This window comes from Vitis riparia, chromosome 9 (assembly GCF_004353265.1).
Source record: "Vitis riparia cultivar Riparia Gloire de Montpellier isolate 1030 chromosome 9, EGFV_Vit.rip_1.0, whole genome shotgun sequence".
Lineage (NCBI taxonomy): Eukaryota > Viridiplantae > Streptophyta > Magnoliopsida > Vitales > Vitaceae > Vitis > Vitis riparia.
In genome coordinates this window covers 19779674-19851762 of record NC_048439.1, presented here as the reverse complement: position 1 = coordinate 19851762, position 72089 = coordinate 19779674, and the positions used below count along the sequence as shown (strand labels likewise).

The window sequence follows — 72089 nt, the reverse complement described above, 5'->3', positions numbered from 1 at the left end:
TAAACTATGCAAAAATAAGAGACAATTATATGCAAATACATAATAAACAAAATAAACACAATTGCATATAATTTAAAAGAGTTAAGGAAGAGAGAGTGCAAACACGAGAGTTTATAGTGGTTCGACACTTCCTTGCCTACGTCCACTCTCCTCAACCTCCTAACCGAGCGAGGGTTCCACTATCTTGAAGCTTCAACCAAGCTTTCAATCTCTTTACAATTGGATTATGGTTCCAATTCACCCTCTTGGACTTTTGGCTCCAAGCACCCTTTACACTTCTCAAGAGTTATCCCACTCTTGAACAACCTCTCAAGTGATACCTCACACTTGAGAAACTTCCTTTCAAAGATGATCTCTCAAAAATCCTAGCACAAGAACTTTAAGCTCAAATGATACAAGAGAAACTAGGATTGGATGGTACACTAAAGATATGCAAGTTTTGGAATAATGGTGCACTCAAAAATAATCTTCCAAGGCTCAAATATAATCAAGAATGATTTGGGAAGGTTTAGCTTATGAAACAATGAAGTTTGGAGCCTTTTTATAGAAGAAAAAGTCATACTAGCCGTTGGGGGTTCGACCGGTCGAGTTAGGGGTCGACCGGTTGACTAGCCATTAGGAAAAGTGACCGTTGGGCCTCAACCGGACCTCAATCGGACCTCGACCGGACCTCAACCGATTGAGGTTCAACCTTGACCGGGAAGAGGAAGCCACTAGGAGAGAGAGAAAGTTTTTGGCCTCCCTCAACCGATCTTCGACCAGACAAGTACAACCGGTCGACCGGTTGAACCGGTTGAGCCATTTTTTTGGCTCAACACTCAACCTTTGTCAACTTAAAACCTTTTAACACAAGTTTGAAAATCATTTAACACAAGGTTTTAGTTGAAAACATGAAACCATCCAATTCTTAAGATATTTAAAACAATATTACTCTTGAATGATTTTGGTACATAAAGAATGAAATGCATGAAAGTCCTAGTGCACCAACAACCTTACAAAGAGATCCTAAGAAGCTTTGGTCTTGAAAAACTCTTCTCTTTGAGGTGGTCTTCTTCTTCATGATTTCTCCTTGACTTGATTTGTCTTTGGATTGCCACTTTGGAAGTTGTCTTGCCTAATCACACTTGAAATATGATCATTAGTTCTAAACCTTGTTTTGTTATCATCAAAATCAAGATTAACCAAACCTTGGTTTCACACATTTGTTTTCTATTGGGTCTTCAAATGTATGTTTGGTACATTGTTAATTTTTATATGAATGACAACATGTTTTAAGTTTTAAGGTTAATTTTTTTGTGCTTTTCATTTGTTTTCCATTACCTTTCTTCTTTGAGAGTGATGTAATTTCTATGTACAAGGGTTGGTGCCTACTATTGAGGACTTGTTGCCCAACTCAAAATATAGACATTGTTTGAGACACTTATACAACAATTTCAAGCAAAAGTTTGAGAGACTGGCATTGAAAGATAGAGTTTGAAAAACAATCACTACTTTAAATGTCCCTAGTTTTAGTAGGCAAATGGAGTGGATGAAAGAAAAAGATAAAGATGCTTATAACTAGTTAGCCTCCAAGCCGATAGTTCACTAATCAAGATCCCATTTCGGCGCATCATTTAAGTGTGATATCTTATTGAACAATTGTGTGTCATTTAATGTAGCTTTTGTTGAAGTAAGACAAAAGCCAATATTAAGTATATTGGAGGTCATAAGGATATATTTGATAAGAATGATGAATGCAATGAGGATTTACATTACTAAGTGGGATAGATTGCTATGTCCCAATATCCACAAGATTTTGGAGAAGAATAAGGTTGAAGCAACTGCTTCCATACCTATTGGAGCTAGTGCATTGCAGTTTGAAATCAATTTACATGCATGGTGCTAGATATATTGTTGATCTTGTCAATCAAACTTGCATAAACTTATATCTTTCCTATGTATAATTAATAACGTACAATTTTTAAAAAATCCAACCATAATTATGTGAATGGAAAGAGGATCAATTGAATAAATATGGAAGTGATATACTTATCATTTCTATTTTTACATTCATTTCCTTTATGGATCAAAGAGAAAAGATGAATGTGATTACTATTTTAAAAATTGAACCGATAAACATTTATGTTAATTTTTTTTCAAATATTGAACCCACTTCCAACTGTATTTTTAATGCCACACACCACTTTATTTATTTATTTTAGGGTTGTCCCCACAACATAGTAACCAGATGGGTCCCGATCCTTTTTATTGGGTTGATGGTTTTAGTAATATATATTTAGATTATTTACTATTTAGAATTTTACACATACCTTTGTACTAAAATTAGATAACAAAATCATAAAATTGATGAAATACAAATAAAAATGATAAAATATTCAATAATAAATATGAATAAAATAAATAATTAAATTATATTTCATTCTTTGATATATAAATTATCTCTTTTGATATATAATTTATCTCCTTAATACTTTAATATTATAATTTATTATTTAATAAAAAAGTTATTAATTTATTGACATTTTATCATCAGGATTTAATATAGTAATATTAAAAATAAAAATGAAATATTTTAAGTATTTAAATTTGTTATATATAATTTTAATTTTAACAATTTATAAATTTTATATTTATAAATTCCCTTGATATATGATTCGAGAATGGTAACCAGTTTGACGACTTGTGCAATTCTAAAAATATTGCATTTATTTACACCACCCATTGTAAATTTGTACCTAGGGTTTTTAAAATTATTAAAATAGACTCTTATATATATATATATATATATATATATATATATATACCAACTTTTTTCTAATAAAAAATTGAATAGGTAACGTGAAAAGATGATGAGATCTTCTCATGAGAAGTATAAGCTCAAAACCCTAACGTGTCAATTTCATTTATTTTATTTTATTTTATTGTTCTTCCCTTCAAACTTTATAACTTGCTCATCCACCACGCCAAGTTTGAAAAAACAAATTAAATAAGAAAAAAGAAAAAGGAGAAAAGGGAAGAAAAGAGCGGTTTAACATCAATGGCTTGTTTTGAATTATTTTTGCAAATAATTTTTTATTTTTTAGAATAAAAAATACATTTGACAACTAAAAGTTATTTTATACTTTCAATCTTTAAAAATAGAAAATAAGGTGTTTTCAAATAATATCTTTTAATTACTTTATATTGTTTTTACTTTTTTAAAAAAATATTTTAAAAAATAATTATACAAACATATAAAATGATTAAAAATAAAATAATAGATATAAATATTATTTTTAAAATATATTTTAAAATATTAAAAATGGGTTAAAAACATTTTAAGTTTTCAAACAGATTTTTATATTATAAAAATCAAAAATAATTTTAAAAAACAGTTACCAAACAGGGTCAACTCTCCATTCAAATTTTTTCTTTTTTTTTTTTCCAAAAATAAAAATATATCAGGTTAACCTCTAAGATTGAGGTGTATTCTTTTAGTAAGTACCTTTTTATTAAAGTTGGAAATAAGTCCTTTCATACATATTTTTAAATTTCAAAATAAATAATTGAGGACATCCATCTTAGAGGATATATAAATAAAATTCTTGTCTATATATTTAACAGACTATATGTGAAAAAATCATATTACCTCTTTCTTTAACCTTTCAACTTAGATCACCCCTTTCCATTATTGAGAAAACTACCATTAACTTAAAAATCTCGAGTAAATTATTTTATTAAGAATGAAGTGTTCCTCTAAGTGATTTAAAATAGATTTGGCATTTTTAATCAATGAAAAATTTAAATTTAAGTTTGATGAAATGAAGGGCATAGTGACGATGTTTTCGATCAATGAAAAATGTAAATTTAAAATTTATTGTTCAAAGATAAGAAATAAAAGTAAAAGTGTGTTTAACATCAAGTAATTAGAAAATTTAATAAAACTAAAAATGACTATAAGTAGACATTAGGTCATAGATCAAAAATTCATTCGATAACAAAAATCAAAATAAATTGTCTCTTCATAGTAAAAATATTTTTGATTTTTCATTAAAAAGAAAATGCTGCAGAATTTAAATCTACAAATAGATAGAAAAAGTAGTTGTAATCATTTAAAGTTGATATGGGATGAAATTATAAAACTGAAAAAGAAAAAGAAAAAGAAATCTTTAGTTTTTAAATTTGAGATACTCAAGCTAAAATAAAAATTAATATACCCTAAAGCCTTTCCCATTTCCTATATCTGGTAAATAAAAAATATATATATAAAAAAAAAAAAAAAAGTGCATTCCTACATTCAAAACGCTTATAACTTTTCATAATTATTCTCAAAGGATTAAAGCTTGCCATGACTCAGTATTATTACTTCCTGATTTTTCAAAATCCTTTACCATCAAATGCAATGTTTCCGGTGTTGGGGTAGGTGCAGTGCTATTAAAATCCTTTACCATCAAATTTGCAGGAAGGAAATTTGTGGTTCATACAGATCATCAAACCTTGAAGCATTAAGTACGTTGACTATACGATCAATGGGGTTTGATTTTAGCATTAAGTACAAGACGGGAGGAGATAACAGAGTTGTCGATGTCATGTCAAGGTGTTATGAAGCCGAACAAGTTGTCATGTCTATTTCGGCATCTTGGGTAGATGCCATCAAAGAAAAGGCCATGGCCGGCCACCTCTTCTATGGATGAGATCAAATTCAAAAAGTGAAGCCAGCCATAAAAGACTGTGGATGGATTTACTTTGTATAAGGAAGGTGTTTTTCTTCCATCTGCTTTTAACCTCTCTCATGGAAGCACACATGAAAGGTAAGTGAAGACATTTCAAAGAATCAAGACAATTTTTTATTGGAGGGAGTGAGGAGACAAGTCAAAGAGTTAAGACATCTGAATGGACTTCATTGCAAAAGTATCCATTAAGATACAGTTTTTCTTTTGTATATTTTTAATTAATTCTCAAAATATTATACAAAAAATACTCGATAATACTGCAAACTTACGAAACAACTAACCTTGTTTTAGAACAAAATTTCAAAAATTCGTAGTAGCAAAAAAAAACAAGATGTTTTTTTCAAAATTTAGAATAATATTTATGTCTTAAACAACAAAAAAAAAATTATTTTCACAAATAGTTTTTTCACATGTCTTAAGACTTTTGAAAAATATACTTTTTTTTTTTCAAATATCTACATTTGTTTAGGAATATAAAGAGAAAAATATTTTATTTATCATTTTTTTCATATTTAAATATTTTTTTCTTACTTCTTTCCATAATATCCAAATGTAATAAAACCATTTTTAAAATATTTTTCTTTTCTTATCTTCTAAGAATCGAAATATAATTTAAATATTTATTTATTATTATATTTACAAAACATCCCATCGGGTTTAATATATAACCATTTGAGATTCTTAAAATGTTCATGATAAATGAAATCTAGAAAATTTTTAGAGTAAATGTTCATGATATAAATAGGTAAAAGTTTTGTGATAAATGAATCATACCATTTTTATTTTCATTTTCTTTAATACGTTAGCTATATTTTCTTAATATCAACATATTTTCAATATTCTAAAATATTAAATAGATCATTGTAAACTGTGAAGATAGGAAAATATTTGAGATATTGGAGAAAATTGAAATTTTAAATTTCATTAATAACCCTTTTTTTATATTTTTAAATCGGTAAATTTCACTACACTTCCATTTTTATATTTTTAAAATGTAACAATGAATATTTAGATGGTGGACTTGTTATAAGATTTTATTTAAGTTACATTTTGGATAATGCCATATCTTATTCATATTTTCTAGTACTAAAGTAGTAACATTTTAATCTGGTTTTGTTGGAATAAGTTATACAGTTTGTTTTTAGAATTTATAAATGCTTTAATATTTGTTGGATTATTTAAAGAGTTTATAACTTTGAAAAAATAATTAATATAAAAAGTCAATAAAATGGCATTTCCCATTAAAAGTATATTTCAGCTATGTTTGGTTCCCGGAAAATTTGAGGGAAAATGCGAGGGAAAGAAAATACAAAGGAAAAGTAGAAGGAAAGAAAAAATAAAGGAAAATAAAAAAATAGATTAAAAGTTGATAAATTATTTTTTTTGTTACTTCAAACTCATTTTATTTATTTTAACTCATCAATATAAATATTAAATAATTTAAAAATACATAAATTTTTAATTAGTTTTAATTATATTTGATTTTCTTTGATATTTTTTATAGGACAACCAAACATGAGAAAATCATTTTCCTTAGCATTTTTTTTCTTTCCTTTGTACTTTCCGGGAACCAAACATGGCCTTCATGTTTCAATGAAAATTTTAAGGCCTGAACATGTCTCACCCTTCCACCGGGTTTTATAGTTTGTTCCCTTATATTCAAAACTTAACATTCTATTCCCAACTTGAAAAATACTAACACTTCACCTCAATTATAAAACTTTCATAAATTTATAAATGAAATTATTTTGTACATTGACATTGGTTGAAACTTTGGTTTAAATTTAGGTAGAACCAAATTTGAATAATTAGGGTAATATATGTTTTTCTTTGTATTTGAATTTTATTTCTCTACTTAATAAGTTGTTTATTGATTTTTTAATAAGTTTTTAAGAAAAAATATCATTCTTTAATAATTTTTAAGGGTAAAATATTGTTTTTTAACAAATTTGAGACCCAAAGTTTTTTAATATAAAGGGCAATATGTAAAATACACTAAAAGATTGAGAGGTAAAATATATTTGACCTCATTTTTAAAATATGAATGTTAATTCTGAATTTAATTTCCATTTTAATTGGTAATTAAAACAAAATAAAAATTATCCAAGACATCTTCTTGGATTCTTAGTATAGAAGATGAAGATGGGATTTTAATATGCAACCAAATAAAAAGGTTAATTATTTTTATTTTTAATATTAAACAAATTACACTTAGGGGGTATTTGGTACATGGGAATAGGAAATGAAAATGAATATTTTATTTTCATTCTTTTTTTTTTTGTGAATGAAAATTAATTTGGTAATTTCATTTCTAATGCTTTGATGAACCTAGGAATTCAAAATTGGAATGATTATTTGTTTCTATTGTAATGTTTGGTAATAATAGGAATTAGAATGAAAAATAAATAAATTGACAATAATACCCTTACACAGAATTTAAAATAATTTTTTTATTTAAAAAATAATAAATTTTGAGAATTTTTTTATAAGACTAAAAAAAATAGTCTTATTATGGGATGAAGAGACATTGAGACTTGATGAATAAAATCAAAGGGTAAAATAATAATTTTAAACTATTTTATATTTTCTTGTGAAATGAATGAATCATAATACCACCTATTTGCGATAAATTGAAATCCCACTTATAACTGGGATTTGATTTTTGTCAAAATTATTTTTTATATAATTCTCATCTTCATTCTTCATTCTCACTTACCAAACAGTATCTTATATATATATATATATAAACCACAAACGTACTTTTCATGGTGTTTTTGGTAATACGTTATATAAAAAAAAAAAATGATGGTAAAAAAAATGTACCTCCATGCTAGTTCAAAAACTATTTTAAGTGATTTTAGAAATTTCTAGAAATTTGTCAAATGCCTAATTTAAATAAACTTCAAACATTAAGAAAAGAAAAAAAAAAGAAAAAGAAGAAAAAAAAACTACTTCTAAGTCTCAAGATGAGAAAATACTAAATCAAATCCATATAAATATCAAATAATATTCATGTAAATTGATAGTAAGATATTAGACTTAATGTTTCATCCCAAGTCTGATAAAGTTTTTAGTAATTTCATGACCCAACTATAATTTTTTGAATTTTTAAGATTTGACTTCATTAGCAAACGTTCTTATCCATTCAAAATCAAAACCCCCTTGCATTATTTGCATGTCTGATCTGCTTTCTCAATTCCACTAAATAAAACTTGACTATAAAAAAAGAACTTTGAAATTTTTACCTCTATACCTTTTTTTCTGTAAAATATTTGGTTAAAAATGATGAAATAATTCAAATTGTGAATTTAACCCTCCTCATATTTTTTTTTGGAAAGTAACTTATTTTTTTTTTACATAAATATTCTTTATCATTTCAAGTAGTTATAGGTAGGTTTTAAAAGAAATAGTTATTTTTACAAAAAAAAATAATAAGGGTATTTTTGGTCAAATGAGGCCAAAAAAGGGATAGGGGGTCAAATTTCAAATTTGGGATTTTCAAAAACCCTTTTAATCAAATAACTTTTTTTTTATTATCAATAGTGTTTGAAAGTCTATAAAAAAATTAATGGAGATAATTTTTGTCAAGAAAATTTATATTAATGTTTTTAAGATATGGAGGTGTTAGCATGAAAAAGTTTTGCCAAAAATATATTTTTCTATTTCACAGGAGAAAAAATTGTTTTAAGAAATAATTTTTAAAAAGAGCCATAAAGACTTTTGAAAAGTACACTTTCTATATTTTTTTAAGGAATATAAACATCTTATACTCCATTTTTATATTTCAAAATAAAAATGATGACAAAATAAATAAATAAATAAAATTACATTCAAATTATTAGAATATCATATTACAATATTTGATTATTTTTTATTTTTTCCAAACCATTTTTGAGTTTTATGTTATCCCATATATTTAATGGGGATTCTCAAAGAACTTTTTTAGAGTAAATGTTCATGACAAATGACTTTTGGGTTAAAGTCTTGTGATAAATGAATCATACTATTTTTATTTTTATTTTCTTTAATATCAACCTGTAGACCCCCATTTGGGAGATCTTAATTTTTTTAATATAACATTGAGGAGCCGGGCAGCAGCAGAGATAAAGTGGAGGGGGGTCCCTCTTTTTCTCCACACCCGGAAAATCAGCTGCGAAGACTGGGCGGCCATGCTGGTGGTTGGCAGACGACATGATGCTGATGCGAGGAACAGTGGGGCAAGTAGAGGCTTGCCAAAGAATATAGAAACAGGAGATAAAAAGGGGGTTTTGGGCTTTAAGTTGGGGATTTTTTTTCCATTGAAGAGAGGGGGACGGAAGCGAGAGAGGTTTTCTTTTCTGGGAGAGGAGGCTAAACAGAGGCAGGGGTTTCAGGAGATCCAACTATTTTTGCTCCAGGGATCATTCAGGTAAGCTCACCATGTATCTTTTGCTTTATTTCTTATCACTACTGTTTTCTCTTTCTTCTCTAGCTGTTCGTTTCCGCTTTTATGCTTGTTTAGGAATAGCAGGAGTTATATCTGAGTAGCATTACTTTCTGGTTTCTTCATATGCATGCTGATCGTTTCATTCATTATCCCTCTTAGTATTGGTTTTAACTTGGAGAAGTTTTGTTGCTTCATTTTGCTCTATGTGGAGATGTTCATTGTTGTTGTCTCGTTTGAACTGTTCTGCCACCCTTACCATCTTGTGTGCCCTTTAAACTCATCGCTAAACCCTCCACTTGTGTTCCTTGTGTGTCATTACTAAGCTCTCTTACCTCCTCGGACCTATTTTGCCGAAGCACTGACCCTTCAGGATTATCTTCAACTTAAGAGTGGTGAAGGGGTCTGATGTCCATCCCATCAGAGCAATGAAGTTCTCCGTCTCACCTGGTGTTCATATTGTCATTCAGTGCAAAGTTGCATCTGGCCTTCCTCAACTAGTTGAAGGTTCGAAGTGTTTGGCTAAACCAGACCCTATGGTGTTTTGTGCTATTGAAAAACCCTGGGAAGCATCATTGATGGCGCTGGTGAACTCCACCTGGAGATCTGTTTGAAAGGTCTGTGGGATAATTTCATGGGTGGTGCTGAAATTGATAGGTCTGACCCTGTTGCGTCTTCCCGTGAGACTATTTTTGAGAAGCCCTGCAGAGCCATGATGAGCAAGTCCTCTAACAAGCATGACCGTCTCTATGTGAGAGCCCCACCTTCGGAAGGTGTTACAGGAATTATTGATGCTAGTTGTCTTGATCCAAGGTGGGCACTCAAAGCTCTATCCGAGACCTTGTCTAAGGAGTTTGTTTGTGGCAAAGATCTTGCAAAGAAAATCTGGTGTTCTGGAACTGGGACCACAGACGCTAACAAGGTGGTTGATATGTGTAAGGGAGCTCGGCACTTTGATGAAATTAAGAATTCTGTTGCTGCTGAGTCACATTGGTAGACAAAGGCGGGTGTATTGGCTAAGGAAGAACACGAGAGACATTTGCTTTGAAGTCTGTGATGTGGACTTTCACGCAGATGCAGTTCTTAGAGGAGGTGATTAAATCGTGCCCATAGCCAAGAGCATGCCCAGAATCAGTCAAATAAAGGAGTTCCGCCTTGTGGAATTGATGTTTATCGTTTAAGCAAGGATGACGGAGGGACGGCTTAGAGAACTTCCAGCAGGGGTGTTTGGTTCACTTACGCCAGAATGAACGTGGTGCATCATGAACATCACAGTGAGATGAATGCCTTGATTCATGCGCAGATTCCTCCAGCAGCACGCCTTGGCCGGATCTCCATGAAACTCTATGCATGCATGGCAGCCCAAAACTCATCTGAAGCCTTCCTTAAAATTCAAAATTCACCCATCCATGCATGTGAGAACCATGCAAAACCGGCCACCCTTCCACCCCATTTTCTTCATACCCAACTTTCTCTCTAACCACCACACCCATTTCTCACACTACCCGTAATCCTATCCAAAACCACTAACTTCTATCACTTTTCCCTTAACTCATCTCATCTTTCACTCACCACCCTTTCTCTCTCTACACCACACCACTCACCCACTCTCTTTCAGGTGCCCCTCAAGTCCATCATTCCCACCCATGCATGGCCATGCACGGCCATGCGTGATCACCTTCACACCCGTACCACGTACCCTTCTCCACAACCCATGCCCACCTTTCATGATAGGATGATACCCATGCAGGCCGCCACCTTTCCTCTCTCTACATTTCCCATACCCACTTCACTCTAACTCTCCACTCTTCATACCATTTCCTCACCACTCTTTCACTCTCACCACCCATCAAGAACATTATCTCCTCATTCCCGTTATCTCTTTCACGAGCATGGAGCCCCATGCATACAGCCACCCCAAGCGCCCTCCATGCTTGCTTAACTCATTTCCCCTTGCCGTTCATCCCTCACACCACGCAAGGACCTCCCCAAACCCACCTCCAAGCCCTCCATTCAAGTCCATTTTCTGTCATGCCTAAGCTCCACGTGGAATCGCTCCATGCATGAAACGACGCACCAAGCTCATCGTTCTTCGAATACCCGTGCCCCTTGAAGCATGGTCACCACGCTTATCACCTTCTCCTCACTCTGAGCACCATGCTCCCCACGTTAAAATCTCTCTTTATTTTCTCCATGCATTCAGCCGCGGCCCAGTCAAGTTAAGCACCTTCCTATAGCAGGAAACGATGATGTTATTGCTTCAGTGGATTTTGCAAAGTGTCTTTGTGATGTTATCTCCCGAATGGAGAAGGTGCATGGGAACGTCCTTTTTGAGTATCAATGTTACGATCCTCGGTCTAACGTTGGGGATGGCATCTCTGAAGATGTCGATGATGGTAAGACTAGTGATAAGATGGAGAAGTCTAAAGGCTGTGAATTAGAGGGGGAATCCGGAGGAACCAATGAAAAGATACTGCCGCCAAGTGGCTCAAGTGGATTGGCTCAGACTCAAGAATTGAATATAGAAGAACATGGAAATAGTTCAGATACTTCAAAAATGATAGGGATCGTCGTGATGTGATTACCTGTGGCGCTGCAGCTGGCGTGGCTGCTGCTTTCCGTGCTCCAGTGGGCGGGGTCCTCTTTGCACTTGAAGAAGATGTGGTTATCAGATGTTCTTCATTCGCAGACCATCTTTTGGAGCCCAAAAGAAGTCAAACCATATGTTGTCCCAAGCCCCAAACTTTGCAATCTACCCGTTGCTGCTATGCATGCGTCTTCTTTCTGTTGTAGCTGTTGATATAAATGCTCCAGCATCACATGTAGCATAACACAAGTGGCAGCTAAACACACCTGATGGCCAGAAGACGTCGTTCATCACCATCGGGTGGCGCCTTTCCATCGGATTAGCCAGCTCGGAATCTTTCTGATGCACCAAAGCAGCAGGCGCCACCACTCTTCAGGCGGATATGTCGTTTCCGACAACCAAACATGGAGCGAAGAACTGCACCAAGATGGACACTGTTTCCGTGTTGGAGGAGGCTATTCACTATGTCAAGTGCTTCAAGACCCGGGCATGGCTTCACTAAACCGTGATGTAACCTTACATGACCACTACAGCGCTGAAGCTTATGTTGGTCCGCGTCATGAATTTTCTACAGGTTTAGTGAATAAAAGCCGCAGCAACAGGCTTGGGTGTAAGCACAAGCTCAGGCCCAAGCTCAGGCCCAGGCTCAGGTCCAGGCATAGTCACAGACACGTATCCACACCGAGACCCCACACACCCAGCTGCCCGCGCTTACGAGCGCGTTCATGGCTGAAGTTTTCTCGTGTCGTATTGTGTCGTGACAGCAGATCAAGACTATGGAAAAGAGAAGCTTAATGAAAGATTTTGCAATTGCAAAATCTTCGGGTGATGTCGCTGTCATTCAGGTCGGAGCACAAACCTGGAACAAAACTTAAAGAAAAGAAATTGAGGTGGAGATAGAAAAGATGAGGGAAAGGGGCCCATGACATGCTGATGAACAAAGTGACAGCAACTTATAATTCAGGCAATCTTGTGAGCCAAATTACCGATCTTGCCATTAACCATAAATCAACACCGTTGACTCAAGAGCTCATTTGCCACCTGTTCCATACCCCTACTGCATGGTTTGCATGGCCATCTCTGGGCCATATGACATTTTCGGATTTCTTGTTACTCGATTTTGAAAACGTTTTCTCAAATCCCATTTTGTAAATATCTTTCCCAAAATCTTGATTTTTTTAAACAATTCCAAATTTTCATTCTTAGGATTTTTAGGATCACCCAAGAATCCCATTTTTAATAAAACTTTGTTATCGTCTTTCCTTTTGGCAAACAATTTTAACATCTCTTTTGTTTTTTTTTTTTTTTAAAAAAAAAAACATTTGAAATAAGCAAGGATTTAATTCCGTAATTCCAAATAATGAAATTTATGGAATTAATTCATGCTAAAATAAACGGACTTTGGTGGGGGCCCGACATATATGATTTTGTGATCGGTTTGATTGATTGTCTAATTTAATTGTCATGCGCGATTGATTTGTTCTGCTTTGTGATTCGCATATATTCATCCTAGGTTGATTTACTAACCCTCTCTATTGATAGCGCATGGTGGCTCATTGCCCAGGTATGCACCTATTTTCACTATTCTCACTCTGGTCACTCCATATACATATATTGATTTTCACACGTACATGATCGATTTGAGTATCCATTGTTTCCCTCATCAATTGCCATGACTGTTTCATTTTATTAGTAGAGACCCGACTTTAGGGACTTAAAGGGGTGCTACGGTCTGTACCGTACCTTCCCGATAAGTAACCTGACCCCCGAACCCGATCCGGTTTTTTCGCAGATCGCCTTTTTCAAAATAAGGAGTCACACTTAGGGTTTTTCTTTCTTATTTTGTTTACCCTTTTAAAATAAAACAAAAATAAGTGGCGACTCCAGGTCATTTTTCTTAATCAAAAAAATAAAAAAAATCGAGCTTGCCATCGAGTGGGAAACGCATGAGCCAAAATGCGGGGGTCCACACAACCTTCTCTCAGTATTCTCAATATTAATAAGAGGGAAATAACAATATTAATAAGAGGGAAATAGCTAGAAATATCATCCATATTAATAAGAGGGAAATATTTGAGATATTGGGGAAAATTCAAAATTTAATTAAATTAGGTTCTCAGATGAAATACCGTGGAATTTGATGCAATCAAATCACACACATTCATCGCAAGATTGCTGCAACCCATCATTTCGCTGGAGTTGCTTGATATATTTAAATTTAATGCAACAACCCAAATCAATTTTTTTTAAAAAAAAAAAAAACTAAAAGCATGAGTTTCAACCATCCTTTTGTACTTGGTTATCATAGTTCATACTTATTGTTTTAAGTTTAATTGGGAAGTTATTTTATTTAAATAGTTTTAAACTTTAAAAAAATATTTAATATAAAGATCATGAAAATAACGTTCCTCATAAAAACTATATTCCATATTTAATGAAACTTTTAAAATACTAATTTTAATTATAAAATTAATTTTACATTAATTTTTAATTAAAACTAAACAAAAAAAAATTATTATTATGAAAACTTGGTCTCATCTAGTTCATAGAATAGAGGATGAAAATAGGATATTAATTCTTCGAAAATACTCCATTTAAATGTATTACCCTCAAAACTATATTTTTGTTTTTATTTTAAGATTTTGGGCAATATTTGAAAATGACTTTAATAACAATTTTTTTTCTATAATGTTTTTGTTATTAGTACTTTTGTCTTAAACTACGTAAATCACATAAATACTTTTGTAATTATGTTATGTTTGGTTTAAGAAAAGGGTTAAGGAAGTACTTAGGAAAAAATATTAGAAAAATTATTTTCTCATATTTGATTTATCATGAAAAAAAAAAGTCAAAATAAAATTAGTTTAAAACGAATATATTTTTAAATTATGAAATATTTAAAGATGACTATGTACATAATGTTGAAAAAAAAATGATTAAATTATGAAAACAGCATCATCCACCTGCACCCTCCCTATATGTTTTGTGTATACCCAAAACTCTCAAAATTGACTAATGTTTCATTCTTAGGTTCATGAGAGAAATTTGGATCACCTCAAGGCATTAAGAAGTTGACTAAGGAGCACGATGGTGTTGTGTCATGGAAAAGAGTTTAGGTGTAGGTTCTAAGGTGTAAGTCTCATGGAGTAGTTATTGCAACATAAATGTGTGTGTCTATCCTTTGGATTTACTGAATTATACATTTGTGTTTGTTAGCCCAAGGGTTCTCCTAATTAGATTTTGATGATAACAAACCATAGTTAAGTGACTAATTGGTTTGAATTGTAAATAATCTCATGTATAAATTTGAAAATTCATCAAAGGACCAAATGGATACAAGATTGAGACATTTGGAAGACTTTTAATTATAGGAAACAAATGTAAGATGAATGCATGGGTGCACTTAGGTTTTACATATCTTTTTATGCATCTTTGAAAAACTCGGTTTACTCTTTAAAGTTACAATTTCATTAAAACCCGAGTTTTATCAAATATACCTTAGGCAAAACGTTTCAAAATTGGCATATTAATTTACCTAAAGACCTTGCCTAAGTGTTCAAAAGGAAAAGGACTGAAAAAGATAGGTTTTCGAGGCCAAAAGGCTTAACCGATCAAGGCACAGGCTAACCGGCTAGGGAACCGGTCGACCGGTTGCCCTTGTCCTGTCGAGGTTCGATCGAGGAGTGTCAAAAACACTCTCTCTCATCCAATAGTCTTCCCTTCCCAATTGAGGTACCCTCCTTCCCGGTTGACCCCCAACCGAGGTTCGATCGAGGCAACGGTAACTTATCAAAGCATTAAATGTTTCAATGGCTAGTGAACCGGTCAACCTCCAGCTCGACCGGTCGAGTCTGCTTTTTGTTTTTCTTGGCTTCCAAGGTTAGAAACCTATAAATTGAGAGCTTCACTTCATTTATGAGATAGAGAACACTTGCAATCAATTGTTTACCCACTTGTTCTTGCATTAAAAGCTCTTATTTCTTTCTTGGTGCATTAAATCTTCACTTGCATATCTTTTAGTGCACATTTCTGAGTCATTCTAACTTTGATTTGTATTTAAGCCATTATTGAGCTAGGTTGAGAGAAGATCATTCTTATAAATTGAGTGTTAGAGCCTTCAAGTGTGTTGAATCTTGAAGAAATTGTGTAAGAGCTCATTGGAGCCTGAATCCAAGTGTAAAGAAGATTAGAAGCTTGGTTTAAACTTCAAGTTAGTGGAACCCTCACTCGATTAGGAGCTTGAGAAGAGTGGACGTAGGCAAGGAAGTGTCAAACCACTATAAAATCAGAGTTTGAATTTTCTAACTCTATCCCAGTATATTTGCTTATATTGTGCTTAAATTAGTTGTGTTGAAAAAGTTTTAGAAAAACACAATTCACCCCCCTCTTGGGTATTTTTTTTATTAGCCTTTATTTTCTCAGTATTCTTTGTAGATGGTTCTCCACATATATTGTGTCTCTATGTGTGATTGGAATTCTTGTCTTAATTAATAAATCTCAATCTAATTAAAAAAAAACTCATAAAAAATAAAATAAAATAAATTGGTAAACTTTAGGCTAAATTGAAGATGACTACCTAATCACACCCCTCTAGTAGTTTAATAACTGATATCTTAAACTTTCAATAGGTATCAAAGTAGGATAAGTTTAAGATTCAAACTTTTTCAATATTGATAAGATCTTAGTTCATGGATCTATAAAGAATTAGATCATCTATAAACAATCCATCCAATATTGATAACAACAACTACCTAGACTTAAATGCCCATATGGAGTTTCACAAAAAAAAAAAAAAAAAGTAAGGAGAATAGGTTTAAAATTCGAAGGAATCTGGATGGTAACCACCATTCAAATTGAATGGAATTATTAGATCCACTGGAGACCTCAACCCTAAACAAGAAAGAGATAAGTTTGGCCATAAGCATAGTGAGGTGAATGTTTGAGGTCTCTATAACATATTTAATGGGGTGAGTCCTAACTAGTTTTACAATATAACCACTTGAGAATGTGCAAAAGGAGATTGAAACATTTTTTTCAATCACTCATGATGGTACTTCAGTTGTAAAGTTGTCCCAAATATAGTTGCTCATTACCAAATCTGAGAGTAAAAGAATACAAGATGATGTCTGATTTCTATTATGAATTAAGTGATATTGTTAGTTCAAATTTGAACTTTGGCCGAAAAAAAATGAATCTAAAGTTGTTAGAAAAAATTTAAAATCTCTTATTGAGAGATTTAGACTCAAGGTTATAGGTTTTGAAAAAAGTAAGAATAATAACACTTTAAGGGTTGATGAACTCGCAAGATCCCTTTAGACAATACAAAATGCCACTTCCTAGGTTGAAGAAATCTTGAAGAACTACCATGAAGGCATTTTCAAATGAAGGAAGGGAGTTTAAGTTATCTAATAATGATATTTTAACTCTTGATGATCTGATCTTGTTAACTAAAAAATTTAAAAACATTATGAGGGAAAAGAAAAAGAATTTTCCAAAACCAGACTTGAGGGAAAAAGAATTTATAGTTCACTTAAAGAAAAAGAAAAAGAAAGAGTTTCATCCAAAACAAAGAAAGTTGAATGTTTTAACTATGATGGACTAAGGCATATGACTAGGATATTAAAAAAAATGTTATACAAGTCACTTGGAGTGACACTAACTCAAGTGATAGTGAACCTTCAAGCTCTAAATAATAGGTACGAGAAAAATTAAAATTACCTTGCATGCATTTTTTGCTTATTTCAATTTTGATTTTGTTCCATTTAATGACATTGAAGTGAATGAAAAGGATGAATCTAAATTTGATAGTTAAGCCGGGGCATATCAAACCTTGTTATAAGAGAATTTGAAATTTGAAGAAAAAAGTTTAAAAGTGAACAATAGATTCTTAAAGATATATGCTATCAATGATTCACTTAAAATTGAGAATGTTAATACGCTTAATGAAATCTTTACCTTATAAAGTGAAAAAAAAAATTGAAAAGGTAAAATTTTTAAAGAATGAGCATAATTGTATTCTTGAGAAAAATAAATCTCTAACCATAGAAATTAAAAGATTGAGAAGAGACTTGGTCAAAATCATAAGGGTAAGTCCACTAGAGATAAAAGAGGCATAAGTTATATTAACAAGGTCGAAACTTTGTTTAATGGAAAAAAAACCTTTGTTAAAGCCATAGAGGAACCTTCAACTTTGGAAGCTTCCTCTAGCACAACTTCCCATTGCACCATATGTAACAAGTCAAGATACATTGATTCATCATTCTCTGGTTCACTTTCTTTTGCTAGATTTTACAAAAGTATTTAACAATGATATTTTTCACGTGACAAAATTAAGCTAAATGATTCTTTGACACTCTCAATCCTTGAACCAAAAATAAAAAGAACTAACAGCCAATATAACAGTTAGGTTATCTTCATAGGGAATTCTACTAGGTAATAACAAAGGTAAAGAAAAGAGGTTATGATTACCATTTAAGAAGCTCAAAAGAATTTATTTTAAAGATAATGAGTGGAAACAAGAAATTTAAAGACAAAAAATTAAAGGAAAACAAATTCCAAGAATAGAGATCCACAAAGATCATCGCTTCCAAATACAATTCATGCAAGGCACTGAACCAGTGCTTGTGACTTTAAATTTAGGCCAATGGTTTTATACTAAAAGGTTACTGCTTAAAATGGATGAGAACCACTTCAACAAGGTTTAACTCACTTTGAATGCTCTCTTTTGAGTCCTCACCGCTAGATACTTTAGATAAGTTCAAGAATGAAAAATATCGGTAATTACAGATATATTGGTACTTTAATTTTACGGATATATCAGATATATTGGGTATATCGGAAATATATTGGGTATATCGGGGATATATCGGGTATATCGGGGATATATCGGATATATCGGGGATATATCAACTAATATTTTAATACAAAATATCGATAGACAAAAAATTGATCAAAACTTATGAAATGGAAGAAAAAAACTCTTAAAAATGAAATTAGGAGTATAATAGACATTTTAAAGTTGTTTTGTTGAAGAAATTGATATATGTATGATATGATTTGAGACATTAAATTTAATTATATAGTGGTGAATTTTGTAAGTATACACTTATTATAAAGTTAAATTATTACAAATATACTAATTATGTGATTCAAATGTATTACTATGTTAAGTTAATTTACTTACCTCTATTGAAAATATATTAATTAATTGTAAAAATGTACTAATTTAAATTCAATGCTATACTAATTTAAAAATATATTAAGTTAATTCATTCTCGATGTGCTATTATTACACTTGAATATCAAAATAAAATAAAATTATTAATTTAAAACTAAATTATTGCAAATGTATTAATTATGTGATTTAAATATATTTATGATTTTTTTTAAAATATCGGTACATTTTGATACAAAATATTTTTATTTAAAAATATTGATAATTTTATTTATGATTTTATATTTTTTATATTTAATTAGTATGCAAAATAAATTATAAGATAATTAAAATTAACTTATTTATAATAATTTAATTTTTTACGAATTTTTCACCAATATATCTGATATATCTCTGAAATTTCAGCAATTTTTTCCCATTTAGGGCCAATATTTTGCTTGTATCGTCGATGTATCCATGATTACCAATATATTGCTGATATATCATCGATATTTCCTCCAAATGATATATCTTACTTATATATTGTATCCACCTTCTCCGATACATAATATATCGTCGATATATCACCGAAATCAGTACAATGATCCATAGGTATGCTCCCAAGGTTGCTTAACTTATGACCCTCATAATCGTTGCAACATACACTTGCTCCCCATGATTATTCCTTTAAGGCATCGTTACCACTAATAAAGGTTAAATCTACTTAAGTTATAAACAAATCAAATAGATTGAGAGTTGAATTGAGCTATGGAAAGATCTTGGCTTGCTGAAAATTAAAAAGCTAGAGCAAGAAATATAAACTTGGAAACTAAAAATTAAAATTGATTTTTTTTTTTAAAAAAAAAGAAATTTAACTTTAAAAAAAAATTAATGCTTCATTTAACTAGAAATTAAGGAAAGATTACTAGGAAGGGAAAAGATTACAATTGAAAACCAAACTAAGTTATTACTACAAACCTTGGATTACTTTGTTCCTTAAACCTGGATCTTGTGAGGTGCATGCTATCTATCCCTAGGTTCTCTCAATCTAATGTAGTGGAAGATATGACATCAAAAACTACACTAAAACCTATATCTAGACATATAGAAATCATACTTGTGATTTGAATGTTCTCATATTGAATCCAATTTAAAGAAGATGTTGACGAAAATGTTGCATGTGGGCATCATAGAACTCGTCTACTCAAAGATCTTCTACTTGATCTCTTCCTTCATGGATCCCGGCATAAGAAAAGGTTAGGCCTCTTTTCCTCTCTTAAGGGTGTCTAGGGTTTGCTCCTTCTCTTTCTAGAAGACGATGGTAAATAGTGTAAACGTTTGAACCTTAAACCCTTAAGGGGGTTTGTATAGGCATCCCGATAAGCTTAAGTGACTTAAGCCCAAATTATTATCAAAGTACAAATTTTTAATGAATATGTATAAAATAAATAAATAATTGATTATCATTTAACATAAAAAAAATTTATTGACATATTCATATTTTCATGAAATAAAAAAAAAAAATGTTATATCAAGATGATGAGCCTTAAATTTATATTTTCTTCATCATAAAAATAAAATTCATCTTCATCATAATAAGTTACAAAAAAATTTAACTTCTCATTCTCCTTTTTACTTGTGTACACACAAGAGTCTATTATATTTTGATATAGGTTAAATAAAATATATTCAATTAATTTTTATCTTTCATTATTTTTTTTATGTACAAATTATAAAATTGTATAAAATTTTATCTTTAAAATAATAATTAACAAATTTTAAAAAAAAAGTTGTAAACATTTTATATTTTTGAGATGTATGTAATTCAAACTCATTTAAACTTTTTCCAATTGTGCATTTTTAATCGGCATATATATATATATAGCCCTCAACATTTAACGTGTTTTACACTTTACCCCTTTACATTCAAAACTCAACACTTTATCCCCTAAACTTATTAAAGACCAATAGTTTATCCTCAATTACAAATTTTTCATAAACTTACCTAATTACAAACTCTCCTTAAAATTATGAAAGGGATTTTTTTTTTTCACATTCTAATTTGAGCATGGATTTCAACTTTGATAAAACCAACTTTGAATTAGAAATTTTCAAGTGGAATTTCTCAAAATGCCTTTAAATATAGTGGCTACCAATTTTAATTTTTAATTTTAGATAGATGTTCACATCACTATTTATAATTTTAGATAGATGTTCACATCACTATTTATAATTCTTACATGTTGTTATGAAGTGTGACAACTTATAACTTACACGATGAATGTTTTCATTACCTTTCAATTTGTTTTTTCATTTGACAACTTATTTATTAACTTTTTAATAAATTTGGGGTAAAGTATTACTCTTCAACAAATTTAATACTTTACCCCAAATTTGAGGGGCAAAGTATTGACTTTTGAATATGACAGGTAAAGTGTATTTAACCTATATATATATAGTTACCTTTTATTCTCAACAAATCTAATTCAACAAGACTCATTTTTTCCAAATGCTACATTAAATACGTTTTCACTATTTTTGTATTCAATATCAATTTCTGAAAACTCTCATTTTGAAATCTCTAAAATTCTACAAATACTACTCCAATTTTTAGGGTCAAAAGTAATTTTGGGAAATGGTCTTCGAATTGGCTACCAAAATGGCACTAAAGTTTATGATTTTTTTTTTCTTCTTTATTTTTATCATTTCTTACTTTAATGTTAGATTTACACCATAAGTACTAAGAAAAATTATAAAATAATTCTGATATTTGATTACCCATAGAAGAGCTTGAGGGAAAGAAAATTATGGATATATTTGGTAATAATTTTAAAAAGAAACATTTGTGTGAAAGAGACAAAACAATTATCATTATTAGAAAAAAAAATTCTCCACTTGTTGAAAATTATAAATTGATAAAGAGTATTTTTATTAAAAGAATGTTATTTTTCATGTTTTTAAAAGAATGAGGTTATTCTTTTCAGATATATAATTATTTTATTCATCTTAATCAAATAACCATTTTAAAAATTATTTTCAATCTTTTTTTAAAAAGAAAAGATTCAAATTTTGATATTTTTAATTGGTTCTTAGAATATTATACAAAAAATATTCAAAAATACTTCAAACTTATTTTAAAATTAACCTTGTTTTAAAACAAAATATTGAAAATTTTTGTAGTAAAAAAGTTTCTCAAAATGTTTTTTCAAAATTTAGAATAATATTTTATGTCATAAACAACAAAAAAAAATATTTTCAAAAATAGTTTTCTCACAAGACTTAAGGCTTTTGAAAAATGTACTTATTCAATTTTTACAATTGTTTAGGAATATAAAAAGAAAAATATTTTACTCATCATTTTTTTATTTTTTAAAAATATTTTTTCTTATTTCTTTCCATGATATCCAAATATAATAAAACCGTTTATTAAATATTTTTTTATTTTCTTATTTTCTAATCCAAATATAACCTAAATATTTATTTATTATTATATTTACAAAACAACCCTTCCTCTATTTTTATGTTTTAAAATAAAAATTATAACAAAATAAACAAATAAATAAATAAGATCCAAATTATTAGAATATCTCATTACAAAATTGATTCATTTTTGTTATCTCCAAACCATTATTAAGTTTTTCATAAAATTATAAAAGAAGTTTTTTTATGTACTTGGATTTAAACCTTACTTCAAAACTTTACTTTGGTTCTAATTCACATGGAATCAATTTTAAATAAATAACTTTAAAGTGGAATTTCTCAAATACTTTTAAAATTAGTTGTTACTAATTTTGATTTTTGTATTCAGAGAAATATTTACATAATTTTGCATGTAACTACAAAAGTGTGATAATTTGAGTAATACGTGTTTTTCTTTGTATTTCAACTTTTATATATTTTTCTTTGTATTTCAACCTTGATGTATTTTTTTTTGTATTACAATCTCAGTTTTTCACTTAATAAGTCATTTATTGATTTTTTAATAAGTTTTGAAAGTAAAGTATTGCTCTTTAATGGTTTATTGGGTTTTGATTATGAATGGATAAAACATAAAATATGTCAAAGATGGAGAGGTATAGCATGTTTAACCCAATTTTTAAAATACTAGTATTAATTATGAATTTTTCAACTTTAATTTTTAATTAAAATTAAACAAAATTTGTCGCAAATAAGACCTTAGTCTATTCCTAGAATAGAGGCTGAAGATAGGATTTTAATTGAAAAAATAAAATAGTTAATTGTTTTCATTTTTAACATTCAACGGATTACAATCATACTATTTGTTTTTATTCCTTTTTGAAGATTTTTGGCAGAGAAGATTTTGCTTTTAATGTATGTATATAGACAAATGCTTTTGATTTTTCTCGTATTTTATTTATCATAGAAAAGGAAAATCAAATATAAGTAAAATTAATATATTTTAAAATTATTTAATTTTGTCTTAAAGGAAAAAAAAAAATAAAGTGAAATGAGTTTGAGTATATGTATTTCTCTATTTTTGTTTAATTGTTTTCTCCTTCAAAATTTTCAATAGCTAAATATAGGATTGGTGTTTTTAAAATTATTAAAAAAATAATTTTAAAATTATTTTTTAAAATTATTAAATTATTTAATAATTTAATAATAATAAATTGTTGAAAAAATAATTTTATGAATTTTTAATATTTGACTTCCCAAATATTAGGAAACGTTTAAATAAAATTTTAATGTTTTTAAGATATGTGGGTATTTCTTCCCAATATTAATGTTTTATCCATTTTAATTAAATAATTCTTTTTTATTTTTAAGAATAAAATTTTCTTTGCAATCTCAAATATGAAAATTAACTTTCTTTGTTTATTCTCCATTAATATACCATGCACTTATGCCCAATCAAAGAGATGTGAAATTGTTTTTCATATTTTCAATTGATATTCTCTAAATGTTATATAAAAAATAATTGAAATTACTTCTAACTTATTCCAAAACATAACTTTCTTTCAAAATAAATTATCAAAAAAGGAGTTTTAGTATAAAAAAAAATTGTAAAAAAATATATTTTTCTATTTTTTTTTAAAAAAGAAAAGATTGTTTGGAGAAATAATTTCGAAAAAAAAAATAAAGATTTTGAAAAGTAAACTTTCTATAATTTTTAAAGTCTTTTACCATTTTTTTCTATGTTTTCTTTTAAATATTTTTAATTATTTCTTCTATTATTTTTAAGAAACCAATTATAACCAAAATATGTATTTATTATTATATCTATAGGCATCTTGTACTCTATTTTTATATTTTAAAATGATAATTATGACAAATAAATAAATAAAATTACATTCAAATTATTAGAATATCCCATTACAAATTTTGATTATTTTTATTTTTTTCCAACCATGACTAAGTTTTTTGTAATCCAATATGCTTAAATTATAACCATTATTGAGATTCTCAACAAGTTTTATTAAAGTAAACGTTCATGATAGGTAAAAGTTTTGTGACAAATGAATCATGCCATTTTTATTTTCATTTTCTTTAATACTGTTCTCGATATCCTCAATAGGAGGGAAATAGCTACTAATATCATCAATATTAATAAAATGGGAAATATTTGAGATATTGGGGAAAACTGAAAATTTAATTAAATTAGGTTATCAAATGAAATTCCGTACAATTTTATGCAACACACATTAATGGCAAGATATCAAGGATGAGACAAAGTACCTTTTTCATTTATTATTATTATAGATTATAGTACACAGATTTTCATTGGCCTAACTTTGGGATGGTTACATTTGGACTCTATTTATCCTACTATATCAAGATAAATAAATAATATCCACATAATCCTAGATTAATAGTAGTATGTGAAAACCTCATGCAAGATGTTATAGCAACAATTGGTGAAAATATTGAAAATGGTGAATATATCACTACTTTGAGTTTACTGGCATATGGAAGATATATTTACGAATATTTAAAAAAAAATATTCGTATCAAAACTTATGGAAATATATAAAAAAAAAAAAAAATTTAAAAATGTAATTAAAAGTATAATAAACATTTTAAATTTGTTTTATTTAAAAATTTGATATATGTATAATATAATTTATTATATTTAATAATAATATTGTATGCATCAATAAAAAAAATATTAATTTTATAAGTATATATTTATTATCAAATTATATTAAATATTATTCCACAACACAATAATATTGTGATATTTAATTATAATATCTCTAATTTAAAAATATATTTAATATTAAAATTATTATCCATTTAATTTAATGGTATTAAATGATATAAAAAATTATAATATATGTATAAAATTTTTTTAATATTTATATTTTTATATTTAGTTAATATAAAAAAAAGTTAAGAAAATTATGAGCATAATTTTATATTTTTAGTGGTTAATTAAATTAAATTTAAAAATAAAATAATTATAATTAATTTATTTATTAAAATATTTTGTTTTTATGTTAGTATATATTTTTTCTAGTGCATATCATTGAGCAGTGGTGGCTGGGTGAGTGGGGTTGGCTTGTTTGGTTTCACAGTTTCGCCGATTTATCACATTATCTATGGGTTCAAATACAATTGATAAGGTTGCGGTATAGTCAAAATATGGTTTTTGGGATGAAATTTGTGGCGTCAACGGGTTTGTTGTTCTAATTTCTTCCCATGCACAGCAAAGATTGCTATTTTTTAATTTGGTCTTATTTTATTACTAATTATCTTTTAAAAGCAAGATTGCTATTTTTTAATGTGGATTTTATTATTAATTATATTTTATTTAATTTAAAAGATAATTATGATTAATAATATTATATGCTAAATAATGTTCAAGGAAAAAAGAGACCTATTTCTTGATTATTTATTTTATCTATTTTCCTCCAGTTTGGATTTTGGTTATCATAGTTCATAATTATTGTTTTAAGTTTAATTGAGAGGTTATTTGATTAATTTTATTTAAATAATATTTACCTTTAAAAAAATATTTAATATAAAGACTACAAAAATGATATTTCTCCTAAAAATTATATTTTGAAAATTTTAAAATATTAACTAAAAATCAATTTCATTTTAATTTCTAAATAAAACTAAATAAAAAAAATTGTTATAACAAACCTTAGTTTCATCTAATTCTTAGAATAGAGGGATGAAAATAGGATTTAAATTCTTCCAATGAAAAAAGTCCATTGGAAAGGATTACCCTCAAAGCTATAATTTTAATTTTATTTTAAGATTTTGGGCAGTATTTGAAAATGATTTTAATAACAATATTTTTTTCTATAATGTTTTGTTGGTAGTACTTTTATCTTAAACCATATAAATCAAATAAATACTTTTGCAATTATATTATGTTTGGCTTAAGAAAAGTACCAAGGAAGTACTTAGGAAAAGAAAAAATATTCGAAAATCATTTTCTAATATTAGGTTTATCATAGAAAACAAAAAATCAAATTTAAAATTTTCTCAAATATGAATTCATTCATTACTTGAAATATTACATAGAATAATTTTTGATATTTTTAAATAGGTGTTTAAAATTTGTATTTTATAAACTTAAAGTCTTATTTTGTGATTATTTTCATATGCATTTTTTTTTATTTTCTTTGGAGAAAGTGAGTTTCTATACATTCATATAAAAATAATTATAAAATAGGAACCCTCTAAAAATAATTCAAATTTTATATACTTACCAATTAAAGATAGTACCTAAAATGGTCACAGATAGTACCTATATCATTAAAAGGTAGTACCTAAATGACCAAAAGCAGTACATTTGGCAAAAAAAAAGAGTATAAAATGCTAACTATTTTTAAATAGGTGTTTGAAATTTGTATTTTATAAACTTGAATTCTTATTTTATGATTATTTTCATGTAAGTGTATAAACACACACTTTTCTTGATTTCTTTTGCTTATTTGATAGTGCTCGTAATTCTTCCGAATATGATACTTTGTTGAAGCAATTATTCATTAGACCTCATAAATATTGAGTATTTATATCCGATGATATTACTAACAAATTTGTAGTTTTCTTAATATTCTACATATTCCCTTATATTCTAGCTCTAAGCTTCTTGGTTGCACTTGTGGTCCAACATCTTCTATGATAAGCTTACTTTGATATAAACAACACACTTCTACTATGAGCATAAATTTTACCTAAAAAGATTAATCAAGGTAATAACAGACCCATTGTGGACCCTACATTTCGGCTCATACGTTTCCCACTCGATGGCGAGCTCGATTTTGATTTCGAAAAATGATTTTTATTGATTAAGAAAAAAATTGACTTGGAGTCGCCACTTATTTTTGTTTTATTTTTAAAGGGTAAACAAAATAAGAAAGAAAAACCCTAAGTGTGACTCCTTATTTTGGAAAAGGTAGTCTGTGAAAAACCGAGTCGGGTTCGGGGGTCAGGTTACTTATCAAGAAGGTACGGTAAAACCCGTAGCACCCCTCTAAGTCCTTAAAGTCGGGTCTCTACTAATAAAATGAAGCAATCATGGCAATGAACGAGTAAATCAATGAGTACCCAAAATAAATCATACACACGTGAGAATCAAAATATGCTTACAGAAAATGACCCGAGCGGTTGTGGATGTGTACCTAGGCAGTGATCCATAAAGCGCTATCAAGAAGTGAGGTTAGCGCACAATTAAGGAATAACTTCGAGCATGTCATAGAGCAGAATAAAATCGATCATGCATGGCAATTAAATCAAACAAACAATCAATCAATCATAAGGAAATCACCTATGTTGGGCCCCCACCAAAGCCCGATTTATATTGCATGAATTAATCCCATAAATTCCTCCTTATTAAAGTCAAGAGGAGCAAAAGATTGTTTGAAAGCCAGAGCGGAATTAAAACTATTCAGGAGAAAATTAGATTTTTGAAATTTATTTGAAAATTGAAGTCCCGAAGATTATCTGATAATTGGAGTCTTGGGAATTAAATTTAAGAATTGGAATTTTGGAAATAAAATTTGAAAATCGAAAATTTGAAGAATTGTTTAAAATTGGAATTCTGAAGAATTATTTAAAGATTGAATTTTTTTAAAAAAATAAAAGAATAAAATGATAATGATTAAATAAATTGATATGAAAATTAGAATTTCGGAAATTGGAATTAAATTTAGAAATCGGAATTTTGAAAGATTATTTAAAGGTTGAATTTTAAAAATAAACAAATAAATAAATAAAATAGTAATGATTAAGCAAAATGATGTGAAAATTAAAATTTCTAAAATTGGAATTTAAATTTGAAAGCGGAATTTTGAAGAGTTATTTGAAGATTGAGTTTTAAGAAATAAATAGATAAATAAATGAATAAAGTGATAATGATTATATAAATTGATATGAAATGTAGAATTTCGGAAATTAGAATTAAATTTAGAAAACGGAATTTTGAAGAGTTATTTAAAAATTGAATTTTAAAATTAAATAAATAGATAATAAAATGATGATAATAGTGATTAAATAAATTAGTGTGAAAATCGGAATTTCGAAAATAGGAAATTAAATTCGGAAATCAAAACTTTGAAGAGTTGTTAAAAGATTGAATTAAAAAAAAATTAATAAATGGATGATTAGCATTAATACTAAAAAATAACCCATCAAAGCCCCCTCACGCAATACCATAAGACTGGTTTGACCAAAACAATCATGATAACCTGGTGATTCTTCAAGTAAAAATAAAAATAAAAACCTAGGAAACTAAAAAGAAAACCACTTGAGTACCCTTCACTGCAGAATGGTCAATGTGATCAAAATAAAACAAAAACAGAGAGGAGAACAAGAAAAAAAAAATGCCAGGTGTTTTTTTAAAAAAAACTCTCCAAGCCTTATCAGTTTTGACTGTAGCAGTAGCAACCTGTCTTCGGAGACGACCAGTCCTCCTAGCAGCGATGAGACCAACCTCCTGCCCAGGTGGGGCACCACGACGAACAGTGCTGGCATGACCGATAGGCCAGTGGTTATCACCATTAAAAAAAAATAGAAACAGAGAAAAGAGAGCGAAGAAGAAGAAAAAAAAACAGAGTATATACATGAAAAGATAATGCCGCCAAATCCAAGCTCTAGTTTAATGGAGATCAACAAGCTTTCAAAAAAAAACTGGTGGGAGGGTCCAAATGGTCTCAACACACAAACGAGTAGCATAACAACCACGCAGCTCATACAAGGGAAAAACAGAGATCTAGCGAATGAAAACGAGAAGTAGGCATAACACATTAAATTATCAAAGCAAGCATCCTAATATCAGGAAGAGGTAAGGTACGACTGAAAATAAAACAAAACGAGACAAATGTAGAGAATCCTAAGGTGCGAAAAGATCAAACCTGAGCGATTCCTCCCCTGCTCCTCTCTTATAATCTTTGAAAAGCTCTTCCCGTTTTTCTTTTCTTCCTCTCCTTTTCTTTTCAGTGAAGACCCCCCTCAAAAATATCTCCTGGCAGCCCCCTAAAGCACCACCACCTCCTTTAAGCTAAACTATCCTTCTCTGCAGCTCCCGGAATCTCCCTTCTCTCACCTTCCCTAAGCTCTACCTCCTCAAAACTCTCCAGGCAGCACCTCTGCAGCTGGCCTGCTCCTCTCTTCTCTCACCCTTGTATATCCTAACCAACTCTGAAAAGCACCCTGCTCTCCAGCTGCCAGAGACGCTCCTCCATAACGGCTTCCAGATTCCCATGCAACGTGTCAATCCCTGATTTCTTACCTCTAAGATCACTCCTCTCATGCCACTCTCATGCACGTGCTGACAAAAAATCCAAAAAAAGGTGGCAAAGAAATGCTTCCTAAAATGCCTTTACCTATAGACTAAAACGAGGGTCTACACCCATATTTATAATAAATTAAATATATTTTAATTTTAATTCATAATTAAATTAAAAATTCCAAATAACATAAAAAACCTAAGTCAAATTAATATTTTCTACGAGTGAAAAATCAAACTATATTAGAATTCCAATCAAATGGCTAAATTTTTCAAATTTCTAATAGGGAGGACTTTGAATTTTCTCATTCAACCTACTTTTGTAATTTGGTTAAAGTAGGAAAAATACATAAATTCTCTTAAGGGTTGACGAAATTATAGGAACTTTAAATAAGATAAGGGCTTTTTTTTTCAAGAAAATAATTAATGAAAACCAAGTATTAAACCTTTAATTATATAATTAAATATGAAAAAAAAATACTTTATCTAAAAATTCTTATTTATAAACATTTTATATATAATTTTTTTTAAAAGGATCAAATTCATTTTCATGTTTTTATTGATCATATTATTATTATTATTACTAATTTATAATAAAAATCTTAATATATGACTATGTTTGGTTCCTGTAAAATAATAAGGAAATAAAAAAAATATTAAAAAAATGATTTTCTCTTATTTGATTTCAACATGAAAATATATGAAAGAAACATCAAATCAAATCAAATTAATTAGAAATTTATATATTTTAAATTATTTAATTTTTATATAAAAGAGAAAAAAGACAAGTGAAATAAGTTTGAAGTAACATCTAAAATAATTTATTAATTTTAAATCTATTTTTTATTTTATTCCAATTTTTCTCTCTATTTTTTTTTCCTCACATTTTTTGGGAATCAAACATAGCTCCCCCATAGATAATAGATAAAATAACCAATTAAGAGGGATAAAAGAAAGATGACATTGCAAATTTGACCTCTTACTTTTTTTAACAAAAAAGAAAAAAAGAAAAAACCCATTTGAGACAAGAAATCCCTTATTTTTTCTTACAAAAATAATATTTTCTTGCAAACATAATATTTTCTTTTAAAATATATATGTAAATAATGAAAATGTTGAAGGGTATTTATGTAAAAAATGAGTTATTCTTCAAATTCAAAAAGGGAAGATGTTAATTTTACAAATTTGGATTTTTTCATCATTTTTAATCAATCACTCCATAAAAAGATTCTCATTTTTGGTTTTAACATTGCAATAAATAAAATTATAATTTAATTATTACAAAAAATATCCTTTTTTTATCCAATACCAGGAATTTATATATATATTATTAAATAAAGCTATTATCAGAAAATTCCTCTAAAAAGGATAGATGAAATAACCAATTAAAATGGATAAAAGAAACATGAAATTGCAAATTTGACCTCTCACTTTTTTTAACAAAAAAGGAAAAAAAGAAAAAACCCATTTTGGACAAGAATACCCTTATTTTTTCTTACAAAAATAATATTTTCTTGCAAACATAATATTTTCTTTTAAAATATATATGTAAATAATGAAAATGTTGAAGGGTATTTATGTAAAAAAATGAGTTACTCTTCAAATTCAAAAATAGAAGATGCTAATTTTACAAATTTGGATTTTTTCATCCTTTTTTAATCAATCAATCATTCTCCTTTTTGGTTTTAACATTGCAATAAATAAAATTATAATTTAATTATTACAAAAAAATCCTTTTTTTATCCAATACCACGAATTTATATGTATTATTAAATGAAGCTATTATCAGAAAATTCCTCTAAAAGGGATAAATGAAATAACCAATTAAAAGGGATAAAAGAAAGATGAAATTGCAAATTTGACATCTCACTTTTTTTTTTTAAAAAAAAAGAAGAAAAAATCCATTTTGGACAAGAATACCCTTATTTTTTTCTTACAAAAATAATATTTTCTTTTAAAATATATATGTAAATAATGAAAATGTTGAAGGGTATTTATGTAAAAATGAGTTACTTTTCAAATTGAAAAATGGAAGATGCTGATTTTACAAATTTGGATTCTTTCATTCTTTTTAATCAATCAATCCATAAAAAGATTCTCCTTTTTGGTTTTAACATTGCAATAAATAAAATTATAATTTAATTATTACAAAAAATATCATTTTTTTTTATCCGATACCACAAATTTAATAATATATATATATATATATTATTAAATGAAGCTATTATCAGAAAATTCCTCTAAAAAGGGATAGATGAAATAACCAATTAAAAGGGATAAAAGAAAGATGAAATTGCAAATTTGACCTCTTACTTTTTTTAACATTTTAACAAAAAAAAAAAAGTAAAAAAGAAAAAACTCATTTTGGACAAGAATACCCTTATTTTTTTCTTACAAAAATAATATTTTCTTGCAAAAATAATAATTTTAAAAAAATATATATGTAAATAATGAAAATGTTGAAGGACATTTATGATTTATGTAAAAAATGAATTACTTTTCAAATTCAAAAATGGAATATGTTAATTTTACAAATTTGGATTTTTTTATCCTTTTTAATCCATCAATCCATAAAAAGATTCTCCTTTTTGGGTTTTAACATTGTAATAAATAAAATTATAATTTAATTATTACAAAAAAATATCCTTTTTTTTTTATCCAATACCACGAATTTATATATATTATTAAATGAAGCTATTATCAGAAAATTCCTCTAAAAGGGATAGATGAAATAACCAAGGGGATAAAAGAAAGATGAAATTGCAAATTTCACCTTTCACTTTTTTTAGCAAAAAAAAAAAAAAAGAAAAGAAAAAACCAATCTGGACAAGAATACCCTTATTTTTTTTTTTAACAAAAATAATATTTTCTTTTTAAAATATATTTGTAAATAATGAAAATATTGAAGGGTATTTATGTAACTCTTCAAATTAAAAAAAGGAAGATGCTAATTTTACAAATTTGGATTCTTTCATCTTTTAAATCAATCAATCCATAAAAAGATTCTCCTTTTTGGGTTTTAACAGTGCAATAAATAAAGTTATAATTTAATTATTACAAAAAATATCTTTTTTTATACCACGAATTTATATATATTTTTAAATGAAGCTATTATCAGAAAATTCTTCTAAAAAGACAAAATAAAATAATGAGAAAAATATATTTATTTTTTATTAAAAAAATTCAAAATAAAATAAAAAAACGACAGATTTATGAATCATTTTCCAAGTAAGTCTCAAGGAGCACTATGGTCCACGTTTGGTGTGGTTGCCTTGTCCAAATTAATAGATATCGCAACTTCGGAGAAGCTTCCTCCTCTGCCGGTTTTTCAAATCCCCATTTCTTCACATACCCAGAAGAAGAAGAAGGATCATCCTTAGCAACAACTATAACAAAGCCAAGGACACGCAGAGGGAGGTGGGGGCCACGGCTTTCTCTCTGATTTTTTGCGCCTCTTCTTGTGGATCCATACAAAAGAGCACACTTCAGATCAAATTATTTGGTCACAGGTAACCAAAAAAATACCCACTTTATTAGCTTTCTGTTTTCTTACTGTTTCTGCTTGATTTTGGTTTGATCTGTTTTGGGTTGTGGTGTTGATTAGGTTTTGGATTCATATGATTCCATTTGTTGTTGGATAACTGGGTTTTTTTCTTGTGTTTTCAAGAAGTGGGTCAACTCAGTTTGGAGTGTTGCATGTAGGTGTTGTATATTCGGTGTGGTTTTTCCATCTGGGTAACTGGTATTTACACTTGGAAGACGCGTTTTGTGCTGAAAAGGAGGTGGTTTTGCTTTGAAGAAGAGGTTTCTATTGATGCCCATGGGAAGCTAAGTCTATTGAAGAAGATGGATGCAGAATCTACCCAATGAATTGGTAGATCTTGTAGGCAAATGGGTTGTAGAAGAAGCCAATTAAATAAAGGTGGTGGTGGAATTCCCTTCGAGCAATGAGTACTGGAGAATTAACGACACCTGCCTGGTTCCAATAGAAATATAATTTCGCCAAAGTGGTGTCTAAGGGGATATTTTATCCCGTTTGACCTGGTTATTTATGGAGTAACCATCAAAGATCAACTTTATCCAGCCTTGTGGAGAAGGCAACTCCCTAAGACTAGTGGTAGTGAAGGCATGTCTAATCTTTTATAATGTGCTTCAATGGAATTCCTTTAGGCCTCTTGGTGATTGAAGAAGCCCATAAGGAAGCTGGCAAAAGCCGCAAAACAGTAGTCCCCAAATAATATCCCCTTGGTTGGAGTTATCCTCAGGATTCTGGGGTCTTCCTCCAACTGGATTTTCCAAGTCAAAACCAAGCAAGTAGAAGCCCACATCACTTTGCTTCAATCATCCTGGTATTACCATAGCTAATTTCCTACAAAGATGAGATATTCCAAGGAGGTACCCAAAGATCTAGGATCAAACGGAAGTTGAATTTTTGTTTAGGGTAAGTTATAGTTTTGGAACCAATTTGAGTTTGGTTGGATGTAGTTTGGCTCTTTAACAGGATGATTGGAATCTATACATGAGATTACATTATGGAGTACTTTGAGAATTTCAATTTTGAGGTCATGGTCATGCTACTTCGTCTTATTTGCATTGATCCCCTAAAATATAAAAATTATATTGTATAAGGAATTTAGACCCATTAGTTTGTTGATTAGCCTTTGTAAGAACATTGCTTAAGCAGTTTTTTACAGATTCTTATGAGACTATTTTCCACTTTTGAAGGGACTTATGTCTAGTAAACAGATGTCAGATGTGGTCTTAATAGCCATTGAAGTGGCTGAAGAGTGTGGTAGATTTAATAGGGAAGTTATTGTTCTCATGCTAATACTATGCCGTCATTTAAAATTCTTGAGGAATTTGAGTGATCAAGATCAATTTATGTACCTCCCTTCTCCAATAGTTACAGATGTCTACTTTTCTAATTCCCATTCTGTGAGATGTTGGTGCTCAGAAAGCTTCGTACAAACTTACACTTCCTTTCCAGGGATACTTAACTTCTTGTCTTTATTTGAAATAACTTGATTTGATAAGCCTAGGTGCCTCCCAAGATGGACCTTTGGATTGTTTAGTTGCTTGCATGAGGATAAATACCAAAACCATGCTCCAATTTAAAGGCCAACAGAAGCTTTCCTCCCTGATGTGTGTAACTGTCAAGCATCCCATGTACTGCCCTGTGCTTATCAAAAAAAAAAAAAAAAAAAAAGAAACAAACCCATGCCTTACCCTATTTATTCCTTATGGAAGAGATTATTCTCCACATTAGGTGTTATGTGGTTATGCTTTTGGTAAAGGTAACATGGGTCAATGGGTTGGAGAAGAATGATATAATCTTAAAGGTAGGTTTTTACAGCAAAGGAGTTACAAGATAGTATGTCTTTCCTTGCATCACTTGGGTAAACAGAGTTTTTGCAGCTATTCCCCTGTGTTTTATCATGTCTCACTCAGTTTATTTTTGTAGTTTGTGAACTTCTAGTTTGGTTATCCAGTGCATGTGGAGATCTCCTCAATTTGAAAACATTGATGACCATTCCTTTAGAAATCTGTGTCAATTTGGCATTTAGATAAATTTTCAGGGATCAACCAAATGTCATGAGTTTTGTCTTATCCTCTTTCAGCAGAGCTGCGCAATATAATCAAGGCAAAGATCCTTGCTTCCACAAAAGGCTAGCATCTTTCTTTTGTTATTTCATTTCCTAGTGAGGAAGATCCTTAATTGTTATTGATTGCATTTAATAGGGAAGCTTGGGTCTGCAGCACAATGTTCACCTATTTGAGGAGATCTCAGATCTTGCATAGTTTAACTTGGATGTCAGTGAATGAGTTAGGCAGATGGCTTGTCTGAGAAAGAGGCTATTTCTTTGAGATTTTTGTTAGGGGACTATTATCCTCCATGATGATAGTTTTCTTTATAAAGAAATTCCTCATTGTTTTTCTTGCATGGACTCTTACATTTTTACAGATGATAAAATTTAGTTTCTTGTCAGAAAAGTGTAAAAAATAGATGGGTGTTACTATAAATTACAGGTGCTGATGTAGACTAATTTCTAGATATTACAAATGAATATGGGTCTGATTAACTAATGACTTCCTGCTATAAGGGCCTTGGTTTTTAACTTTGATTTGCTTCACTCTCACGAACTGGGATCTCTTCCTGCAATCTGGAAGTAAGAAAGTAGAAAAAGGGAAGTTTCTTTTCTTTTTGTTATTGTTTTTGTTTTCTGATATCAATTTTTTTTTTAACCTTATTTTTCATTTTATTTTTTTGAAAGACTTGCAAACTAAAATGGTTTCTTGATTTTCCCTTTTTGCTTTCCATCTTCTAAAGGAAGAATACATGTTTTAGAAGTCCCTCAAAAGAGTCTGAACAATGGATAATAGGAATCAGTGGACATTTATTGATCATTTTTATACATTCAACTTTTCCTGTTATATTCTAATCTTCATGAAGAGTATCAGTTGATGGAATAAAATTGGTGTTTGCAGGTCCATCTTGTTGAATAGGCAATCTTTAGGTGAGGTTCTTACATTAAGTACCGGATCTAGGATTATTCTAATTGCATTAGAAAGTAGTCAATAAGTTTTCATTCTTGCTTGCATTGATTTATACTAGTATCTTGGTTGTTCAATGAGATTATTTATGCTTGCAGATGGGTTCCATTGAGGAGAAGATAGACCTTGAATCAGATGAGGAGATCCCTTTTAGCACATCACAAGGCACAAGAAAAGTTCATTCTTTTGACTTCGAGACATCTCATATTGGGTCTCATGCAGCTCTCTCCACCTCATGGATCTTTAAAAAAATGAGGACTGCTCCTCTAAGAAGTGTTTACATTGTCTTAATTAAAGCGAAGATAAATATGTTGCTACCTTTTGGTCCCTTAGCAATTTTGCTACATTATCTTACTAGAAAGCATGTAAGAATTGCAGCCCCTTTGATTGACATTTTCGCTTCACTTCAATTAAGCAGGGAAAAGTATATGAAAGCACTTGATTAGCAATCTTTGCATTCATTTCATTTTTTGTTGGAACCTGGAATAATGACTTCATGCATAATGTATAGTTTCATGGCAAGTGGCATCTTGTTCAACCATTATTTCTCCCAGCTCATTTTATTTCAAGCCTCAGCAAATGTTTAATACCTTATTCGTTGCTGTAATTCTATTTTTGTGTTTTAGGGATGGGTCTTCTTCTTCAGCTTATTAGGTATTACCCCTTTAGCCGAGCGTTTGGGTTTTGCCACTGAGTGAGTGACTGCCTATTGAATTAGAATCTAGCATTCCATTCCTGTGGTTAATAAACTCTTTTCTCTCATTACATACTAAGACACCAGTTCACCTGTCACTTTTATGCAGGCAGCTTGCATTCTACACAGGCGCTACAGGTAGTTACTATTTCTACCTTCCTAGTTATTGTTAAGCGACGATGAAAACTTGAGCATCTTATAGAGGCTAGATACAGAATTTTTGGGACCTGGAACTTTTGTAAATGTTCATGGCATGCGCCGTTACATGTGACTCTTTACTAATAAGGGAAGATTCAAATATTACTAATTGATAGATTATTTTAGATATTGAATCTTCTCACTTTCATTATTAAAGTGGCTTCCGATGAGTTCATGGTTTTCAGCTCCAAAGACAGACTTTTTATACATTTCTTGTAAGGTTGAGCTTGTTGTACTTGTTCATACCTTAATTTGCCTTGAAATTTTTTAACAAGCGAACAAGAAGCTCAAAGTAATGCCTTTATTCAGCCTAAATGTGCTGATGACTAAATGCGAGCTCAATTTATGGAATGGATGAAAATGCTACTGTAAGCACCTTTTTAGCACCAGACATGGGAGCTGATGTGGCATAGCCATACAATTCAAGCGGAAATTTTTTCTCTCTCTCTTCATCTGTATCAGCAAGGAAATTTCTTTCTCTCTCTCTTTATTTGTCTCTTTTGTCTTGCCATCTCTTCAACAAACACATATCAAATCACCATTCCTCTACCGCCAAAGATGGGGATGAATATATGAATAGGGACAGGATGACAAGAGAGAAGAAAGAAAAAGAGAGGGAAGGACAGTGATGGAAAAGTAAAAAGAAGCAAGTATATTACCTACTGATGTGAGGGAGACTGAAAGAGAGAGATGTTGTTCACTTATATTATTGTGGTAGTGCTACATCAACTGTCATGTTAGGTGGTAAAAGCATGGTTGAAGTGGGCCTTAGTGACGTACTAACATTTGCCTTGATTTATGGAGTTGAAGAACAATTGAGACCTAATTCGCCTCTATTTTTCATATGAAGATGAGCTTATTGGTGATAGTGTGCCATTGATAAGACAATTTTTTCAAGGCTGTTCATTTAAAAAATTATTTAATTTTAAATGAGATGTTCATTCTCAAATCTATGGTTTTTCATAAATTATGTCCTATATATACTTGTCACTGCATCTTAGGTATATTTCAATTTCACAATGGCTATCAAGAGATAGTCCTTATCTTCCTTTGGTGATAATCAGTTTGTCTATCCAAATTTTTTGTATTGTTTCCTTATCTATCCTTTCCTGGATCTGTCTTCTAATATGAGGTGTTTATTTTTTATTTTTTTTCCCTTGGATCTGCAGTTGGGGGTCTTCTAAATGCTACCTTTGGCAATGCGACAGAAATGATAATTTCAATGTATGCATTGAAGCATGGGATGATAAGAGTTGTTCAGCAATCATTATTGGGCTCCATCTTGTCCAATATGCTTTTGGTTCTTGGATGCGCATTCTTCACTGGCGGGATAAAAAATCACACAAAAGTTCAGGAGTTCAATAAGGTAGATCATCATAAATTTTGTTGGTAAAGTGAACTCTGTCACATTTATATCATCCTGATGTGGTAAGGTTAACATCGAAATGGGATTCCCTTTGGACAGGCAGCTGCCTTGGTGAACTCAGGATTATTGCTTATGGCTGTTATGGGTTTAATGTTTCCAGCGGTGCTTCACTTCACACACACAGAGGTGCACTTTGGGAAATCAGAATTAGCTCTTTCAAGATTTAGCAGCTGTATAATGCTTGTGGCATACGCCAGCTACCTTTTCTTTCAGCTTAAAAGTCAACCGAATCTTTATAGTCCCATTGACGAGGTGAGTTCTCTTTGTTCAATCATATCAGAGGATCCATCATGTGCTTTCTGCTTTCACATGAACATTATAGATCAATTTATGACATCTCTTCTATTAGCTATTTGGGGTTTTATGTTGTTTATTCCCTGACATTTTTCTTCCGGTATCTATGTATTAATGCTCATATTTTCCTACATGGATATGTTCACAAAACCTGTGTATGTTTTTTTTTTTTTTTTCCCCAAAATTTTTTTTCCGAAGTAGGAGGAGAACTAATCCTGGAGGTGCTTTAAAGGTATGGATACTTATAGAACTTGGCCTAATCTAATAATTCTTGAGACAAAACATGTTATCAGAGAGACTTATAGAACTTGGCCAACTCATTTGGAGTTTTGTGAAAGATTCTCCCAATTGATGGGAAGTAAAGGCTGTTGGTCCCATATATAATACATGTGATGCTCTAGAGAACATAAACTTTTTTAGCAAACTGCCTTTGCACCAGAGGATCCATATAATACAAGCCAAAGAACATATCAAATGGCAAATTGGGAAACGTGATAGAAAATAAGAACTGAATTTGAAGGATACACTTTCTCAAGGAGCAAAATGTTGATGCTGATGGAGAGGCTGCAAAACTATGGAATTGAGATATCAAATAAAGAGAGAAAAAAAAAAAGTGAGGATAGTAGAATACTGTAGGAAATTTTGATGAAACTTGGGAAATATTGCTAATCTCTATTTAGCCTATAATGTTTGGTGGTTGTAAAAGGGATGGGAGGGAGGGATAGACTTGATAAGCCCTAAGTCTTTCATAGGATTCATAAATCATGCCAAACAATAGGAACAATAGGTGAAGAGATGGCATTGGGGAGGAGAATATTTATGATAACACATGCTTTGAGATGATTGAAAATGAAGGTATTGAAAGTGAAGTCATTTGGATTACAGAATATTTTGAGGAAACATGAGTTTCATATGGTTCAAGGACAGAGGGGCAGAGTAAATTGCTGATAGTCTAATGATAATCATCAAGGCAACATAAGGCCGATTTGGAAGAACTAAATTGCTCTGACAGGGTTATTGATTTCCTGTTAATGAAAAATTGCAAGGAATATTTGTTCAATTCATGATGATGTAGAGGAAAGTTACAAATTCATCATTCTCAGGCGGAAGTTAGAGCTTGGCTGAGTATGATTTTCTATAGATTGAGTTTGTTATACACAGAATCCAACCGTAAGTGCAAGGAGAAAATGAATGAAATAGCATATCAAAATCTAGTTGCTGGTTTGATCCCTTGTCAGCCCATTTTACAGATTGAAGAAACCCTCAGTGATAGGCTTGAGTGCAGAGGGAAGGCCTGAATCAAAAAACAAATACAATAACTTTAGTTAATTCTAATGAGAAAACACTAGAGATCTGTAAGAAGGGTTCGATCTGAGTGGGGAAAACTCACAGAGTCACCTTGGTGCTGAAGGCTCCCAGCATCTATACATTTGACCCTAGTTTCAAAGTGTTTCCAATCTTAGTCTATCTTTCCAATAGTGAAAGATGAAGAATGCTGCAGAGTGGTAATAAATAAGATCTAGGTGGATGCTTAACAAGATGTGCTAAATATTAGAATTGAGAACACTAAAATTTGAAATGGTATTCAGAAATAAATTTCCACCTGCCAAATGTTGTACCATGTTCTAAGAGAAGGTGACGGTGGATGGTGAAAAATGAAGCTTTCAATGTTAACAAAACAGTTTTATGGGTGTATAATGTGGTCCTGTGCTGCAAGGCAACCAAAATATGAACCTTTGTTGTTGCAGCTTCCTTTTTGATGGTGAAAATTGAAAATGTCCATCTTGTACTTGAATTTCAGCCCTCTTTATGGTTCATGCCAGTGAGATGTTTTATTATATCAACATATTTGATATGAATCTTTAGAATGTGGTCACTCTTCATCTACCTATCTTTCCTATATGTGGGAAGATAGGATTAACAGTGGTTTTACAAATATTGAATTCAATTATTTGAGACATTTTTTCTAATAAATGTTCATATATTGCTGTCTATTTTGGTTTATATTTATTTCATAATCCCTACTTTTATTTTTTGTAATATAAATGTATTTAGCAGTGTGCAAAATGATATAACACATGGTACAAAATATCTAGAAAATGATATGTTCTCTCTCTGTGTGGAGATAGGATTAACAGCAGTTTTATGAATACTGAAATCAATAATTTTCCTAGGAAATGTTCATTTACTTGTCTAATTTGGTTTATATTTATTGCGTAATCTTTTTATTTTTTAATATACATACATACATATATATATATTACAAATTATATAAGATTTGGAAACTCTTTGCAACCATAGGATGCATCTGATATTACTAATCTTCCGCCCTTGAAAATGTTCAGGACACAGAAAAAATTGAAGAAGATTCTGATGAAGACGTTCCAGAACTAACTCAATGGGAAGCAATTAGCTGGCTTGCTATTCTCACTCTATGGGTGTCTGTACTCTCTGGATACCTTGTTGATGCTATAGAGGTAAAATCTATTTTGAGATCTTGTTCATTGTGGTTTACTATCATGTGTCTCTTTACATGAGCCTTTGGACCATTTTCATTCGCATTGGTTGGAGCAAAAATGAACGGATATGGGAGAGGTAACCAAATGACTGATATTAATCATTATGTAAAAAAAAAAAAGTATGCCTATCCTCCGACTCCAAAATAAAAAAGTTCAAACTTTCTTCCTTTGTATATATAAGATTCATGAAGGATTTGGTTCAAATCCTTGCTTTTTGAGACCTTTCCAATATATCTCATCTGCTTCAACCTCCAAAGTAAAGGCAAGATAAGATATCCAATTGAAGATCTTAAATAGCTTTGGTAAGTTTCATGCAATTTTCTTAAAGGAAAATCAATTAGAACTTATATATTGTGACAGTTTTGGCTGGCTTGCCCTTCTGACTGAAGTATGGGTAGCTTGAACCCTGCCCTAACTTCACAGTGGGCCTGAAGCATGGGCCCTGATTAACCCATCATAAATTAGCCTTGGCTTAGCCTGCCAGCATTCCAAGCTTAAAAGATTTGCTTGAGAGCATGTCATCGCAAAGTTCAGAGTGCTGCTAGTTGATTTTCAATTGCTACCTTAGCTCTCAATTGAATGCTTCCATGAAATTTTTGGGCAACCTTTGCTCTTTGCGTATGTTTTTGAGTCTAGTGGTATTCTTTTGGATATATTTGTTTATTATGCTTTCCTTCGACATTAATTTATGTTCTGGAGGTAGAAAGGCTATTGGTTGTGAACAGTTGACAAATCAATTTTTTTCTGGTTTCTTTTCAGGGAGCATCTGAGTCATTAAACATGCCAGTGGCTTTTATTAGTGTCATTCTGCTTCCAATTGTAGGAAATGCTGCTGAGCATGCCAGTGCAATTATGTTTGCCATAAAGAACAAGCTTGTGAGTGCTTAGAAGAATGCAAATGGTTGGTTTTTTTTGCTTATGTTAATTCTGTTGATTGACCTACTTTCTTCTATAGGACATCACAATCGGAGTTGCAATTGGTTCATCTACACAAATAGCAATGTTTGTGGTAAGTCTTCAAAATCATCCCCAGAATGTTGTCATCAACTTTTTAAATCTGAAAGGGCATTTAGAACTCTTTTCCATTTTTTTTTTCTATTTGGTTTTTGTAATAATGTTTTCTTCACATGATGGTGTTCATTTTTTAATTTTATGTTGCCAAGTAGGGGTCCTTGAGATCAGTTCTATGATAAATATATAGCATGGTGTTTTTCTTATTAGTGAATATTGAGAGGCTTAAGAATCTTGTGCTGTTGATGATTGCAGATTCCCTTCTGTGTGGTTGTTGGTTGGATTATGGGACAACCAATGGACTTGAATTTTCAACTCTTTGAGACTGCCACTCTCTTTATTGCGGTGCTAGTAGTGGCATTTATGTTGCAGGTTTGTTATCAAGTTCCTCATTTCACTTTTAGTTTTGGTTTTGGTCAATCACCGATATGGACACATATCTTGTTAATTTTGTCTAGGTCTTGTGCATCATATGCATTATGGCAGTGCATTTTTCTTATTTCTTTTGTTTATCTTTTGCTATCAAAAGGAAATCATATCACATTTAGGACTAGTTCACGAATGTGTTTCCCATCTCATTTACAGCATCATCACTAGCAACATTCTGGTGTACCATTTTGTCATTTGAGGTAGTCTTAATAGGTTTATCAGTAAACTAGTGTATTCAATTAATCATTCAGAAATTGATGCCTAATTAGCCTAATCGTGAGATCCTCTCCAAGCCTAGTAGGAGCACAACAATCCATATTGAAAGGGTCCTCCTGGGAAAGTTTTCAGACCATCAATTCATCTAGAGGTTTCTAGGTTATCCAATATGATTGGATAAATCTTTATTCTGGTAATGATCCATTTCAAGGTTTTACACATTTGTAACCTGAAAAAGTAAGAAGCAAAATAGAGTTGCTAGGTCCTAATTCAATGTAAAGGAAAGATCCCTATCTCATAATGCCTGTGAGATTTTTGGAATGCAAATAGGCTGCTGGGATATTGCTAGCAACTCTGAATTTCGTTATGAGATAAGAGCATGTTGAAGTTGATTGGTGCTTTATCAAGGACTAGTTGATGAGTACATTTTGCTAACAATCATCCTTCTGGATCTAATTTAATTATGTTAGTTTTCTTTTTGTTGGACCTTCCCGTCAACAGATTGAGATGTACATAGAGCTTTATCTTCCTAATCGATTTATTTTCCATGTATAAATTATTTCTTTTTTACCTGCTGAATTCATTAATTTTGGCTTTGTATTTGCAGGAAGGGACATCAAACTATTTTAAAGGTTTGATGCTTATTCTATGCTATCTCATAGTTGCAGCCAGCTTTTTTGTACATGTTGACCCTACAAAGGGTAAGTTTTACTGAACTTTATTTCAATTAAAAAACAGACCTTTACATCGTTAATGATATTGTCTAAATTTCATTTCTACAATTGCTCCTGTGTTGAAAGGTTTTATCATTTATACTTTTTTCACTTTCCATCTCTTGTGGTCCTGTGTGCAAGTATTTCAAGCACTAGATCTAACTGTTTGCACACAGCCCAAACATTTCATGTATTTGTATTTTCTTAGATCCCACTTACTAAAATACCCCAAGCTGAATTTCAGTTTGGTAGAATTTGATAGGTATTGATCGTGATTCTTCTATATTGAGTGCAAAATGGGTTAAAGAGAGAAGCTGCTCTCTACCTTCATCCTCCTAATTTCTTATATATAATCTATTCTCTTGCACAATACTTCCCCTACTACAGGTGATTGGTAAGAGCCTAGCTTGTTCTAACTATAGAATCACAAAAATGCTCATTGAGCACATCCCCTCTAGTTGGGAGAAGATGTCCATGCACAATTTGCATCGTAAAATTGAGATCTGGATATCTTTTGTGACAGCACTTCTGAATTTAGCCAATTTGTGTTGTGGGAATACAAGGCTCTCTTTGTAGCTTTTGATGAAATGTCCATGTCTATGCCCAGCTCGAATGCTACAAAGGTTACTGCTTCCATGTTGTAAAATGATGGTACTGTATCATCTCGCGATCCTTGTGTATGAAAGGTTAACTCCAGAAGTAGTGAGTTCAGCAGCACAGCTCATCTATGCCTTAGACCTTAGACCTATACTCTGTCTTTCTAGACTTCGTAACAAATGCTTGCCTCTTACTCCTTGAAGGAGGTCAAGTTTACATCAAAAGACAGCTGGAAAACTAACTTAGAATGAGACTATGTAATCATTCTGGCCCCGTGTAGATTAAAGAAAGTCTCTACTCTTAATTCCATATGTAGATTGCAAACCCACCCTACTTAGGGGATTTTAGATATCTCCAGATTCTGTGAGCTACCTCAAGATTTTAGTAGTTCTAGGACAAATTTGCAGTTGAAACTCAGTGCATAAGCTATACCAACATGACTGATAAATAAATATAAGAATCAGTGGTTCTAGGTTAGTATGAAATTGCAGTTGAAACTCGGTGCATAAGCTATATCAACATGCCTGATAAATTAATAGATATGTCATAAGTATAAGAGCTGACGAAGATTATGAAGAGCCTAATCTAATTCTTGATTATTGATAAGTAAACCACCCCCATCCCCTTCTTTTTTACGTGGAACTGAACCCGGTACCCCCCATCCCACAGGACCCACACAAAACCTAGTCAATGTCACATGCATCAAGGTCTCTAACCATTTTGATTATCCAAGAGATGCTTCTAATTGGTAGGAGCATTGGTTGGACTAAGTACTACGAGCAACTTTGAATTTAATATGCCTCGTATATTCTCATAATCAATCTGTTTTCTTCAACTGGTCCTTTCAGATATTTGTCCAAATCCCTATGATGAAAATTACAGTTGGTTAGAAAGTGAAACATCTGTCATTAATGTTGGTTAAATACAATTGTCATGTTTAACACAACCATATCTGGCTTTGCAACTGTTAGTTACATACATTGAAATGGCCATGAACAAGTTCATGGTAATCGATATTTTTGCATCTCCTAGCATAATCAATGCAAATTCATTTCTCCCAGCCATGTTTGCTAAAATCCCAGAATGATCCTAGAACCACTTCAACTATACCCCACCATCATGGCATATCCTGACTAGTTTTGGTTTTTAACAGATAATGATTAAACACCTGAGGATCTATCTAGCATTGCGAGCTCCAAAAAGTCCACAGCTTTCATACGCAGGAAAGGCCGACATGGCAGGCAGGTGTGTACACGAACCGGTTCCTTTATTTTTCATCCAAGCAAGCTCACACCCTAGTCATGTTCCATTTCCCAGGTTGTGTCATCATTCATATGCTTTATATTCTCCGCCTAACAACAAGGTTAACTCTTTTTTGTACTCCTAAACCGTTTTCACAACCATGATGAACTGGGCATGTAATTTTTTCTTCTATTCTCATTCTTTATCTACAATTCCCTACAAAACAGCTCTCCACCCTGTACCTGTTCATAAACCTTGATACTCTGGTTCATTTTTTTCTTTTTCTTTTTTACGTAAACCTTGTGCCTGCATGCCTGCATGCATGCAGGCATGCAGCATGATGGTTTCAGATTGAAAAATGAGAAGGGGCATTTGGGCAAAATATGGATGCCCCATATGTATTCAGTTCTTCGGATCAATTGTCAAATAATGATACTCATCCATGTTATAGTAGAGGGAAATATGGAGAACTCTGAGGAAATTTGTAAGATTTTATGAGTATGGTGTCATATTTGATCATATTTTCTATAACTTCCTCTCTTCTGAATATCTTCTAACAGAATAGGATTTCCAGCACATCAGTATCTGTATGAGTAGTTTAGCATATGTTCCCAGCAAGATTTGGAGCCCGTTTGGTGGTGTTTTTAAAAAACACTTTTATCCTTGACAAATTTTAAAAATTTTTAAAAATCACAGGTAGCGTTGAAAAATAATTTAGTGTTTTTTTGAAGAAATATTTGATAAGTGATTCTCTTGGTGAAAATATTTCACTGAAAACACTGAGTACAAATCCTGTCAAACGCTCTTAAGCTATGATTGAAATCTGAGGGCTGGTAACTATTTTTGAAAATGGTTTTTATAGAATTTCTCTTGAAATTAAGTTGTTTTTTAGAATAAATCTGAGGTTTTTTAAATTTTAAATTTTAAATTTTATGGTTTTTGGCTTTTAGAGTTTTTCGAGCAACAATTAGAACCAATAGAGTATTTTAAAGCGTTCTCATATTTTACGTTTTTAAATAAAATTTTGGAGAACTATTTTTGAAAATGATGCCAAACACGCCCGAAGCCTCCATTTGGGTGTCTCTAAGTTTGGATTTATTATGTAAATTATGAAAGAAAATTGAATATAATGGAATTATTAGGAATGTATGGAAGATTTTTTAATTTCTAAAAATAGAAAATTGTATTTACAAATTTTATAGTGTTACTTCGCTTTTGTTCTTTGGAGATGGTTTGGTGAAAAATTGAATCGTTTTCAAAGGACAATTAATTAGAGTTTTAGGGTTTGTTTCATAACTGTTTTTGAAATTAGTTTTAAAAAATAATTTTTGAGAATAGTTTTTAAAAATTGTCTTTTAATGTTTTGTAAAATAAAAGTTTATTTGAAAATTTAAATTTTTTTTATTTTATTTTTAATATTTTAAAATATGTTTTCAAAATAATTTTTATGTCTAATATTTTATTTTTAATTATTCGTATAAGTATTTTTAAAAATAAACATTAGAAAGTAAGTGAAAATAACATAAAACAAATAAAAAATGTTTTATGAAAACATTCTATTTTTTGTTTTTAAAAACAGAAAATAAAAACCATTTTTTATTATAAAACGTATTTTGTGGTTTTTTGTTTTTTGTTTTAGAGAATAGAAAACTATTTTAAAAAATAGTTTTCAAATGGGCCCTTTATGTGTTGTCTAGAACATAGGAAAACATGGTGAATGAAAAGATTAAAAAATGTTTCATTTTTATTTTATTCTCTTTCCATTATCTAACATCTAAATATGATTTTTCTTTAAATTGAATGTGTTTTTATTTTATTTTTTATTTTTAATTTTTTAAAATTTTTCTTAGGTAAATAAATTATAAATCAAGTAAGACATGATAATAATATTTAAAAATTTTTAAAAATAATTTGAGATTGAAGAAAATGATTTAATTAATACAAGAAAGTTACTCATCAGAATTAATCTTGAATGATTCTTTGGGTTTCTTGTTTTATCATAATTATACTTCTAAAAACATAAAAAATTGTAAGGCAAATGGAATATTCTATGAGATGGATTCTCTTTGATGAATCTAATGACTTTTAAAATTAATTAGAAATTTAAATACTAATCCAATAAATACTAGAAATTCATGAACACAAACTTATCTAAAATGATTTTTGTTGTTTTAGGTATATTTTAAGTATGTTAAATAAAAAAAAATGAAATAGAAAAAACTAATCAAATTACTATTAAAAATTCACATATCAAAATCAGTTTACTGTGACTTTGTATATAATTATATTTTTATGAATTTTTTATTAGGGAAGTGAACTTCGCATTAAGTGAGATTTAATATATAAGATTTGATAATAAATAATTCTTAGGTATTTATGCATTAGGAATCGAACTAATTGAATTTAAAGATGGAATTAATCTCTTCTGTTCGATTTAATAACAAAAACCCTTTTTTATTTCTTTTTTTTGGCTGCTAATTTGGGTCAAAACCAAAAAGTTTGTAAAGGGACATGGTAGAGCAAAAAACTTAAATAATACTACTATAATAAGGTGCCTTATCATCTAATTCTTTCCTATCATATGATCAAAATTCATTTCAAATTGTATGATTAAACTCTGGACGAGAATAGTTATTGTTATAGCCTTATCATGGGAAAAAAAAAAAAAAAAAGCAAGATAGTTATGGTTTGGGATTTTGTTTGAATATAAAAATAACCCCCTCCGAGGGTATGATGGTCATTTTACACTTTAAACCCGAAAACTTAAAGTACAAATGACTCAAACAATCATCTTGTACCTAGAAGATTACCAATTACTTAATTCTTACTCAGAATAGTAAAACATATTATAATCCTCACAACTTAAAAAAAAATTAACACATCAACCAATGTGCTATTGTCCAAACAACTTCAAACTTAAATAATTCAAATTATAATTAAATTTTAACAATGTTCAAAAATAAAAATTTAAACCGAAAATCCTAATAAGGACGAATTTCACCCTAATCATCACTCTTTGCCTGAACTAAAAGTATTTGAAGAAAATTATCGAAAAGAAAATAAACTCAAAACCTAATAAGGAATATTAACATAGTTTCATGAATTAAACATTTTTGGGAAAGTTAGGTTTTGGGCTGTTGATGTGGAAAATATATGGTTTTGAAAACCCAAATATATAGAATATGAGATTCAACTATTAATAGATAAAATAATATCCAAAATGTTCGCTATGTCCTGTTTACTTTTCCTCTTCTCAGTTTGCCCCTAAAGTTTTCCATGTCATCGACAAATCCTCCCCCGTCGGCAAAACAATTTGAAACTTTTAAGCTGAAACACGAAGAAACCCGACCTGAGAATTGCCGGCGAAGATTGGAATTGCCGTGTCGAAAGAGAGAGAGAGAGAGAGAGAGAGAGAGGGAGAGGGAGAGAAGGGGAAGTAGTCACCTGCTCCACGCTGCAAATCCACTGCAAATTGCTGCCTCTTCTCTTTCCATATGGCATCTCTTCTTCCCCTTTCATTGAAGCAGCGATAGGGTTTCTCTTATTGTACGAGATCCGGATCTCCATTTCCGAATTAAGATTCTTGTTTTGGTTTTGTGGGTTGTTTATGATTTTTGAGGATTCTGCTTGATTTCCACTGGTTTTTATTTGGGTTTGCTTAAACTGATGTTTGTGTTTACAGGCTGCAGTTTTTCACCTTTTCACTTATTGGTTTTGCCCTTTATGTTCATAGTGATGGGTCTTCGTTAGGCAGCAATGGCATTATGCGAAGGGTTGCTGTCCTTAAAATTTAATGTTGCTTTTCAATTCAAGTGCTTTTGTTTGTAAATGTAAAGAAATGGGTCGGTATCCTATCATTTTGGTGAAGGGGTTCTTGAGATCTCTTTAAGGCAAGCGTGGTTATTTGCCTTCAAGAGTCTAGATTTAATAATATTATTTAAAATGAATTTATTATACTATTTTGCTCTTTATTATAGAAATATGGATATTGACATCTTTGTAAAATAATAATTTGTTTTTTTATTAAAAATTAATAATAATATTTTAAAAATAAGAATGATTAATAGTATTATTTAAAATAAATTTTAAAATAAATAAATTCAACACAAAATATTGTTTGATTTGCAATTTATTTTTCTAGTGAAAGAAATTATAAAAATTTAACTTTGTTCATAAATAAATAATAGAATAGATCAATTTTTATCCAAAAATTTATGATATTAATTGGTTCACTATTTGATTTTTAAATTAATTTTTAAAATTACTTAGACTTGTTAATAAATCTAACACATTAAATTTTATTTAATTTGAAGTTTATTTTTTTAGTAAACAAAATTTAATATATATATATATATATATATATATATATATATATATATATATATATATATATGATTTTATATAGAAAATAAACTATAAAGTTATTAATTTTTGGTCATAGATTTCTGACATTAATTTGATCACTATTCGAGTTTAACTTATTTTTAAAAATTACTAGATCAGTTATAGAATCCAATGCACAAAGTCTTGCTTGATTTAGAGTTTATTTGCCAAATAATTTTTTTTTCAAAAATATAATTATATATAAAGAAGAAACTAGTGAAGTCATTCAAAATGAATTTTAATTTATGATTTTTTAAATATTATTTTGTTGAATTCCATGATTTTATATGTTATTCAAATAAAAAAGTACCTTAAATTGTTTTTTGAGTTTCAAAGTATTTTTAAAAATTAATAATTTGATTTAAAATTTATATACTTTAATAATATGTTTTAGAGAAATTAAGGGAAATTCTAAAAAACAATCATGTGCAATTTAAAATAATATCATATTTTAAAATACAAAGTACTAGTAATGATAAATAATAAATTTTAAAATATAACAAGTAATGTTCAGGATTGAAGGTCAAGAGGCTTGAGAAAGGTAGAACCCAACTTTAACTAAGGTAGTACCTGAGGTCCCTTAAGGTAGTACCTAAGGTAGATTAAGGTGGTACCTAAGGGCTATTAAGGTAGTACCTAAGGTATAGTCCCAAAAAACCAAAGATGAACCACTTGACCACACAAGAGAATCACATAATGGCATGGTCTAAGGGTCACAAAGGAAGGATCGAGGCTTGGGAAAGGTAGAACCTAACTTTAACTAAGGTAATACCTAAGGTACATTAAGGTAGTACCTAAGGTACAGTCCCAAAAAACCAAAGGTGAACCACTTGACCACACAAGAGAAACACATAATGGCATGGTCTAAGGGTCACAAAGGAAGGATCGAGGCTTGGGAAAGGTAGAACCTAACTTTAACTAAGGTAATACCTAAGGTCCCTTAAGGTAGTACCTAAGGTACATTAAGGTAGTACCTCAGGACTATTAAGGTAGTACCTAAGGTACAGTCCCAAAAAACCAAAGGTGAACCACTTAACCACACAAGAGAATCACATAATGGCATGGTCTAAGGGTCACAAAGGAAGGTCTGAGGCTTGGGAAAGGTAGAACCCAACTTTAACTAAGGTAGTACCTAAGGTCCCTTAAGGTAGTACCTAAGGTACATTAAGGTAGTACCTTAGGGCTATTAAGGTAGTACCTAAGGTATAGTCCCAAAAAACCAAAGGTGAGCCACTTGACCACACAAGAGAATCACATAATGGCATGGTTTAAGGGTCACAAAGGAAGGTCCGAGGCTTGGGAAAGGTAGAACCTAACTTTAACTAAGGTAATACCTAAGGTCCCTTAAGGTAGTACCTAAGGTACATTAAGGTAGTACCTAAGGCACAGTCCCAAAAAACCAAAGGTGAACCACTTGACCACACAAGAGAATCAAGTTCTAGAACTGTTTCCCTTCAAATGTCTGACCAAATCTCAAATTTCTTGAAGCAACATTGTAGGAGGTGAGTGTTTTTCCACTGCTGGTTGTCACCTCAAAAGATAGAGGTTGTCCTTTAAGGTTAATATTGCATTGCCATATTCGTCCCCAGTTCCTTGCCATGGGTATCCACCCTGTTCTTGATCCCTTCACTTTCACTACTACAACTTCCCCATCCAACCCAACATTGGAGTAGTTGGTGGACTTGAACTTTTGTGTTGGGTTGTGGGAACCATATTATTCCAAATAACCATATGACCCACAAGTCGTACTGAATCCAGATGGAACTTACAACATATTTGGTTGTAAGTTGCATTGTTATTTTGCGGATTGTACCTTAGGTACTACCTTAATAGCTCTTAGGTACTACCTTAATGTGATTCTCTTGTGTGGTCAAGTGGTTCACCTTTGGTTTTTTGGGACTGTACCTTAGGTACTACCTTAAGGGACTTTAGGTACTACCTTAGTTAAAGTTGGGGTCTACCTTTCTCAATCCTCGAACCTTCCTTTGTGACCCTTAGACCATGCCATTATGTGATTCTCTTGTGTGGTCAAGTGGTTGATATTTGGTTTTTTAGGACTATACCTTAGGTACTACCTTAATAGCCCTGAGGTACTACCTTAATGTACTAGGTACTACCTTAAGGGACCTTAGGTACTACCTTATTTAAAGTTGGGTTCTACCTTTCCTAAGCTTCGGTCCTTCCTTTGTGACCCTTAGACCATGCCATTATGTGATTCTCTTGTGTGGTCAAGTGGTTCACCTTTGGTTTTTTAGGACTGTACCTTAAGTACTACCTTAATAGGGACCTTAGGTACTACCTTAGTTAAAGTTAGGTTCTCCATTTCCCAAGCCTCAGACCTTCCTTTGTGACCCTTAGACCATACCATTATATGATTCTCTTGTGTGGTCAAGCAGTTCACCTTTGGTTTTTTGGGACTGTACCTTAGGTACTACCTTAATAGCCCTGAGATACTACCTTAATGTACCTTAGGTACTACCTTAGTTAAAGTTGGGGTCTACCTTTCCCAAGCCTCGGACCTTCCTTTGTGACCCTTAGACCATGCCATTACGTGATTCTTTTGTGTGGTCAAGTAGTTCACCTTTGGTTTTTGGGGACTATACCTTAGGTACTACCTTAAAAGCCCTGAGGTACTACGTTAATGTACCTTAGGTACTACCTTAAGGGACCTTAGGTACTACCTTAGTTAAAGTTGGGTTCTACCTTTCCCAAGGCTCCGTCCTTCCTTTGTAACCCTTATACCATGCCATTATGTGATTCTTTTGTGTGGTCAAGTGTTTCACCTTTGGTTTTTTGGGACTGTACCTTAGGTACTACCTTAATAGCCCTTAGGTACCATCTTAATCTACCTTAGGCACTACCTTAAGGGAGCTTAGGTACTACCTTAGTTAAAGTTGGGTTCTACCTTTCCCAAGCCTTTGACCTTCAATCCCGGACATTACTTGTTATATTTTAAAATTTGCAGTTTATCATTACTAATACTTTGCATTTTAAAATATGATATTATTTTAAATTGCACATGTTTGTTTTTTTATAAGTTCCCTTAATTTCTCTAAAACATATTATTAAGTATATAAATTTTAAATCAAATTATTAATTTTTAAAAATACTTTGAAACTCAAAAAACAATTTAAGGTACTTTTTTATTTGAATAACATAGAAAATCATGGAATTCAACAAAATAAAATTAAAAAAAAATCATAAATTAAAATTCATTTTGAATGACTTCACTAGTTTCTTCTTTATATATAATTATATTTTTGAAAATTTTTTATTTGGCAAATAAACTCTAAATCAAGCAAGACTTTGTGCATTGGATTCTTACACTGATCTAGTAATTTTTAAAAATAAGTTAAACTCGAATAGTGATCAAATTAATATAAGAAATCTATGAACAAAAATTAATAACTTTATTGTTTATTTTCTATATAAAATCATATATAAATATTTTTTAATTTTGTTTACTAAAAAAATAAACTTCAAATTAAATAAAATTTAATTTGTTGGATTTATTAACAAGTGTTAAATAATTTTAAAAAGTAATTTAAAAATCAAATAGTGAACCAATTAATATCATAAATTTTTGGATAAAAATTGATCTATTCTATTATTTATTTATGAACAAAGTTATATTTTTATAATTTCTTTCACTAGAGAAATAAACTTCAAACCAAACAATATTTTGTGTTGAATTTATTTATTTTAAAATTTATTTTAAATAATACTATTAATCATTCTTATTTTTAAATTATTATTATTAATTTTTAATAAAAAACAAATTATTATTTTACAAAGATGTCAATATCCATATTTCTATAATAAAGAGCAAAATAGTATAATAAATTCATTTTAAATAATATTCTTAATAATAAAGAACAAAATAGTATAATAAATTCAATTTAAATTCAATTTAAATTCAATTTAAATTCATTTTAAATAATATTATTAAATCTAGACTCTTGAAGGCAAATAACCACGCTTGCCTTAAAGATCTCAGGACCCCCTTCACCAAAATGATAGGATACCAACCCATTTCTGTACATTTACAAACAAAAGCACTTGAATTGAAAAGCAACATTGAATTTTAAGGACAACAACCCTTCACATAATGCCATTGTTGCCTAATGAAGACCCATCACTATGAACATAAAGGGCAAAACCAACAAGTGAAAAGGGTGAAAAACTGCAGCTCGTAAACATGAACATCAGTTTGAGCAAACCCAAATAAAAACTAGTGGAAATCAAGCAGAATCCTCAAAAATCATAAACAAACCACAAAACCAAAATGAAATCTTAATTCGGAAATGGAGATTTGGATCTCGTACAAGGAGAGAAACCCTATTGTTGCTTTAATGAGAGGGAAAGAAGAGATGCCATATGGAAAGAGAAGAGGCAACAATCTGTAGTGGATTTGCAGCGTGGAGCAGGTGACTGCTCCCCCTTCTCTGTCTCTCTTCTGATGCGGCAATTCCAATCTTCGCCGGCAATTCTCAGGCCGGGTTTCTTTGTGTTTCAGCTTAAAAGTTTCAAATTGTTCTGCTGACATGGGAGGATTTGCTGATGACATGGAAAAATTTAGGGGCAAACTGGGAAGAGGAAAAGTAAACAGGACATAGTGCACGTTTTGGATATTATTTTATCTATTAATAGTTGAATCTCATATTCTATATATTTGGGTTTCAAAACCATATATTTTCCACATCAACAACCCAAAACCTAACTTTCCCAACATTTTTAATTATAATTACAAAGAGGAGATAGAATGTATAATTCTTCTCAGAGTTCAAACATGCTAAAGCATTCAAAACTTTTTAACCAAAGATTTTCATATTTATGTCAATGATAATTTCATATTAAATCAAAATCAAATGCATTCAAAACATTTTTACTCTAATTATCAAATCACAAATGATGCCCAATTAGATGAGACTTTATAAATGGGTGACTAACATCAAATTTATCCTTATAAGGTGAATGAAACTAAACACTACTAGTACTAGTAACCTCTAACCAAACCCTTAAAGGTTAGGATTTAAATGAATTACATTCCCTACCAAGAAATATAAAGGTTAACAATTATATCTCATTGATTAGGACTAAAAAATGTCAACAATTGTATCTTGTTGACTAGGGTCAAACAAACCAAAGTCAAACATTTTGTTTTATTTATTTCAAACTTATAAAAACATAGAGCCTGTTTGGCAGAGTTTTTAAAAATAGTTTTCTGTTTTTAAAAATATAAAATAATTTTTAAAAATTCATAACATTGATTGGTTATTGTTCTCTATTTCCAGTTTTTAAAAACAAAGGAGAATAGAGAACGACTTTTAGAGAACAATTAAAAGTTGTTTTCATTGGTTTTTAAAAACAATAGAAAAACATATACACTCTATTATTTCTCTTCTACATAGAATTATTATTTTTCAATTTTTTTTTTTTTTGGCTAGGCATATTAACTCCAAATTAAACAAGACACAATGTGTTGGATTTGTTAATAAGTCTATTAATTTTTAAAAATAATTTAAAACTTAAATAATAAACTCATTAATACCAAATATTTATTCATATAATAAAATATATTTTTTCTAACATATAATAAATTAGTATATTTTCTACTAAAAATATAATTTATGATTTTATTATAATATTACATTTATGTTTTACTAAAAACTATATATTTTTTAATTTATTTATAATTACAAAATTATTTTCATTTTCAATAAGACTTCAATTAAATTAATTAATTAATATCATATAAATTGAATTTAAAATGATTTTACAACATCAAATTTTTTTTTTTTTAAAAAAGAATTTATCCGAACAAGTCTTTTTGTTTTTTGTTTTTTACTTTTAAAATCCTTTTATAATAATAACTTACCAAGCATCCTTAGTTTTATAAAACATTAAAAAACATTTTTTGAGTCTTTAACTTTAAAAAAGTTTCTAAAAAGGGCATAAGAAAGAAATCATGATCAAATAAAAAATTTTTAAAAATAAATTAAAGTACGTAATTGATTTGTATTAAAAATAAATATTAAAATTATTTTTATCTTAAAGAAATTTTTGTTTCACTACAATAAAAAAATTGTTTCATTATTAAAAAAACTATATTTATCTTTAACTCATATAATTATGGATTCAATTTTTATTTTTTAATAAGACTTAACTTGAATTTGATTTCATATTAATATAAATTAATTTTATAAAATTTTTATAAAATAAAATAATAAATTCTTTCATCCAAACAAGTTTCTTGTTTTTTGTTTTAAAAAACTATTTTTTAAAACATCTTGCCAAACACTCTAGTTTTTTTTTTAAATTCTAAAAAACTGTTTTTTGTTCTCTATTTTGAAAACAATTTTTTAAAGCAAATTTTAAAAACACCGCCAAACGGGCCCATAACATCTTCATATTTTCTGTTATAAACAAAAGAAAATATTCGAACATTTTTTTCATATAAAATGTATTCGATCCATGAAGAGAAACAAAAATAACATTTTACATAATTCAAAATAACATAAAAAAAAAAAAGAAAATATTTTCTTTTAGGAAACTTGTATCAACTTCTCTTACCTCAAAAAGCATTCAAAGTCCTTGAAGAATTTATTGTTGAAGAAATTAATCCTCACCTAAAATAACATAAAAATCAATTATTATTATTGACTAATTCTCTAAAATTATGGATTGACATTCCTAAAACTTTTATGTATTAATATTTTATACTCAAATTACCAACATGAAATTAAAGCTTTTTCCCAAATTTGATTTCTAGGAATATACTAATTTGATTTGGTTAAACTAAAATTTTATTTCATTTATTATAACTTAAAACTAAATATTATTATTACAGTTATTTTTATTTTTAATCAATTTCAATTTGATTAATTAATTTTCTAAATTTTTATTTATGTAAAATTCTTATTCCCAAAGTTTTTTTTTTTTGAATCTTCCATTTTTACTTATTTTCTTAAAGTAGATTTCTTCAAAAAAAAAAAAAACTTATTCATTTTATTTAAACAAATATATTTTCCTATTATTATTATTATTATTTTAATATTATGTTATCTTTTAAAAAAATTTTAAAACCACAATCATCACATCCTTCTTTCCTTTCTTTCTCATTTTTTTTTTCCTTTTCTTCACACAACACTCTATAGAGAATATATGATCACTTTAAGATCTCGCTCATATGTTAAAGTCATTGTTAACTTTGACACAAACTCAATATTTTCACAAGATTGAGAGACAATATAATGTAGCAGCTTGGTGAGGTCATGACTACCAAATAGCCTTTTATCATAACTCAATGTAAGTTATGTCAAATGTGTAACCATACACACTGATGCACTCACCATGGGAAACTCATTCTATGCCCAAGACTAGTCATTCTTAAGGTAGTGTACTACCTTTAATAGGTTGCTTGGGTTCATGAATTGACTTTGAATAAATCATGACTTGAATATTTCATGCAACTCTTAATGTACCAAAATTACGTATAATACAAGAGATGCGGGTCAAAGTGCTCATAAGGCACAATGCATGGAATGAGGATAGATTAAAGTGAAATTGAAACTTTATTAATAAATAATGAACTCTAAATTTGTTACATCATATCACATTTTTAAGGGTTCTATCCTAACAATGGTTTTCTCATAGCCGAAACCAAGTTTCTAACTATAACACTTCATTACAAGCCTAACCTTATATGTCTCAACCTTTCCATCTACTCCTTTCTTCCTCTTGTAAAACCACTTGTATCCTATGGGTTTTATTCCTTCAAGTGCTTCTACAAGCTTCCAAACTTAACTAGAATACATAGATTCTAACTCTGCCTCTATAGCCTTTTACTAAAAATGTGCATTCACATCACTCATTGCTTCGTCATAATCCATAGATTCGAGCTCATGTTCTTTAGAATGGCCTCAAAGGACTCTCTCAAATATATAAATTGGTTTGATTGTATAACAACCTTTCCACTACGATAAGACACCAATGTACTTGAAATAGGAATGGTTGGTATTAGACTCATAGTTTTTTTTGTTATTGTGGGAGTCTCATCTAGTACTCTTAAATTGAGCTCACTCTTAGCGTTATTACTCATCATGTAGTCATCTTCCATAAATTTTTCATTTATACTCACAAACACCTTCTGATCAATGTGATTGTAAACTTCATAATCCTTAGTTCCTTTTGGATACCCAACCAATTGACAAATGTCTAATCTTGGTTTCAACTTATCTACCTTTGGTTTCAACACAAGTGTTGGACAACCCCATTTGCGAACATGGTGTAAACTAGGTTTATGTCTTGTCCACATCTCCATAGGAGTCAAAGATCCTAATTTAGATGAGACTAGATTAAAAAGGCATATTACAATTTCTAAGGCCTATCCCCAAAAAGATGTAGGAAGTGTTGAAAAAATCATCATGGATCTCACCATGTCAAATAGAGTTCAATTTATTCTTTCACTACATTTCTTTATGGAGTTATAGGAGTAGTTAATGGGGATATAATCTTATGCGTCTTAAGAAAAAAATAAAACTCACTTGACATGTATTCTCCACCTTAATAAGATTGAAGTATCTTGATGTGTTCACCTAATTGGTTATCTAATTCCGCCTTAAAAATTCCTTGAACATATCCAAGACAATGGATTTCCAATGCATAAGATAAACATAACCGTACTTAGAGTAATCATTAGTAAAAGTGATGAAATACTCATATCCTCCATGTGCTTGAATATTAAAAATTCCACACAATATGTCATAACTTGGGACATTCTTTGGCTCTAACTCTTTTAGAAGTAAAGGGCTTCTTACTCATTATATATATATATATATGAAAAATTTTGTCAACCAATGGACTTGAGCAAATAAATGAATCATTCTTTCTAATAAAAAAAGTTTTATTGAAATAAATTGAATAATCTTATATTTAAACTAGAAAAGGAAATCAAGTTATTTTTAGAGTCAAATACACAAAGAAAATCCTTGAGTTCTAGATTTTTATTATTTTCTAAAAACTAGGGTAACATCTTTTACTTGTTGCATAACAATTCTCCTAACAAATGTTAGAGTTAGGTGTATCCCTCCCTTATTCAACTTTCTCCTTAGTTGAGACCCTTATAAAGAATTACACATATGGTTAGTGACCCCAAAATCTATCCACCATCAATTGGTGGAATCTACCACTGATTGGAGCCAAAATATGTGCTCTAATGGCACATATTCGATATGATTTGTGCACCAAAGGACATTCAAATCACCCAACTTGACCTAAATCAATGCTAAGGCCCTAGCCATGAGTTTAATTTGTACTTTAGAGACTTATCTCAGGTTCAAGGGAAGAAAATGGTGCAAATTGAATGACTTTAGATTTTGAAAGATCAAGAAAGGGCTAAATGAGGAAATAAGTGAGTCAAGACTCATGGAACGTAAGCAAAGGCAAGACAAGGATATCATGAGTTTTAAAAATGAGAAATGACCATTATGGAGTAAGAAAGAAGGCAAGAAAGCATGGGAAATGAGGCATGAAGCAAGATTCAGCTGCATGGAAATTTAGAACTCAAAAATCTGATGACATTATATACTCTGACTTTGAGGACAAATTTAGAGCACTTTCTGGAGTCCATTATATACATACTTTATATTGTTTCGAAGCTTGGGAAGTCAGGAGTCCAACGCTTCAAATGGTGTGTAAGTCGAAGCTGAAATGAAGAAGTTATGGCCATTTGAAGATAACTGCACCAAGTTGGAGGGTCATTTCGAAATGATTTCGAAATTCAACTTATGAATTCGAAATCCACTTCGAAATGACACCAATTTTGAATTCACCCACTACCACTTTGATGTTCCGCCTCCTCTACCTCGGGAATTTCATCTAGAGCACTCCATTCGCCCTAGATGGACCCCACACGACTAGAAATCACCATTTTATTATTTTTTTAATCATTTCTAGGAAATTATTTTGTAATAAGTGGCCAATGAGAGTGTGCCACATGTTAGGTAATATGATATTATATATAAACTCTCTCAATCTAGTTTTAGGGATCTTGGATTTTTTCGTGAGAGTTTGACATTGAAGGTGGAAGAAGACAAAACTTTGGTTTGTTTTCTTTCTTTCTTTATTGAATAATTGTTTTTAGTTTCTTTTGATTCAAATTATGGATTTTTACCCTATTATGGATTGTGAATGTGACATCACCCCCATGAGAGGCTAAGAGCCAACTTGGGGCTTTGAAGCATGAAACCTAAGGCTAGAAACCTATAGGAGACAATGGGTAAATTATTATTAACAATGAGATTAATTATTGGTTGAGTGGCATTTATCATTTTTTTATCCTATCCTTGTGAGTTTCGTTTAGGGAATAATACGGAGGTATTACTTGATACTAGTGATTCTTGGTAATTCTTGATCATTAGTTATCCTCGTCTTCCCTACTGTTATTTCCCCTAAACAAAGCTATAAGGAGTAGGAAGGGTTAAAAACCAAATCTTAAATTGATAATCAATCTCATTCATTTGATGGTTTTAGGAATCCGTTTAAAAAGGAAAAAATAAGTTTTGGATGCAATTTTGAGTTATAGAACTCAACTTGATCGCGAGCGGCTAAGGATCCCAAAACCCTAAGATCATATTACTTAAAATACCCTTGTTTCTCTAATTTCTATACCATAGGTTGGATTGTGGAAAACCCCAAACTTGAATCAATTGAATTTAAAATCAATATTCATTTTTTATTATTTAATTTCTTTTACTTAGTTTCACATTATTCACATATTTTTTTCACTTAAGATTTAAACAAAACAATTCATTATCTAGTATGACAATTTCATAAGCCAGTCCTTGAAACGATACCCGGAATAATACAAAAGTCTATTAGTACTCTTTCTCTAGTTTTCTTGACCAGAGTTACTATGTAAAAGGCTAAGTATTTTGGTACAATAGAGAATTTCGGTCAAGAATTAGTGCCGTTCCGGGATTGGCAATCGTCATAACTAGGATATAGTGGCATTACTTTGTTTTAGTTCTTTTATTTTTTTTTTATATATATTATTTTATTTTATGCTTGGTTGGAAAGAGATCTTTTAGTAGACTTCAAAGAACAACTGAGAATCTCAACCAAATATGGAGGAACTGAAGAATTCAATAGAATAACAACAGGCCACGACCACCTGTGCAGGGCCAAAGAACTATGAGAGAGCTTCTAAATCCTCCCAGGTGAGCACACCATCGTGTTTATGCTACCTCCAAATCATGATCATGTTACCATTCGGCCTCAAGTGGTGTCTCAACTACCCATTTTTAGGGGGACAGAAAATGAAATCCATACTCTCACATCAAGGAATTTGAGGACATCGTTTCATTTTTCGAGAAGCCAACATCCTTTGGAGATCTTTCACATGAAGCTATTCCCCTTGTCACTGAAGGATAAAGCTAAGACTTGGTTAAATAGTCTTAGACCTTATAGTATCAGAAATTGGGGTGATCTACAATCAGTGTTTTTGCAGAAATTCTTTCCAACACATAGAACCAGTGCATTGAAATGAGATCTTGAATTTCAAGGCTATGGAGGATGAGAAATTTTTTGCATGCTGGGAAGATTCAGGGAGATTGTTGCAGCATGCCCCCATCATGGATTTGACAACTGGATGCTAGTTTCGTATTTCTATGAAGGCATGTCACCACCAATGAAACAACTTCTTGAGACTATGTGTGGAGGAGATTTCATGAATAAAAACCTCGATGAAGCATTTCAATTCCTTGATTATGTTGCCAAAGTATCTAGAAGCTGGGAAGAACCAATTGTCAAGGAACCATCTAGAGATAGAACAATGAACAGGGCAAAAGCTAGTGGAGTGTATACCTTACCAGAGGGTTTAGATGTCCAAGCAAAGTTTGCAACCGTTATGAGAAGGTTGGATGATTTGGAAGCCAAGGGAGTTCAAGAGGTACAAATAGTCAATGAGGGGGTAACTCAACTGTGCTTGATATGTAAGTCTACGGAACATGGTGTGCAATCTTGTCCCACTCTACCTGCAGTGCAAAACATGTTTACGGAGCAAGCCAATGCCTTAGGGACATACAAGCAATATTCTAGCAATTCTCCATATTCCAACACTTATAATTCGGGTTGGAGGAATCATCCAAATCTATCATGGAGGAGAGGTAACAATGGCCAGTTTCAACAGCAAGGAAATCGATTTCAGGGTAATCAGACTAATGGGCAGTAAGGTTTTCAACCATAAGGTATGCCATCTCAGAATTTTCAACAGCAACATCAAACCTCATCATCTAACTCAAGCCTGGAAGACATGATGAGAGAGTTTATACAGAAGCAAGACAAGTGTAATGAAGATCAAAATAGGATAAATGTTCAAACATCTCAAGAACTAGTAGATATTCGAACCACTTTGAGCCAACTTGTTGTAAGTTTATCTTAAGAGAAAGGAAAATTCCCAGCTCAACCACAGAAAAATCTGAGATGAGTAAATGAAGTTTCTGAAGTGCAAAAGGAAGATTGCAATGCAGTTATCACACTCAGAAATGGGAAAGAATATGAAGGACCCAAGTTACCTGTAAGTGAAGATATTCCTACTAGAGATGAACCAACCGTGGAGAAAAATGTTAGAAATGAGAAAGCGTCTGAAAAATATGAGGAAGTCATTGTGAGCAAAGATAAAATGAGTGTTTCCAATCATTTGCCTTTCTCTTCAGCTATGCAAAGACACAAAGTGGGGGATAAGACTTTAGAGATTTTGGAAGTTTTGAAGCAAGTGAAGATCAACATTCCACTCCTTGATATGATCAAGCAAGTTCCTGCTTATGCAAAGTTCCTCAAAGACTTATGCACTGTGAAGAGAAGGATTAAATTAAGCAAGAAATCATTCCTCATCGAGCAAGTCAGTGCCATCATTGAAAATAAGGCAATGGTGAAGTACAAAGATCCAGGTTGTCCTACCATCTCAGTCCAGATTGGAGATTCATTCGTGGAAAGGGTTTTGTTAGATTTGGGAGCTAGTATGAATTTGCTTCCATATTCAATCTATAAGCAATTGGGATTGAGAGAGCTTAAGGCTACTACCATTACACTCTCTTTAGCAGACTGTTCGATTAAGGTACCCAGAGGAGTAGTCGAAGATGTTTTGGTGCAAGTTGAAAAGTTCTACTACCCAGTGGACTTTGTGGTGTTAGATACAGAACCATTGAAAAATGGTGTGAATTATGTTCTTATTATTCTTGGGAGACCCTTCCTTGCTACAACCAATGCTCTCATTAACTGTCAAATGGATTGATGTAGTTATCTTTTGGGAACATGACAGTGGAAATGAATGTCTTCAATTTATGCAAGCAACCAATGGACCATGATGATGTGGAAAATGAGGAAGCATGCCTTATAGAGGCCTTGGTGCAAGAACACATAGAAAAGTTAATGGAAGAAAATATAGATGAATTTTTCTCTACTATCGTTAAGGAAGAATGTGTTCAAGTTGCTACAAAATGGAAAGAGAAATATAAGATTCAATCTTTGAACAGTGTTGAGAATGATGAAGAAAGAAAAAAGGAAGAGGTTGAGATTAGCAAACCAGAGTTAAAGCCCCTACCACATGGTTTAAAGTATGTTTATTTAGAGGAAAATGAAGAAAAACCTGTGGTCATTTAAGCTACATTAACTGAAGAGCAAGCAATTAAACTTTTGAAGGTGCTTAAAGAGAATAAAAGAGCGATTGGTTGGTCCATTTCAGATTTGAAAGGGATAAATCCCTTGATTTGTACGCATCATATTTATTTGGAAGAGAATGCAAAACCAGTAAGGCAACCACAAAGAAGGCTAAATCCCCTTATGCAAGATGTAGTCAGAAATGAGGTATTGAAGCTTTTAGATGCAGGTATTATTTAGCCTATCTCTGACAGTAGTTAGGTGAGCCCCACTCAAGTAGTACCTAAGAAAAACGGGATAATTGTGATGAAGAATGATGAAGGAGAGCTCATTCCTACAAGGTTGACTACAGGTTGGCGAGTATGCATTGATTTTAGGAAGTTGAATGCAGTCACCAAGAAAGATCATTTTCCATTACCTTTCTTAGATCAGGTTTTGGAGAGAGTAGCTAGTCATGACTATTATTGCTTCTTGGATGGCTATTCAGGCTATTTTCAAATTGCCATTGCATTGGAGGATCAGGAGAAAACCACATTCACATGCCCATTTGGCACCTATGCTTATAGGCGCATGCCTTTTGGTCTTTGTAATGCACCGGCCACATTTCAAAGGTGTATGCTTAGTATTTTCATTGACATGGTAGAGAGAGTCATGGAAGTTTTCATGGATGATCTGACTGTTTATGGGAAGACCTTTGATGATTGTCTCTTAAATTTGAAAAAAGTTTTGAAAAGGTGCATTGAGAAGGATTTGGTCATAAATTGGGAGAAGTGTCACTTCATGGCAACCTCAGGGGTAGTACTTGGTCATATCATCTCTAAAGAGGGCATTCAGGTAGATCCAACAAAAATTGAGCTTATCTCAAAGCTACCTTCGCCTACTACTATTAAAGAGGTGAGACAATTTTTGGGACATGTAGGTTTTTATAGAAGATTCATACAAGACTTCTAAAAAATCTCTCAACCTCTTTGTGCTTTACTACTTAAGGATGCAGAATTCATATGGACTAAAGCATGCCAAGAAGCTTTCAAGAGGCTAAAGTTACTCCTCACTACTGCACCAATTGTGAGACCTCCCAATTGGTCTCTCCCATTTGAGTTGATGTGTGATGCTAGTGACTATGCAGTGGGAGCTGTACTAGGTCAAAGGGAGGATGGAAAACCATATGTGGTGTACTATGCTAGTAAAACCCTCAATGATGCTCAAAAGAACTACACAACTACTGAAAATGAGCTCCTTGTAGTGGTGTTCGCACTTGATAAATTTAGGATCTACCTTTTGGGAACTTTAATAGTAATTTTTACTGATCATTCGGCCTTGAAATATCTACTCAACAAAAAGGATGCCAAAGCAAGACTTATCAGATGGATCTTTCTCCTTCAAGAATTTAACCTTCAAATCAAGGATAAGCAAGGGGTAGAGAATGTGGTTGCTGATCATCTTTCCCGAGTTAAAGTAGAGTCACATTTCGAGGAAGCACAAATTAATGATGAGTTTCCCGATGATGCACTTTGTGCAGTGGAGAAGTTGCCTTGGTTCACAAATATAGTCAATTACTTGGCAACCGGAGAGCTTCCATCAGAATGGAACATGGAAACAAAGAAGTATTTTCTTTCGCGGGCAAAACACTATGCTTGGGATGATCCATATTTGTATAAGTTTTGCCTAGATCAAATTATGCGGAGATGTGTTCCAGAGGATGAACAACAAGACATATTGCGAATGTGCCATGAAGGAGTTTGTGGAGGCCATTTTGCTTCAAGGAAGACTTTAGCAAAAATTCTACAGAGTGGATTCTATTGGCTAACTATGTTCAAGGATTGTAACACTCATTGCAAAAGTTGTCCACAATGTCAACAACTAGGGAAAATCAACACAAGGTATCAAATGCCTCAAAATCATATTTGTGTTGTTGAAGTCTTTGATTGTAGGGGCCTTGACTTTATGGGACCATTATCTCCTTCTTTTGGTAATCTTTATATTTTGGTGGGAGTGGATTATGTCTTTAAATGGGTAGAAGTAGTGGCATGCAAGAGCAATGATCACAAAGTGGTGCTCAAATTTTTAAAGGAGAATATTTTCTCTAGGTTTGGCATTCCGAGAGCAATCATTAGTGATGGAGGTTCACATTTTTGTAATAAGCCCTTTTCCACTCTTTTGCAGAAATATGGAGTGAGGCATAAAGTGTCCACCCCATATCATCCTCAAACGAATGGGCAAGCTGAGCTAGCAAATCGGGAAATTAAGAGAATCCTCACCAAAGTAGTCAATACTATAAGAAAAGATTGGTGTACCAAGTTGAGTGATGCACTTTGGGCATATAGGACAGCCTATAAGACTGTCCTTGGCATGTCACCATACTGGATTGTTTATGGTAAAGCATGTCATTTGCCTGTAGAAATCGAACATCGTGCATATTGGGCTATAAAAAAGATGAACTTTGATTCGGATTAAGTTGGAACTAAAAGGAAATATGATCTGAATGAACTTGAGGCATATCGAAATGAGAGTTATGAATGCTTACGTAATGCAAGGGAAAAACACAAATTCTACCATGACAAGCTTATTTTATGAAGGGAGTTCAAGCAAAGTGAAAATGTGTTGTTGTACGACTCCAAACTTCATATTTTTCCAGGAAAGCTTAGGTCAAGGTGGAATGGGCCTTATGTGGTAAAAGAAGTCTTCCCTTATGGCACCGTGACCATTCGAAATCCGAGGACAGGTAATGAATTCAAAGTTAATGGTCAGTGCTTAAAGCATTTCATTGAAAGATTTGAGACACAAGAGGAGAATCTCCATTTTCTTGATGTGGATGTTCAAAAGGGTTGAAGCATTTTTTGAAAATCCAGTAGGTAAAAATTAGATTTAGGTAAAACTTTTATTCATTTAATTTCTCTTTTATTTTGTTTATTTTATTTATTTATTTTCCTTTATTTAGTTTTGCATTTTCAATTAGTCATTAGCGACATGGTTAGCATTTTTTATTTATTTATTTTAGTTGTTTTTAACTTACTAATGAGTTTATGAGTTGTAGCAACTTAGCTTGCAAACATCCGAGTGATATACGTAAATGAGAACTTCAAGGGAATGAAAAGGTAAGCCTCACATGTGTTCAAGGTGACAAAGCTCCTACAGGTACGTTGATCTATATTTAAGATCATGAGCCTCAAAAAAAAAAATAAAAAAAAATTACTTGTGATGATCATTGGTGAACTTTGAATACAAAGAATGAAATACAAAATTGAGTAGCCCTTGGGAGAGAAATCCTAAATTTTTATGATGAAGGGTTAAATTCCTTTGTTTTTAAATTTGAAATCTTAAATGGAGATGACACTTTTGGAGACAAGTAATGGGTGATTTCAATATTATGATCTTTTCAAATTCAAATTTTTTGTTTTGGAATCGCAATTTTAAATCTATAGAAAGTGAATTCGAATTGAGATTGATTTCAAAATCACTAGTAAATGGCAAAATAGGTGTTTTGAACTCACAAACAATGAGTTCGAAACACAATGAATTTTGAGATGGATTTTGAATTTCGAAATGAGCAATTTTGATGCTTTAATATGGACTTCAGCACTCACAGTGTGTTATTTCGAAATGAAGACAAATTCGAAATCCAACAAAGTTGCTATTTCGAAATAGAAATGGGAATCAACAGTAAGTTAATTCGAAATGGAACTATTTTCGAAATCCTTAAGGAAATTTCGAAATGTTTTTTTTTACACTACATTGAGGCTACAATTAGCAAATTCAAAATGGTGGCCTTTTCGAAATAGAAACTTTTGCTTTAGAATTGAGATTTTTTTGAACTTCAGAAGGTGACTTCGAAATTTGCCTAATTTAGAAATGATTTTTATTCATTTCGAAATGAGGTGTTTGAAATGTTTTTGTTTACAATTAGTCATTTCGAAATAAGGTAGTTTTTGAATTCAATGGTTAGATTTTAAAATGGGCATTTTTTTTTACCATCAGTTAATGAATTCGAAATTAGGCTATTTTCAATTTCAATAGTTAAATTTTGAAATGACTCTTCTTAACCAAAATCCAATTCAAAATACCTAATTTCTATTTCGAGCTCATTCCAAAATCATCCAAACTCCTTTCTAAACGGTCGTTTCCACTTCCAGACCACTTCATCTCCTCCCCCATTTGTTTCATTTTCCCTTGTTCGTCGTCTTAGCTTCCATTGAAGGCAATTTTAGGGTTTCGTCGTGGGTTTGTCGCATTCCAGGTACACATCACACTCATACTCGTTTCTTGTTTATTTTTCATGGATTTTTCTTGATTTTTACGGTTTCATTGTGCAGTGGTTCTCCATATAAAATGCAGTGTTACCCAACTTTCATCAACATTGTTTAGGGTTTCTATTGTTTCGGTTGGATAGATAAATAAAAAATATTAAATATAATGAAAAAAAAATTTTCCCCCAAAACCCTAAGCGGAGCGCAACAAGATTTATTTTGGTTTCATACAGTCCATTTGGTTCGCTTGGAAATTCAGGGTGTTAGGATTTTTGGTTTATACTTGGAGAAAATTTTTGAATTTTTTTTTTATACATGACTCTTAGTGCTTGTTGAACATCTTAGAATTCTTTGAGAGCAAAGTTCTTATTTTTTCCATGACTTTTGCATAATTTTTGCCTAATCTATGTTTTATATGCTCTGGAACATTTTTAACTCTATAGTAGATTTTTTCTGCTTGTTCTGCACATTCTCCTCAGCTAACTAATCACTTTGATTTCCTTGTCACATGATATTTGAACTTAGGTATTGTTTGGATTATATCTAAGGCTTCAAAGATTCATGTTTTCATCATTGTTGGACATCTTGAATGTTTTCCCGCATTTTAGGAATGGTCTACCACCGATTCACATGAATCCATAAATTTCATGAGCATCTAATTTTTTTTTTTTAGATTGTTTTCTTAACCCTTATGAGTTTTTATTTTTATTTTTATTTATTTATTTTCCTTCATTGAGTTTGGTTTGTTTTTCAACATTTATTTCAGATGGCTAGAGATAAAAGGAAAGTTGTTATTCAAAGTGACAATGAGGCTAAGCATTCCTCGAGGCAAAAGCGTGCCCGACCTCTTATGCAAAGTCGAAGTGGTGTAGTGATTAGTGAGCCTATCGAGAGGCATGTCACTCATCAAGCCAAGCATGTAGAGGCCAGGACAAAGGCTCGTTTTGATCGTCCAACCACTAAGAGGACTGAAGCCAAGCATGTAAAGGCCAAAACGAAGGCCCGTTTTGATCTCTCAACCACTCCTAAGACCACTAGGTCTACTACCACTCCTCCACATCCACGAACAGCTCCTCCTACTACGAGCCCAACATGTCCTCCATCTTTAGGAGTTTGTGATGATGCCCCTAGGGTGGACCTATCTCGTCGAGAGTTTGGTCAAGAGTTCTCTTATGACATATAAGATTTTAGTACTTACAAGCCCACTGCACAATCCATGCGTCTCATCGATCGATACTATTTTCTCGCATGGATGGATCCTCCCCCATATTTTTATGCCGCTAGTGTACGAGAGTTCTTCTCTACTCTCGAGGATTGGAGAGAAGGGTATTGAGAGTTGCATTTTTCTATCAGAGGACGAGCTGATATTATCTCCATTGACACCATTGCTACTGCTTTTGGTTTACCATCATTTGCTCCTCCTAAAGCATGCTTTGCACCTCAGTCACGACCAGCCTTTCCGAGGATTGCACGTATACTAGCACATCAGGGTACCCGTTGTCGTTTAGCCATCACTGGCCTTGAGATGCCACAAATCTTATGGTTTGTAGATCAGGTCATTAAGACCAATATTTTTCCATTTGGACCCTCTACAGAGCGTTCTGGTTCAGTCTTATGGGGGTTATATCACATGTACACAGGCGAGTGGTGGAGTCCCGCTCAACTCATCATGGATACCATCATTTATTTTTTTTAGAAGGTGAAGGAGAAATAGTTAGCTTCAGCTCAAAGCTATCTCATTCATTTGCCTCGGTTGCTCTCATACTACTTGCTCCGTTGTGGATACCAGTTACTCGAGTCTGATCGTTGTTTGGGTTCTCACACTAATGTTATCGATCAGTGGGTTCGAGCGATTCATTCAGGGCCACAGTTGACTACCCATGGCAATAGACGAAAAAGAGATTTGCACGTTGTTCCACTTCCATCTACTACAGAGAGCCCGCTCCCGTCTACGCCTACTTTTGATACGAGCTTACCAGTGCTTCCTATTTTTCTTCCACCACCTCTTTTGAGTGCCCTAGAGCCTGCTGTTCCTATTTCTACACTAGCAGTACCAGTCTCCGATCTTCCTAGACCTTCACAGCCTCAAGTTGCTGATGCTACCTCGAGTATCTTATCGATCATGGCTCGTCTAGACACACTTCAGGAGTTATTTGTGTCTATGGACTCCCGTATTGATGCTTGCCTAAGTAAGATGGAGACTCGGATGGATGACCTCACTTTTTCTGTACATCAGCTCACTTCCTTGGTTATTCCATTTAGACAAAGAGGAGATTTTGTTACACCAGCTGATACCAGCCTAGAGGTTGATGGCGGCACAGAGGTGATTGGTTCTGGCTCTAACACTAGAGCACTGACAGTAAGCCATGAGACCATGCCTATTTTACAGACATCAGCTGCTGTAGGACAGGTTGATGGTGAGATCTTCATTCGTGCTATTGACACTGGTATGGACATCATTATTCGGGATGACCCCCCTATGGTACAAGATCTTGGTGAGGCCGTTACACCTATCGTGGAGATCACTGATCAGGCTACTACACCTATGTTGGAGGAGATAGATGGAGTTGTCGATCCTATCATTGGCGCCTGATGTTTCATTTCTATATATACCTTATTCGATATGGTTGTATACACTACGGTATTTTTGGAGCATACTAATACTCTTATACTCTCTTTTAGATTCTCACCACTTATGTTTTTCTCTATGCATACTTTTGCTACCAATCTTGTTGCTTTTGTACAAGACTAGTTTATATGAAGTCCTCATAACAAACTTCTCATTTGATGATCTTGAGGTAATATATTCCTTTTTTCCTTTCTTTTGACCCATTATCCTACACATTGGGGACAATGTGTAATTTAGGTTGAGAGGGGAAGGCCTATTAGCATATTAGCCCTATTTTATTTATTTGTTTATTTTTTCTTCAAAAGTTTGCATGTTATCTTTGGTTAGTTAATGAGATTCTTGATTTGCCTTGGTAACTCATGGTTTATTTAGCATGAGAATGCTTTAAGTAGTATTATTTCTTTAGAATTTGAGAAAAAAATACAGTTAGAGCAAGATTATTAGTTCACTTACCTTATCTTTATATACCTTTAAGTGCAAAAATAGTTAGGTTGAATCCTTAGAATGCCTTCAATTTTTCTTTGATGGTTATTTCCTATTTAAGACTCAAAGTATACACAAAGCACGTGTACCCTTATGGTATCTTGATCAAGATAATTTCCTTAGCTTAAAAAAGTTGTTCTTAAGCAATAAAATGAGGAAATGAAAGAATTTTTTTTTTTTTAATGACTGATTTAAGCTTGAGCAATTATCTGATGGGGTAATGGCCTTGTGTCTTCAAGCCCTGGTGCCCGAAACCAACTGGTTAGGAGTCATCGGTATCTTGCTTGTTACATAAGCTAAACTCAGTTTTGAAAAAAAATAAAAAAAATAAATGTTTGGGAAATTCGACCTTGTTCTACCTTGAGCTAGGGTGATACCTGAGGGGTAAGTGGCCTATAAAGGTCTTCAATACCTGGTACCTTGGGTGAAAACTCGGGAGTTGCCGGTGGATCCCTATTAAGCCATATAGAAGGAGATTTCCTAAACTGAGAAAGAAAAATCAAAATAAATTTTCCTCATCTTTAACTTAAAGAATGATAAAATTTAAGTTTAAGAAAAGTCTTAAGAAAAATACTATGAGGGGACATCAAAATTAAGCACATGAGGTTTAGGTGGAATGAACCAATCAAGGGAAAATCAAGAGACACTAAGGGGAATGCTAAACATGGATGCACATTTATGTATACGAAGATAAGGTGAGAAAACTAAGAAATTGCATATCTTGTGTCATCTTGCTCAATTCTAGGAAATTTTTCTACTTGGGTATCTTGTGTGTGAAACATGTTATGTTGAGTTAATATGGTTTCATGAATCTCATTACATATTTTTCTTTCTTTTTTACTCTTTTCATCTGCTAGGGACTAGCAAAGTTTAGGTTGAGGGGGATGATTAGAGCCAAAATATGTGCTCTAATGGCATATATTCGATATGATTTGTGCACCAAAGGACATTCAAATCACCTAAATTGACCTAAATCAATGCTAAGGCCCTAACCATGAGTTTAATTTGTACTTTAGAGACTTATCTCAGGTTCAAGGGAAGAAAATGGTGCAAATTGAATGACTTTAGATTTTGAAAGATCAAAAGGGGCTAAATGAGGAAATAAGTGAGTCAAGACTCATGGAACGTAAGCAAAGGCAAGACAAGGATATCATAAGTTTGAAAGATGAGAAATGACCATTATGGAGTAAGAAAGAAGGTAAGAAAGCATGGGAAATGAGGCA

At 31.3% G+C, this 72089-nt stretch overlaps 1 protein-coding gene and 1 pseudogene across 4 annotated transcripts; both read left to right on the top strand.

The window, feature by feature from the left end:
• Window positions 1–9554: 9554 nt before the first annotated feature.
• Window positions 9555–10316, top strand: LOC117921901 (annotated as a pseudogene).
• A 22530-nt stretch (window positions 10317–32846) lies between these two features.
• LOC117922019 (vacuolar cation/proton exchanger 2-like) lies at window positions 32847–45989 on the top strand. 4 transcript variants are annotated; one of them, XM_034839988.1, is made up of 14 exons: window positions 32847–33086; window positions 33280–34018; window positions 36064–36092; window positions 36228–36494; window positions 36756–36823; window positions 36933–36961; window positions 38191–38387; window positions 38487–38699; window positions 41087–41218; window positions 42020–42136; window positions 42216–42269; window positions 42527–42643; window positions 43524–43617; window positions 45380–45989. In XM_034839988.1, exons 4-14 carry the CDS (start codon window positions 36228–36230, stop codon window positions 45388–45390), a joined length of 1299 nt encoding a protein of 432 aa, XP_034695879.1. In that variant the 5' UTR covers window positions 32847–33086; window positions 33280–34018; window positions 36064–36092; the 3' UTR covers window positions 45391–45989. The 4 variants fall into 4 exon arrangements, with proteins under 4 accessions (XP_034695879.1, XP_034695878.1, XP_034695881.1 ...); XM_034839987.1 differs by lacking the exon at window positions 33280–34018; XM_034839989.1 differs by lacking the exons at window positions 32847–33086; window positions 33280–34018 and adding an exon at window positions 34445–35243.
• The last annotated feature ends 26100 nt before the right edge of the window (window positions 45990–72089 follow it).

Bases quoted from the DNA above. Each gene is read 5' to 3' on its own strand.
- LOC117922019 (XM_034839990.1), top strand. From the start codon at position 36,228: ATGGGTTCCATTGAGGAGAAGATAGACCTTGAATCAGATGAGGAGATC. The intron at 36,962-38,190 runs GTAGTTACTATT...TTGGATCTGCAG, and splicing joins ATTCTACACAGGCGCTACAG to TTGGGGGTCTTCTAAATGCT. The intron at 42,644-43,523 runs GTTTGTTATCAA...TTGTATTTGCAG, and splicing joins TAGTGGCATTTATGTTGCAG to GAAGGGACATCAAACTATTT.